Genomic DNA, 72089 nt, shown 5'->3' on the forward strand with positions numbered 1-72089 from the left:
TTTCTTTCTACTACTTTCTGTGCAATATATCGTATTATGAACAACAACAATGGCTATCAATCCCATATTTTAAAGTAACAACTACTTGATCAGACACAATCTTGGGTAAGTAAATAAGGGTCAAAGGTCATAAATGTTTCATCCTGTATCTTGGTGAATACCTGTCCTATCTTTTCCATATTTTGCACACGCAAAGACCATGTTACAAGGATCAGTTCACAAAATAACCACTTTTTGCTCAGATGTCATCTTGTCTGTGCAAATTGGGGTCAAAGGTCATATGTATTTTTTTCTTTATCTTCGTTATGACGTGTTATCTCTATGGGAGGGATTTTTTCTAGATGTGAAAATTGACATGATTGTGTTTATCGAGCACAAGCTCACTTACCCTTCGGTGAATTCCTCCCAGATTTTAACATGTTGTAGCTGAGACTTTGCGCTATATAGCTAGTGTGCCATTTGTTTTTCGTACGAAGACAGAATCATGTCAAAAAACGTGGTTGAAATAAGGTTATCTCCGATGTATTGAGATATTTTTTTCTTTCTGCATCTTCCTTTGCAATAACTCAAGAAAAACATATCCTATCACCCCCATATTTGGTATATATTTACTTTATGTCACGTTCATTATTTCATAAAGTAACAACTACTTGATCGGACACCATCTTGGGTATTTGAATTAGGGTCAAAGGTCATAAATGTATCATCTTGTATCTTGGTGAATACATGTCCTATCTTTCCCATATTTTGCACACGTAAAGACCATGTTACAAGAATCATTTCATAAAATAATCACTTTTTGCTCAGACGCCATCTTGGGTGTGCACAGTGAGGTCAAAGGTCAAATATACTTCATTCTGTATTTCCGTTAGATGCAATCTTGGCTGTGCGAGGTATGTCAAGGGCCAAGACTAGGTTCGTCCTGTATCTTGGTAAATGCATGCCCTTTCACTCCCATATTTTGCACACAATTAGCCCATGGCATATGGATCTTTTCATGAAAAATCAACTTTCTAATCAGACGCCATCTTGGTCGTCTAAAGTAGCGTGAAGGATGAAACGAATTTTGTTGTGTATCTTCTTAAATATATTGCATATTTATTGGTCCCATAATTTGTACAGATATAGACCTTGTCAAGAGGATCATTGCATAAAGATAATGGCTTTTTCCTCAGACGCCATGTACCTTGTATCTCAAAATGAGGTTCAAAGATACAAAATTTTCTTTTTCTGTCTTTGTTGATTCGATAAGATCTTTCCATTTTAAATCTATAGATCATCTAATTTGTCAGGCTATACAAATCCTCGAATTTATTATTTTTCTTTCGTGTATTTCCTCTGCTAAGTCCTATGAACCCCATATTTTGCACAAGTTTAGTTCATGTCATGAACATGATTTCATAGGATTAGCCTACAACTTCATCCGACTCCATCTTGGGTAGGTAAATTAAAGTCAAACGTCAAGTGTTTTTCCTGTATCTTTGTGAATACATGTCCTATCTTTCACATATTTTGCAACCGTAAGGACAATGTTGCAAGAATCATTTCACAAGTTACCCACTTTTTGCTTAGATGCCATCTTGGCTGTGTAAAATGGGGTCAGAGGTCAAATATTCTTCATTCCGTATCCTCATTATAGTGTAAACCATCATCACCATATTTTGCACATGGGCCACGACAGATGATCATTTTGTAAAATAAAGATGGTTTGGTACATTCTTCTGTGATTTTTTTTTTTGTTTGTTTGTTTGTTCAGAATGGTCTCATATTCAAGTGATGTGCAGATTAATGTTTCCAGGTTAGCATGCCTGTACAGTGACGGGTAATCAAATTGTACATTACTTGAATATGAGGCCATTCTGAAGGAAACAATTTTCACACAATAGATATCAATGTATTCTCAAATGAACCCCACAAGGATTGGAACAATCATCCCGTACGTTCCCACTGATCAGTTACTAGCCATCCCCTTGGCCTTTAAACATCATTCTTCCCCAGTATGTTTCATTCTAAGCAAGTTCACTTTTGTGGTTTGGTCTTAAATCATATCTAGCTGTGGATGTGCTATATACACTCTTCCACACTCAAGTTCTGCTCCATTCTGAGTTCATCTTTACTCCATGTACTGCTTAACCTTCTAGACACGTTTCTAAGAAGTTTTGCAAGTAACATGATAACTAATAGCCTCAGAAATCACAATCATTTTTTTTTTTTTTGCCTACACATGTAGTGCATGTGTATGCAGATTGGAACGAACTCTTGCGTGCCTCGCATGCAAGCATGATTCAGAGTGGTGCAGAATTGATAGGTACAGTAAGGACAAAGTTTGTGATAGGCATACATGTGTTGTATGGGATGTAACGAAGTCATTGGTTAGAAACAATAATTATTTCACTTAAAGGGGAAGGCTAGTAACTGATCAGTGGGAATCAGTGGAAATGCTGGGAGATGATTGTTCCAATCCTTATGGGATTTATTCAAGAGTTTATTGTATATCTATTGTTGTGTGAAAATGATTTGCTTCAGAATGGTCTCATATTCAAGTAATGTGCAGTTTAATGCTTCCAGGTTAGCGTCCCTGGTCAGTGACGGAGCATTAATCTGCACATTACTTGAATATGAGACCGTTCTAAAGCAAATCATTTTCACACAAGAATAGATATACGAAGAACTCTTGAATGAATCCATAAGGATTGGAACAATCTTCTCCCAGCATTTCCACTGATTCCCACTGATCAGTTACTAGCCTTCCCCTTTAAGTGCGGACAAATACCCTGTAACTCTTATACAGTTGTACCATGTCCAGTGAACACACACACAACACACACACAAACTGTTTCAGAAACCTAACAGCTTTATCAATAAGTATAAAACCCTTCATACTGTTCTCACTCTTCTTTCTCACATCAATCTCATGATCAAGCGTTGACGTTGGTAAAGGGAGAGCTGATAAATGACACGTGTGCAGCATAGCAATGTCATGATGCATTCTTTCACTTCACACAAAATCTGTCACAATAAGAGTCTGTTTCTTACTCCTATTTCAAATGGTGTGACCAGACAAAGCAAATGTCTCCACAGTCATGTACAGCAATGTGTTCCATTTGCGTGTGCTTTCAAGTAAATTTTGTAATAGAGATTCACCTCTTTGTGTAGCCTTTGTGTGTGGTTGAATGTCATGTGATGTTCATTAGGTGTTGTACTTGCTGCAACAAAAATGAGGCTAAAGCAATCATCGGTTTTAGGTCACTGGTTACACAGAATTTATTCCTCTTTCTTTGGATACATACAATATACACATTTGAATACCTATGATTTTAGGGTGTGCACACTAACAGCAGGGGCACATCCAGGAATTCCTTAAAGGGGCGCTTTCACAAAACGAAATGGGGGAGGTGCACGTCCCTTTCATTTTTGCCATTTTATTTCTTTTGTTTTAACAAATAATGCAGAGCAGGTCACATGCCCGATGTGCTCTACCATACGCCCTCCCCTCCCCCCCCCAATTCCTTTTTTGAACCGTCACTGAACAGGTGTGTCAAACAAACTATAGCACTTGCATAAGCATATATGTCATTCTTTTGAAAATGAGTCACTGTTAAAGACATTACTCCAGCATTTCTTTTATCATCAAAGCACAAAGAATTACTGGCCTCACTTGTGGCCACCTTGAAGAAACTGACTTAACTGTCTGTGAGGTTCAATGAGGGTGGTCATTATCAACCATACTCTTGGTCAGCGCGTTCACATTGGTCCCCGCGTCGCGGGGACAGCCACAAGAGATCTTATCTTTTTTATGACTGACCGTTCACATTGGTATCTCATCTGTCCCCGAGCTGTGGGGGCATTTTGGGGCTTGGAGCGAGCTCTGCCACTTGAATCCAGGCATAGCGCATGCGCACATTTGATGACCACAGCTGGACGCTATCAATTGCGCCCCAAGGTCACTCTCCCCTCCAAATCTTGTCCCCGTACCCAACTTGCTTCGCGAGGACGAGGGGACAAGTCCCAGCGAGCGTTCACATTATGGTTTTTGAGGAGAAAATCCCACAGCTCAGGACTTTCCCCGCGTCGCGGGGACCAATGTGAACGCGGGGATAATCACTCATTCATTTTATATCACATTGTGTTACGGAGGTTAACTTGGCCTAACGAACCATCATAACCACTAAAAATACCCAGACTCTCAAACAAGGTGTTTGGTCGATCTCGGTCATCTTGTCAAACTCGTTACTTGTACAAAAATTGTATTTACATATTCCTCCGCGAAACAATAAAGTGCCTAGAAATGATAGTAGGGCCTACTATGCACATGTATCTGTAACACTTTCCCCCCCCCCCCCCAAAAAAAAAAAAAGAATGCATTTACATTTACAACACAAACACAGACTCTTACCTTGGCACAATATTTTGGAACAGTATTGTACATTCCTCTTCCAATTCACTCTTGCAAATGCATGAGTTAACCATGGTTGCTGTATTGTTAAGAAAACATAAACAAGGTATGCTATGGCTATATCATCATCAGAACCTGTGATAAAACATGTACGACTTTAGTACCATTCAACTTATACCAATCTAACACTCTCGTGAGTTACTGCTGCTTTGTTAATTACAGCATACTGGAATTGCATGTAATTGAGCAACACTGAATACTGCAATGTCATGTCATGCATACAAACAATGCACAATATAACAAAGTTACATGGTTTCATCATTAGAACATACTTGTACATAGAAATCAGTTTTACACTGTCATATCAAATGATTAACCTGTGTACAACGATTATAAACACATCATCTCTTCTAAAAGCAACTGCATATAATCCAACTAATGTAATCATATTACCTACAACCAAAATATCATATTCCATGATATGTGACCTGCATATCCCAATTACCTATAGATGTTGTGTCAGCATCTATTGAAACTGTCGAAACATCAACAAACTTCATACCTGATCATGTTTGTGAAGGCTTCAAATGTACCTGAATGAGATATCCTTGATGATAACCTGTGTGTACAAATAAGTGAGTGTATACCTGGATACATCCTGGTATAACACAGTCAGCTTAAATATATGCTGGTTGGTATGTTGGATCAACTGTGAAATACTGGACACCTTTACCAAGGCCATGATTGAGCTATAACAATGAGCAAAAGCTATGTACATGTATAACTATATGATTTCTGTACCTAATACTGTAAAAGTGGTTTCTTTTGCAGTAGTTTTATTTTCGCGCTTTTTGCGCTTTGAGGTCGAACCGCGAATTTAACATCACGCGAAAATGTTTTGAACTCGTCGCTTGTTACAACGCTACATTACCGACCGCGAATTTAAACACACGCGAAAAAGTTGGCACCGATGGAAACCGCAAAAGTTTCTGTATGCGAAAGAAAACACTTTTACAGTACCATATACATGCTAAATGGATCCAAAAGGCAACATCCAATCAACTTAGGGTATATGCCACAACAAATTCAACCAATACCTGTACATGTACAAGTATGAAACTTCAAATACCTGAACTAAACCTACATTACTCAATACACCACATTCTCTATACAAACAGCAACACTACCTGTTTGAAGTTATTTTACCAACAACTCACATTCTTGACAACTATTGATGGCTACCGTAACTTAACACAGCCTTCATAATGTCTTCTTTTGGAAAGTGACTTTTTAAAGCACAAATATAGCTTGCTGTGTTTCCGCACTTACACAAACATGTCTGAAAATACTTCCATATTATTGTTATTTACACACTCAAAGTGCCATTCATGCTGTTGGCATCACAATTATAGTGTATGCAACATACATACATATTGATGTACACACTGTCCTGAGTACTTGCAAAAACAAAATTACACCAGTTGAAAGTGTTACAAATATAAAATACACTTGCACAATTGTTGCATCTGGCAACGAGACAAAATATTGAGATGTCTCAATTAAGCATGAGAAAGGGTGTCTGTGACAATGTTTTCCTTTCCGCGAATGTACTTAATGTCAAGGTTATACTCCTGTAGGATTAAACTCCATCGCATCAGTCTCTGATTTTTGTTTCTCATTCTGTTGACGAATGTCAGTGGGTTGTGGTCAGTCCATACAACAACCGGTTGAGTTATGCTGCCCACATATACATCAACATAGCTGAGCGAAAGAATTAACGCTCAGGGTCTCCTTCTCAACGGTAGAATACTTCCGCTGGTGGGCGTTGAACTTCTTTGAAAAGTGGCAGACTAGTCTGTCCACTCCATCGTCATCAGCTTGCATCAACATGGCGCCTGCTTCGACATCGCTGGCATCGACAGCTAGGCTGAAGCCTTTCTTGAAGTGCGGCGCTGCCAATACAGGACCACTCGACAGGATTGCCTTCACTTGGTCAAACGCAGACTGGCATGTGGCTGACCACTAGTACTTCATATTCTTCAGCTGGAGATCAGTCAAGGGTGCCACAACATCTGAGAAAATATGGCAAAAGCGACGGTAATATGTGGCCGCCCCAATGAATCTCATGGAAAAAATTTTTTTGACAAGCACTTACAGTAAAAGAAACATGACTAGAAAGATTAAAAAAAAACTGAATAATTCAAAACAATTCTGTACAGGTGTACATACATTTTTGAATGGACTGCATTTCATAAAACTCCAAAATACACATTCTATAGAGATAATTACAATGAGTAGCTGAACACTGAGTAACATTGAGAGCATGTCTTTTACAAAAGTTATAGTGCCTATCTTACAAGATATTATATAAATGGGATAGCAGAAGAAAAGAAAAACTTACCTCTTAAGACAGTTGGATGAAAGCATGGACATGTCAGGCACAAACACAGACCAGTTCAACCTTCATCAGGCAAAGGAAAGCCATTAAAATATTACATGCAATAGTCCAAGACTAAGGTGTTATTTCATCAGCTCCTTGCATTACAATGGCTGGCAAAGACTAATTTAAATCATAGCAATCAAGTAATTCAAAAGCTGTGCTACACATATACCACATACATGATAGATTGAAATCTTGTTATACGTGATCAGTCAAAGGTGTCACTCTGTGTATTGGCAGTCTTACATGTATGAAGTATTCAATAATGTACATTACAACACGTGAATGCACATCACGATTTTGCATAAGATACACAATTCTTTTTACATTACTTTCTTTCCATTGATTTTCTTCTGCTCTTTATACTTATCATACCATAAAACAAGCTTTTCCTTAGAAGCATTTGATTTTCTGAATGAATAAAGGAGCCTACATTACACTTTTGAAAAAATCATAATGGAAAATCAAGTTTCAAAAAGTGAAAACAATAATTCTATGGGCAATGTTATATTTCTTTTCTACATCAGTTGTTATGTCTCTTCTTTGTCGGTTCTATTTCATTTCTATACCTGTTTCATTTAGTTTTAATACATTTCAGTTTAGGATTAGAGTATCTATCAGTCATTTCTGCAATGCTACAATTGTTGTCTCTTTCTTTCACCTTGTCATGCATTACCAAAAAAGGAATAAATCAAGAAAAATCAAAGATCATTGTTTCTGTCATATTATGTCTTGTCTATTCAGTTGTTTTGAAGTTAGTCTTGTCACTTTTTGTCTTGTAATGCTACTATTTTCTGTTCACTAGTCTTGCTTACGTTGTTCAGGTCTCGTTTCATATTCACAAGCATATTTTGAGTGCATCCCTCAATTCTTTGCACTTTTGGTCATTGCATATTATTAGTAGCAGACATTGTAATGGACAAGCGTACATGTCAATGGATAACGTGTCTGGCTGTCATTATTGTTGTATACTCTACTTATCTCACATTGTTCTGTTTACCTTATTCTGTATTACAAAATGAAATACAATTTGTATATATATAATGAAAATACATTCTAAGTGATTTGAGTATACATTGTATGTGAAATTACTTTGAATACACAGACAATGTTACTCATAAAAAGAAAATTCATTAAAACTGAATTCTAATAGCCTCATGATAACTGTAGTAGAGTGGAATAACTTCAGTGTGAAGTGCATCAATACCTATGCTATATACATGATCAATCAATGTGTCACCTTCTGTAGTAGCGTCAAGTACATGTTGTTGATATCCATAAGAACACATCAATTTATGCACACATGAATCACTTGAACCTTGTCTCAGATTTTCATTGAAGTCACCAATAACTATGCATTTTGTACTTCTTTGCTGCAATTCTATGAGTAATCTCTTCAGTTTCTCACAAAATTGTTTCTTGTCATATCTAGGAGGTCTATATATCACTGAAATGAGAAATGAAGGACAAGTTACAGCAAATGTAATATATTCTAGATTATTGACATGTAAATCCAGCCTACTAATAGATTTGATTTTACTGTACACTGCAACTCCACCATGTGCTTGATTTTTCAGTGCAGAAAATAAAGGACTTTCATCTGAATAAGATTTTGACCGAGGCTGATTGTACATTTTAAACTGATCTAAATTCACATCAAAAATGTCATCATTAAGCCAAGTTTCAGTTAAACAAATAATATCAGAATTTCCAAATAAGAAATTTGATTGCATATCTTTGAAATGTGCTTTAAGACCTTGAATGTTATGTAACATTATACTCATACTTGCAATGGAGACATCTTTGTCAATGTTCTTTTCATCAACAAATGTTGGCATGCTCTCCAAGCTTTCTTTAACAACTGGATTGCAATACATAACTTTTGGATCAAAATCTTCAATTGTTAGTCCACATAATGATGTAACACGGCTCAGAGCTACATATGCTTGTCCGGGCAAAAATATATTTTTCAGAGAAACGACAGCTTTTTCCATCGTCATGCCTTGTACTTTATGTATGGTGCATGCGTATGCTAATTTCAAGGGAAATTGTTTCCTAGTATATTTTTTTCCAATTGATTCCTGTTGCCTTTCTATTGACTGAGTTCCTACTCTTTCGTTGTCAAATTTTACCAGCACACTTGTAGGTCGTGCATTTTCATTTACTCTTACTATGTCAGTTACAGTGCCAATGCAGCCATTTGATAAACCTTTGCTCACATTCACATTTTTGATAAGCATCACTCTAGAATTTTCAGCAATCCAAAGATATGCTGGCAAAGAAGCTTTTGTACATCTCCGTGGTTTGTCACATGTGTTATTTTTACCCTCATCACTGAGTTCAGAATCTTCTGCATCAATACAGATGATATTTGTGCATTTCTTGTGAAGCATTATTTTATTCCAGTCATTTACTTGTTTGTTTGAAGAATATATATGCAATGCATCCTCACATTGTTCTCCAGTTTGGCATGATTGAAGAACTGCTATATCATCACTAGATAATTCATCTTTCTTTTCTTTTATCCTTAATTTGTTCAAAAGAACAGCAAACTTTGCATCATCCTTTTGTCTCATTATTTCATCTAAGTTAATTATAGAGAAGTTGTCTGTCCATAAAGAACTTTGCAGTGTATCTTTATACAAAGGAGTACCTTTTACTGGGGGTAACTGATAGAAATCTCCAACTGCAATAACTGAAACCTTTCCAAATGGAGCATCATCACGTGTCTGCTTTATTTGCCTTAAACGTCCATGTATATACCACAATAGCTTCTGATCAACCATTGATATTTCATCAATTATTAGTATCTGCAGTTGACCCAGCTGATTACGTAGATGACTTATCTTTTCTTCTCCAAGCGGTTGGTATGGCAGTGTAGCAGAAATGGGTATGGACAGAGCATTATGAATAGTACTACCATCAATGTTGTAAGCTGCAATTCCAGTTGGAGCTACTTTCATAATTGAAATATCATCTGGATTATGCATCATTCTGCTAAGAATTCTTGTCCCTTCATTACATATGCATTTCACAAGATGACTTTTTCCTGTTCCAGCACCACCTGTCACAAATATCTGAAATGGTGTAGGTTCTTTTCCATTAACTCTGTCAAGACACCATTGTCGTATTTTGTAGAACACTTTTTGCTGCTTGCTATTTATAGTTCTTAATAAGACATTACTGTCTTCTTTCGAAATGCTACATGAGCGAAATTCTATGCCGTATGACTCTTTCTCCTGAGATTTAGACTCAAGATCTGGGATTCTAAATTCATTGTCAGTATCTTCAACTTCTTCATGGATTTTAGCTGTTTCATGTCTTTCAATTTCTGTTTCTGGACAGAGTAATCCCCATGCATCTTCTTGTGGACCAAATTTCTCAAGATATTCTTGTGCTTGATCAATTATATCAGCATTTTTTTGAAACTGCCTGAGATTTTCATTGACAATAACTTTGACACTTTCCAGGTTTTTATTATACATTCGTACAGATCCAGTTTCGTAAAATTCCTGATATGTCAAAAATTGATTAGGTTTTAACTGTTTATCAGTGCGGAATGGCAAATATAGTTGCAATATACTCTGATAATATTTCTCTGGGCTTACAGTCGGTGAAAAACGAGGATATCTCACTACAGCATCATTGGTTCTTGATCGTTTTTGTACAAAGCCCAGCTGATCTCTCAATTTGAACACATTCTGTTTCTGTTTCTTACCCTTCATATCAGATTCACTGAGCAGTCTATACTTTGAACAAAATGTGGCTAAACACATATTTTCAAATTCAAAACTATCAGGTCGGGCTTTATATTTATCAATTCTGTTTGGCATCCATGGACTCCTATCATCATCGTCTCGTCTGCTTTGAATAATACTCAATGGTAAACTCATTCTTACAGGGTTTGGTCCAACAGGTATAAACTCTACTTTTCTTGAGCATTCTTTCAATCTCAGGCTACAAACACGATACACACTTTCTTGTGCTGAAACTTCACGGTTTTGCATATACACATGTCCTATTTCCTTCATACTTTTTCGAGCATCTTCATTGCCCTCTTTCATTTCACTTTCTGCATTTTTCAAGAGCAAACTCATCTCTCTTTCTGCTTTTGACATGTATGACACAACATAAACAATGCAGGCATACTCATTTGTTATATACTGCAAATCCATATTGGCATTCCAAGCTCTGAGTAAGAATGGATTATATTGATTCACCCATATATCTTTTGGATTTCTTCTCATGACTATATCTTCTTTTGTAGCTACAGCATTATAGGCATCTTCAAATTCCTTTTGAGACATGCCAAGAACTTCAAAGAGCTGTCTCGCATTATCACATTTCCCTTCCATACATGATGAATTCTTTACTGTAGACAGAATATCTTGAGCTTCATCAGTAACTTCTGGATTATCATCAGGCTTCACAACAAATGTTTTCTCAGAAGGTGGTCTTGGAAAATTAAATCTACAAGAAGTTCCCTTTTTCTTGCATGATTTTGAATGTTTCTTTGAGTGAAGCTGAACATTCTTCACTATTTCATATAGTTCCTCATCTTCATCCTCACATGGAATGTTGCAGGATATGTATTTATCAACAAAATCTGTGACAGTTTCATCTTGGTCAATACCCAAGTTAGGTGCATTTTCAACCCAGAATAAACAGTGTGTGTGTGGAGATCCTCTTTGTTGAAATTCAATTCTGTAGAAGTAGTCAATTATCTTGCCAATAGGTTCTGCCTCGGAAAGAATCACTTTGTTCAAAAATGCATGAAAGCGTTTATCAAACATACGAGATACTGTCACTGGATTTGACTTTAATAAATTACACTTATCTGTCCAATCTAGATCATTTGCTTTTCTTCTATCACCTTGTTGATGTAGCAATGTATTAATAACTTCAGGCCATCTCATCTCAGCTGAGGAAAATGATGCAAACCATGTAGGTTTTCCAAGTTGTCTAACCATTGCTAATACATCTTTCTGTGTAGATTGCCAGTATGGAGGTGTTCCCCGTATTTGTTTCAGAAATTTGTATCCTTTATTCGAATCCAGTATCTCACGAACCTTTCTTGCATCTTTGAGATCTGAAGACTGCATCGATGTGGGATTATCTATTTCCTCTGAGCTTTTTCTGACAGCTATAGAAACATTAGAAAGTATTTGTTGCAGTTCATAAATACACTGAGCATAGAAGATATATTCTGTATTTTTTGCAAATCTGTTGTCTACATGCATCAGACGATTATGTAAATAACGACCAAGTGTTATGTCAATGTACCTAGTATCATGAAATGTTGGCTGGCCTGTTGGAAATAGAGCAGGAAAACATTTTGCCTCATTACTCTCATCCATCAGCAGTGATACAGGACTGTTCTTTTCACAAGGTGCACAACATATAATATCATCGAAAAATTGATCAAGCACTTCTTGCCTCATATCAACCTTCTGTAAACATGTGTTTAACTGAATTCCCTGTAACCGTCCAACTTGATCATCCTCTACATCATCGTCATCATCATTAATTTCACTTGAATCCAGCGGTTCAACACAAGCTGCTTGACTATTTTTCTCTGATAAATCAGAGCTCCATTCATTATTTATAGCAATATCAGAATACCACTTATTATTTTTCCTCAAATATTCCAATGCAGCTAGCACATTCTTTTTCTTGACAAACTGATATTCATAATGTCCTTTATATGACAGTTTCCTCTTCAGTTTTACACGAATTAATTGATCATCAGTCTCTGGTCGAGGTAATATCTTTACAGTTTCATCTGTGCGTGAAGGTACACAAACTGTTGGGCCATGTACTCCATACTGTCCTCCTTTTGGCAGGTTCAAAATTTTCATAAATGGAATGTTTAGTGCAATCAAATGTGTTTCCAACTGATTCAGATTTTCAAGTTCGGCAGGAATAGCATGTAATTCTAAGTTATTTCTGCTAGCTTCAGAAGGCATATTACCAGCTAATAATTTCCTGTGGCAAGTGTAACAAATCCATAAAGAATTTCTAGGTGAATTTACTATTTGACAGTCAACATCACAGTCATCACTGCATGTATGCAAGTACTCCTCTTTTAAGCATTTTGAATCATTATATTTTGCCTTCGTGCACTTCAATACTTGATTTCTGAATAATAATTTCAAACAGACACAACATACATATTCAGGGCCGTGTGAAATTATTTCCCTAAATTTTTTCAAAACATGATCACAATTTCTCATATTCATTTTTTCTCGCTTTTTTTGTTTCACATTTCTCAACGCAACCTGCTGTCTGTACACAAAATTTGTCTTGTACTTGATATTTGAAACTTTTCTCATAATTTTCTTACACCTCTCTCTAAATGATGCATTGTTTTGATATTTAGCTCTCCTCAGTTTCTTAAGCCTCTCTCGGAATAAAGCATTGTTTTGATATCTAGCTCTCCTCAGTTTCTTAAGCCTTTCTCGGAATAAAGCATTGTTTTGATATCTAGCTCTCCTCAGTTTCTTAAGCCTCTCTCTAAATGAAGCATTGTTTTGATATCTAGCTTTCCTCAGTTTCTTAAGCCTCTCTCTAAATGAAGCATTGTTTTGATATCTAGCTTTCCTCAGTTTCTTAAGCCTCTCTCTAAATGAACCATTGTTTTGATATCTAGCTCTCCTCAGCTTCTTAAGCCTCTCTCTGAATAAAGCATTGTTTTCATATTTAGCTTTGCTCAGTTTCTTAAGCCTCTCTCGGAATAAAGCATTGCTTTGATATTTAGCATTCCTCAGTTTCTTAAGCCTCTCTCGGAATAAAACATTGTTTTGATATCTAGCTCTCCTCAATTTCTTAAGCCTTTCTCGGAATAAAGCATTGCTTTGATAACTAGCCTTCCTCATTTTCTTAAGCCTTTCTCTGAATGTGGGATCCAAGGAGTACTTGTCTTTTTGCCTCTTCTTAATTTCCTCGTTCTTTTCTAACCTATAAGTTACATCTGTTTGATATTTTACTTTCTTTGCAGCTGCTTTTTTAAGTTTGCGGGATAGGTAAGGCTGATCATCTGATAAAAATTCTGTTTCTAACTGCCTTTGCTCATTTTTTTTCTTTTCTCTCTGTGCTCTCATTTGATCTCTATTTCTTTGTCGGGTAACATTAGCATTCCTTTTTTTTCTTTGTTTTTTCCTTTTTGTAGTCTGCATAGTAGTTTTAACTTCTTCAGATTCTTCAGTGTGCCTACTCATTTCAACTGCAGGTTCCATGTCATCCTCTAATACTTCATTGTTCAATACATTGATTTGACAATCACTGACAGGTTTTGTAACTTTCCTCTTTGTTGTGAGTTTTCTCTTTCTTGTCACAGGTGTTTCCATATCAGTAATATTTTGTGATCTTGACAGCTTTTGACATGAACCTGATTTTTGGATCGTTGGACATACAGATTCTACGACATCGTAATGATTGCCATTTGTGTGTTGCAAGTAAATACCTTTTTGTGATGTAATAATTCCAAACTGAAGTTTGCTCGCACCAAATAATTTCCATTTTGAACCATTATTTTCATATATATATATATCAGTATCTAGCAAATTTGATAAGGCCATTATTTCCAATTCTGTAGCCCATGTGCCATTGTTGAATACTCTTTCCTTTCCAATGTATTTTACAATATCTGTGTATCCTGATCTTAAAAGACTTACATAATCTTCCTTGTTTTGTAAAATATGTTTAACTATTGCTTTTCGAACATCACGGTGAGAATCTTCCTTGCCACATATAACATATGATATAGCTCTGTAAAAGCAATTTCCATCACCAGTAATTCTATAGATAGTCAATGGTTGTGACAGGATAGTAATATCATCCCTTTCTACCATATCTTTTTGCATATCATTACTGCTACATTTGTCATTAACCTTTATACCTAATTTGCAACAAAGCTTCTCTCTATCAGATTTATTCACAGGTCTGTACATGAGATCAATCTTTTTTATTTCTCCCACTTGTCTCACCTCAGATGCATCAATGTCCGCATTTACTGTCTCATCACATGTGTTTTGCAATGGAATTTGTGTCTCTTGCAGGTTTGATACCATTATTTGTTTTTGTGTCATTTTCCTCATTCTAACACTACATTTCTTTAATGTTAGGGTTTTAGTAATCTCACATGATAAATCATGACTTTCCTTCTTATTTTCTACACTTCTATCTGAATTCACATGGAATACAGGTAATTTCCCATTCAAAGTACTAGACAGAACAGTAGTTACACTTTCCACTGCGTCAAAATGATTGCCTCCAGTGAACAGAATATATATGGCTCTCTCAGTTGTTACTTTGTTGTAGTATCCAGGTTTCCTTGCAGACAGTATTTGCCAATTTTCTGTTCGATCATCATACACATATATATCACGATCTAGCATATGTGCCATTGAGCTAATATCAGTGTGACCAGCCCATGTTCCTAAATCCATCAATTTCTCTTGAAGAACAAAGTCCCTGACACTCTGATATTTCACTGTGTCTATCACATTTTTAAATAAATCACCCGTTTCCAGTAAATGTGCCACATTGGATTTCCTGAGAATGAAATGGTTTCTTTCGCTGCCAGTAACTACATGAGCAATACTTCTGTAAAAGCAGTTGCCATCACCCATAACTCTCTTGATATTTACAGGTTTCCCAATATACAAACTTTCATTTCTATCCTCCATTGATTCATTGGCAGTACCACTGTAACTGAAATTCAATTTATTGCACAAAGACTGTTTGTCTACGTATGTAATCGGCACAAATTTGAAATTTCGATCTCTTCTTTCTGTTGTCTTTTCAACTGAAACAAATTCAACTTCATTCTCATTCCCATAGCCATCACTGTTTACATTTACTCTGTTTTTCTTTGTTTCATTTTGAGTCTTACAGCTATCACTGTTAGTTCCTTTAACATGATCACAATGTTTTGAAATGTTGCTATTTTGATCATTTGTATTCCTCCATGCAGTATTTACTGAGTTTGATCTCTTGGAGCCACTAGTTGTCAATGCATTTTTCTTAGAATTGGATTCTAATGCCAGACCGGTTAGTTCAAACTGAGTAGTACGTAAATCACATGCCATTGATTTTGCCAAATTCAAACAGTGTACCTGTATACCTTGCCATGATGAAATGCTAAGCAAGACACTGCATCCATCTTGTACCAAGTACCCATCATGACTTCTGGAATGAGAATCAAATACATAATAACCATTGTCATGTGTAATGATTGCAAATGTACTCTCAGCAAAATTCATAAGACATGCATCATATCTGCATAGTTCTTGTTCTAAGGCTTGGCTCAATGACAAAGCACCAAAATTTGACAAATTGTTTTGATTTCCATCCAACACTCCATATTTTGATTCAGCATAGGTTATTTGAAATTTTTCATCCAGAATATGAAGTTCCTTGGGTAATTCATCTATCATTACAAGCTCTTCATTCAGTGGTGAATCCTTCTTTATGTAATAATACAACTCATTCCCAAGTGTCAGAATCTGATCAAGATCACGAGATCTCATTTCGATTCCATTCTTGGTTTGGGTGTAGAGAACTGCCACAAGGGAATTACATGCACATTGTTTGCCAGCAGTGTAACCAAATCGTTGATCACCTTGATTAAAATTTCCTTGTGCGATTGTTTTGGTCATAGGATATGATTGCCTTCTACCACATTCAGAACTTGAGAGTGAAACATGCTTACAGACGCGTTCTTCAGTCTCTAAATCACTTGCAGCTGGTTCATCATCTAATACATGTACTATTGATTCCTGTACATCATATGAATTGTGGTGGTCAGCACTTTTCGCAGAATCATCATTCATTACTATGCAGTCAGATGGATTAGTAGTTTTTTCACTTTCAGGCAAGAATATTGATTCATTACAAACTTCAGCACACTGTGTAGCTGAAACAGGTCTCTGACATGGAGAGTGAACACTTACATCTGTACAAGAATTCACAGGGAACAATTCCTTCACTGATATTTGTCTGTCACTTTCAACATCTTTTCTTTCACTGTAACATGGGTTCAGTTCATGCACATTGTGCATTCTGTCACGTTTCACTTTGGAGATATCATTCGAGCTTGTGTTGTCTCTACTTGTGGAATTACTGTCCTCATGGTCAGATGTTTCATTCTTACACAACTTTTCATTCTTTGCTACATGTTCTCCTTCAGGAATGTCAGGTTTGACCTTTCCATTATTACGCACCTGTGAGTCAGCATTTTTTTCCGGTAGCACACTTTGTCTGTTGATCTTGGTGAAACGACCTTTCTTTCTTGGTTGCCGTGCATTTCCACCTCCATAGAGCCTGTTCACATTCCAAACTTCTTTTTCAATGTCTGTGGAAGGGACAGAGGCACATGTAGTCTGATCACCATTCGGTACGCAACATTCATTACTCATATTCGGAGTGCTTTTAGCCACATCAGCCCAACTTCTCTGTGTTTTTGCATAGATCTGCTCAGTGTATTTTGCCATCACATGAGGTGACTGAACACACTTTGAATATACATTCAATACAGATTCAGTATATACCTGCAGACTATCATTTCGTTCTGTGTCCAAGTTTGCATTCACATTTTGCTTCACGAGTTTACCAGGTTCTTTTTGCTTTGTTTCTGCATTTGATTTCTTGCCCTTGCTGGTCTTGGCTCTTTTCTGTTTTTCAAGATAGTAGGCTTTCATTGCTTTGCCAATGTAGGTCACACCAGGTTGGAGAGGCACACCATTTACTGATCTCACTGAGCTCTTGTTAAAGGTCTTGGTCTTGGGATTGTCAGTCATTGTTTGGGATGTAGTCACTTTTGTCTTCCTTGATTTCACAGTTATCCAACCATCATCCACTGCAGTTTCTAATGGCTGAAATTGGCTCTTGGTCAGATTTGTCATGAAAGTCGAATCTGATTCATCTCTCTCACAATCTGCTCTTTTCTGCACACACACATTTGTCATTTCTAGAATTCCATTGTCCTTTCTTTTCACATACCGGTACCTCTTTTTCAGTCTCTTGCTTGGTTTCCTTCTCTGGTTGCAGCTCTTGCATGATGAATGTGAAACATCAGCACCAGAATCTTCATCACCAATGTCTTTGAGAAGCTCGTATCTGTTGAAATGACAGGGAATGCCAATTTTGTCAAAGATGCGATGGGCAATATTATTGCTTCCACATGCTGAACATATCCAAATCAACCTTGCATCACACAGTCTAGCCTCAGAAATAGTTCCTGTACACATCACATGAAACTGCTTGCCACAATCCTCACATGGTACTCTGCTTTCATTTTCATTGATCACATTACAACATGCATCACATTCACTGACCTCTAGATTTCTCAAGTCACAACTATGGAGGATATCTAGGATATCACCAATAACATTCTTGAATTCACTTGCTTCCATTGTCAAACTACAGGGCTTTGAAAGTAGGTACCTATTACCAAATAAATGTACTGTTCAATCAATATATTCCTTGAATCACTATACTTATATGAATCAGGTCTACCCCTGGTACTCTGTATTGCAATTGACAACAAAATTGTAGAATTGTATTGCCTTGAAAGCTAATATATACGTGAACTGTATTACACTGTACAATGTACTTGCAATGAGGCTGTGACACCAGTCCTTATAATGTTTCTACCAACAGGTGGCGCTTCTTATCTACCGAGAAAAATTATTTGTACAAGGTGTGTTGTTTAATTAGTTACTACCAACAGGTGTCGCTTTTTGTCTGCCAAGAAAAATTATTTTGTGCAATGTGTGTATTCTTAATTGTTTTCTACCAACAGGTGGCGCTCTTTGTCTATTACCTGCTAGTAATGGCTACTGCGGCAATTTCAGGAATGCGATTATAGCACTCGCACCTTTGCTTATCTTTGTGTACACCTATCTTGCCACCAGAAGAAGACTTGTATTGTCTACCGCAATAACGTTTATCACATATAATGCTTTTGTCTTAAGATGGCGCTCTTCAATTCTCTTTTACCGTAAATTCCCCACTCAAGACACCGTTTCTGAAGTGATGCAAGACTATATTTCTATTTTTAAATTTTCAGCAAACTTCTCGCCTCCTGTAAGAGAATTCTCTTTCAATTATGATTCTCTTCAATTCTGATTGCTTTATAGTTTTCACCTCCTTTACAGAATGCACTCTTTATTCAACACTCCTTAAAACTCTTTTGTTAGATTTCGACTCTTTTTCTCCTCAATTCTGACTCTTCCTCTCTTATTACTCTTTCTCTCTTTGATTCTAACTCTTTCTGTCTTTGATTCCGACTCTTTCTGCCTCTGATTCTGAGACTCTCTCTCTCTGATTCTCTTTGAAATTATTTCAAGTTCTTTCAAGATGAGTAGGATCAAAGATTCAGGTTTGCTGAAGATTCAAATTCAGTTAGAGCAGATAGAGTTTTATCTTTGTAATCACAGTCTTCTATTTGTGCAACTTTAAATATCCCAGGTTGGTTCCCTTTTTTTTACAAATTTGCCTATTTCTAAAGTATGTAATAGCAATTTTATAAGATTGTATTTACTCTAATCAAGCCCGTTTTTTCTCTATCACAATTTATATCCCAAGACAAATTCACAAATGACAATGTTTTTTAGTACTCATACTTTCAGATCTCTGTTTCTCCCTAATATCACTCTTTCCTCTTTTTAGTGTAATATCACTCTTTGTATTTAATCTCCAATATTACTCTTAACACTTATTCTGCAATTCCACCCCTTCTACTTATTCAGTTAAATCACTGGTTGCACTTTTTGTGTACTATCACTCTTTGCATTTATTTATTATGACTCTCTGCGCTTCTGTTCCAGTTTATATACAGGGGTTTCACTCGTTTCTTGTTTTCTTGATTGTATGTATACTTTCCAATTTTCTTGTTATATACAGGGGTTTCACCTGTTCTCCGGTTTTCTTGTTATACACAGGGGTTTCACCTGTTCTCCAGTTTTCTTGTTTTTTCAGGGGTTTCACCTGTTCTCTCGTTTATATACTTTCCAATTTTCTTGTTATATACAGGGGTTTCACCTGTTCTCCGGTTTTCTTGTTATATACAGGGGTTTCACCTGTTCTCCGGTTTTCTTGTTATATATACTTTCCAATTTTCTTGTTATATATACTTTCCAATTTTCTTGTTATATACAGGGGTTTCACCTGTTCTCCGGTTTTCTTGTTATATACAGGGGTTTCACCTGTTCTCCGGTTTTCTTGTTATATACACAGGGGTTTCACCTGTTCTCCGGTTTTCTTGTTATATACACAGGGGTTTCACCTGTTCTCCGGTTTTCTTGTTATATACACAGGGGTTTCACCTGTTCTCCGGTTTTCTTGTTATATACACAGGGGTTTCACCTGTTCTCCGGTTTTCTTGTTATATACACAGGGGTTTCACCTGTTCTCCGGTTTTCTTGTTATATACACAGGGGTTTCACCTGTTCTCCGGTTTTCTTGTTTTTTCAGGGGTTTCACCTTTCACCTGTTCACCTGTTTTCTCGTTTGTCAGGGGTTTCACCTGTTCACCTGTTTCTCGTTTGTCAGGGGTTTCACCTGTTCACCTGTTTTCTCGTTTGTCAGGGGTTTCACCTGTTCACCTGTTTTCTCGTTTGTCAGGGGTTTCACCTGTTCACCTGTTTTCTCGTTTGTCAGGGGTTTCACCTGTTCACCGGTTTTGTTTTACAGGGGTTTCACCTGTATCCTGTTTTGTTTTACAGGGGTTTCACCTGTATCCTGTTTTCTTATCCAGGGGTTTCACAGACCTGTAAAGAAAGAAAACAAAAAGAACATAAGCTTTGTTGAAATTATATTGTGGTTTCTGATCCTGCCTCCCAAAGTCAGGGGAAAATTATGCTGCCCTACGATCTAAAACTCTGAAATTTTCAAGTTTGACTGCACTATTACTAAGAGGTCACTATGGGTAACGAAATTATGGTGGCAAAATCAAACTGATGATATCTGCTCTTCATTTCTTTTTTTTTTTTTATAATATAACCGGGAGGGGTAGCCATTATATTAGAGCGGAAAAACTAATATCATTTTCTTCATTCACTCAAAGTTAGCTTTCGAAGTTACTTCCTTTTGTGACCTGAGGGAAGCATAATTTTCCGAGACTTTCTTACGCAATAACACTTGCTGTCTTCCAATATAATGTTTTGTCTTCTAGATCTCCTTTGACAATATATTCCTCATCAATATACATGTAGTATTACCAAAAGATGCATAAAGTTTTGACATATATCTGATGCAAAAATAAAAAAATAGATAAATTTGACTTCTGACTGGCAGGACACTAAATGTGGACTTCATCACTCTCATCAATTGTGAACAAAATTGACATAGCAATAAACAAATAATTGGGAACACATGACCTCAACATGACTATTTTTCCTCATCCTCATCAGCACACTTGATATAATGACCATGATCATGTATACCAATGTACCAAGGGTGACACGACATTTGCTCCAGTCTACATATCTCGAAACATTAAAGGGTAAGGTCAAGGACATGATTTCATTTTTTGTTCAGAACAATGCAAAGTTTAGGATTAGGGTTAGCATTACAGTTAGCGTTAGGTTTAGGGTTATCATGGCAAAAGTAGACCGGAGCTACTGTTGCGAGAGCAAATGTCATGGAACCGTACCACATTAGAACATGATTCATGCAGAAATAAATAATTGAGAGGTACTGAAACAGTTTGTCTTCCAGACCCTAGCGCCCTCTCTCAACGGTATTTTAAAAATATTTTAAAGACATCAATGCACTTATTTACAAATTTACCAACTGAATATCATAAGTTACATGAAGACTATATTCTGTAATTTTCAACGCATTCCATGCAAGCGAACTGATTTTATGGCAAAGAGAAGCTTTCATTATTTTTGTTGGAAATGCCAGCAAAAATTATTTGTTATATAAAATTGCAAAATCTAACCCCGTAAACACATTTTTGTTTTTCATCCCCCTCACAGTTGTTTAAGATATAAACATTCAAATAATATATGAATAGACTGGAATGGTGACATGCTACCTTGATGGAATTTATGAATACTAAGGACAGGCCTTAAACAAAGTGCCAATTTCATGACAAAGTCAAAGTACTTTTTTATGCAAAATGATAAAGTAAAAATAAGGTCCTTTTGTCACAATCTTAACAATTCAATCAAAGTTTTTGGTACCAATGGCAAAGGTATTGGTATCAACGACAAAGGTAATTGGTATCAATTTAATGGCAGAGGTTACTGGTATCAATTCAATGGCAAAGGTAATTCGTATCAATGGCAAAGGTAATTGGTCTCAATGGAAAAGGTATTGGTATAATGGCAAAGGCAAGTATATTCCATCTTACAATGCATCTATTGTGAGTGCTACAGTAGTCTTCACGGATCTGAACAATCCAAAGTGACACACAGCAAACTAGGAAGCAGTGTGCTGATACATTTGGATTGTACTACTCATATCAGCAGGAATGTGAACAAACTCTTGGCATATTTCTGAATTGTGCTTACACACACCTTTTTACTAATTAATATGACATAATTTTTAATTAGCCAAATGGTTTTAGAGCTACACAAGTCTCCCACTTCACCCTTTGTCCCACTTGACCCCAGTCTTCCCTATTCCTTTACAGCAATACTAACCCTATAAACAAGGGATTTTGTAATCTCAAGTCAGTACACATTGCCAGTAATTTGAATCAACCATACAACAGTAGTGTAGTTTGGCAGTAGGCTATAAAAAATTGATGAAAACAAGCACAACTGGTGTAGGGCCTACACACAACACAGTGTACACCACTTAAGTGATGTCAATGTGTGCTATATTCCATTTGTCATCACCCACTGCAAAACTTGCACTTGTGTCCTTAGAGTACATTAAAACCCTCGTAAACAACTTGAAGAAGGAAACATTTCCTTTATAAACAAGACAATTGCCAAAATGTCTCTTGTCCGTTTGCACAGAATAGAAAAAATTCTAACTCTCAAAGTTTGGTAACCCATGTCTGTGACCTTTAACCTTGTAATGACCTTCAACTCTCCAAGAGATATCTACCAAATAAGATTCGTTCCAAACAGACATGTCCGTCAAGAGCTGTGAGAAATTACCAAAATGCACCCTAAAAAACATGACTTTGGCCCCTAAAAGATCATTGACCCCTGCCTGTGACCTTCAACCTTGTGGTGACCTTCATCTCCCAAGGAAACATTTACCACCTAAGTTTGGTTGCAAACAGACATGTCCATCAAAAGTCATGAGCCATTATCGAAACACGCCATCAAACACTTGTCTTCAGCCCTTAAAGTTCATTGACCCCTGCCTGTGACCTTTGACCTTAAGGTGACCTTGCTGTTTAGTAAAATGTGTAACTTTCCATAACCACTCTACCCTCCAAATTTCATTAAAATTGAACCCCTCAGTACAGATATTCCAGTTTTTGTAGCGTTACAGACAGACGACAGACAAGCCGACAATGGACGGTCGGACGCTGCACACAATCCCTTAGTCCCGCCCCTCACCTCCAATGGGCTCAACAAAAACCTACAATAGGCAATCACGTACAACTCAAATGAAGTCGTTCAGTGCCCTGTTCCATCTCTCATGAACCCAAGGTAAAACTGCACGATTAGTCTATTGAAGATACTGGTATCTCACAATAGACTACACAAGCCTGATTCTTGTCCAAAAAAAAAAAACTGCAATAACTTATTCTCCTAAAGTGAATAATTGTACATCCTGCATAACCTTTAGTCACTACCAACAATACGCAAGTATTTACTTTAGTGGGATATACTATAGTGCAATGCCAGTTATCATAAACACCAATGGCAGACATATTCCTTCACAGGAATACTACATATTGCGCAGTGTTACGTCACATACTGCCTGTATTTTAAAGCTACCATGTAGACCTTACTGCAGTTTGGCACTAGGATGATGACTGATGAAATAACATCCAACTGCTGCACACAGATCACAATCTGCACCCCTGTGTGGTTTATTCAGTCTTTTAACACCCCAGTGCAAAACTGCACATGTGTCCTTGGTACATTAGCCTGCTAAAGATGAGTCCCAAGTATACTCAGTCTGGCGTCTAAGGAAAAAGCATTTTATATCAATATCAGTTCATTTTCATAAAAGAAATACTGCTATCTCCACAGTAGACTGCTCAATTCCAACTCCTGCCAAAAAATAACATTTGTACCTAAAGTGTTAAGGGTAATCGGCAATGCACAATAATTTAGCCCGCTAAAGTGAATTACCCAAACACTATACCACTTTGCTCTGTCCACAAAAAAAAAAAAACCCGAATCCTCCACAGATCCAAATGATGATGAGGAATTCTGAAACAAAAAACAAAAATGCTATTATTCAATAAAATATATATCTTTTCTAATATAACATGCAAACATAAGTAACGTTTGAATATCATAACAATCATGAATAATTAACATTCCAGTATTCTTGGTTTTGACATAGACTGTCTCTAATGTATCGCATGTTGAATGGCCCAAACTTCTACACTGTTTGCTACTGAAACACATGAAGTAATAGTATTGCAACTCATGCCTTTCTGACTTGACAATATACCACCTAAATTTGGATCCAAACAGACATGCCCGTCAGAAGTTATGAGAAATTATCAAAATGCACCCTAAACAACTTTTTGGCTCCTAAGAGTTCATTGACCCCTGCCTGTGACCTCCGACCTTGTGGTTACCTTCATCTCCCAAGGAAACATTTACTACCTAAGATTGGTTGCAAACAGACATATCCATCAAAAGTTATGAGCCATCATCGAAACACGCCATAAAAAAACTTGACTTCCGCCCTTAAAGTTCACTGACCCCTGCCTGTGACCTTTGATCTTAAGGTGACCATGCTGTTTGGTAAAATGTGTAACTTTGCATAACCACAGTACCCTCCAAATTTGATTAAAATTGAAGCCCTCAGTACAGATATTCCAGTTTTTGTAGCGTTACAGACAGACGACAGACGAGCGGATAAAGGAGGGACAGACACTGCACACAATCCCTTAGTCCCGCCCCTCACCTCCAATGGGCTCGACAAAAACCTACAATAGGCAATCACGTACAACTCAAATGAAGTCATTCAGTGCTCTGTTCCATCTCTCATGAACCCAAGGTAAAACTGCACTATTAGTCTATTGAAGATACTGGTATCCTCACAATAGACTACACAAGCCTGATTCTTGTCCAAAAAAAAAAAACTGCAATAACTTATTCTCCTAAAGTGAATAATTGTACATCCTGCATAACCTTTAGTCACTACCAACAATACGCAAGTATTTACTTTAGTGGGATATACTATAGTGCAATGCCAGTTATCATAAACACCAATGGCAGACATATTCCTTCACAGGAATACTACATATTGCGCAGTGTTACGTCACATATTGCCTGTATTTTAAAGCTACCATGTAGACCTTACTGCAGTTTGGCACTAGGATGATGACTGATGAAATAACATCCAACTGCTGCACACAGATCGAAATCTGTACCCCTAATATGATGTCACTGTGTGCTTTATTCAGTCTTTTAACACATGTACCCCAGTCCAAAACTGCACTTGTGTCCTTCATACATTAGCCTCTTGAAGATGAGTCCCAAGTATACACAATCTGGGGTCTAAGGAAAAAGCATTTCACATCAAAATCAGATCATCATCTAAAAAAAAAAATACTGCTATCTCCACAGCAGACTACCAAATCCCAACTCTTTCCAAAAAACAACATTTGTACCTGAAGTGTTAAAGATAATTGGCATTGCACAGTAATTTAGCCCGCTAAAGTGAATTACCCAAACACTATACCAGGAAAATGACCACTTTGCTCCGTCCACAAAAAGAAAAACCAAATCCTCCACAGATCCAAATGATGATTAGGAATTCTGAAACAAAAAACAAAAATGTTATTATGCAATAAAATATATATCTTTTCTAATATAACATGCAAACATAAGTAATCTTTGAATATCATAACAATCATAAATAATTAACATTCCAGCATATTTGGTTTTGACAGACTGTCTCTAATGTATCGCATGATGAATGGCCCAAACTTCTACAATGTTTGCTACTGAAACACATGAAGTAACAGTATTGCAACTCATGCCTTTCTGACTTGACAATATTCGCATGAAACAATGAAAAATTACCTGAAAATTTGTGCAGTTTTGATAGGATACCTAACAAAAATACTAGTCCAAAACTCTTTAAATAATGTCAAACATTTTGAAGGATATTAGGACAGAAACAGAAAAGAATAAAACCTTGTTTCATAATTATTAATAATATTTAAATACTGTAAAACATGATATATTGGCGGCACGAATTTTTCGCGAATTGGAACCGACAGCCTTTTTCGTGGCATGAAATTTTCGCGAAGTGCCACTGGCGTTCAATGCATGTAGTGTAAACAAGGACTTTCGCGTGCATTTTAATTTCGCGATTCTTGGCGCTCGCGAAATTAAAGTGCACGCAAAAATTTGTTTTACAGTAAGAAAATTCGGGCAAATGATATCTATTTTCGGGCAAGTGTTTTGCAAGTATCAAAATTACCTAGCCTAATCAGGCAATTGCCCCCCCCCCCCCCCAAAAAAAAAAAAAAAAAAAAAAAACCAAGAAATTGTGTACCACCCTGAAACTGCCCTAATTATCCATTAAAGGGGAAGTTCAAGACTGGAACGGAGTTTGCAAATTTCCTAAAGAATCTTAGGTACGGTAATTATCCCAATTCCAATAAAGATACATTTCTGACAATTAAGAACTCGTACCTAAGTACAATGTAGTCTCTTCCCCTGTATGCCCCCTAAAAAAAAGGAAAAATGAAAGGGAGAAATGTTGTTTTTCGTATTTTATTACCACTTTTAAATCATTCTGATTATCTGCGCCACGTCATCCTCTAACCCTAAGGAGTCCATGAAAGAGTCTATGACTGAGCTCATCATATTAGGTTGATCACGTCACGCTCACTCTGTTCTAGGTTTCTGCTTACGTGCCTACCTCTGTCAAGCAGAGCTACCAAGTCTCACGCATGCTGCGCGAGACTCTAGAATTTAGGGGCCATCTCACAATCTCATGCATGACACCCATTTTTCTCACGCATAGGGCGAAGTCTGCAACTTGGACCTATAATAATGAGCATAGCTCAAAAGATTTAAGTGATAGTTGCAATTGAGGGTATATTTCCCTTTTGTCTGTCAAAATAAGAAAAAAAATAATCACTGAAGTGTGCACCTGACCGCACCATTAAGAGCAAAAAATTGAAAAAGCTCCCTACCGTGGGAGGCCACAGGAAGGAAAAACCCTCCCACACCCTCACTCGCGCGCACATTCGCACGCCGAGATACCAAGTTATGAAAATCTCACTCATAAAAATTGTTTGAACTTGGCATCCCTTGTCAAGTGGCAGTGTACAAGATAAATTTCCCTCCACCATAATGGAGTGTGTGCAGTGCATCTATGTACAGAGCATCTATTCACAGGGATGCCAAGTTCAATTTTTAGCTCTTAGACCGTTCTAGTCTTAATGGCACGATCAGGTGCATAATAAAGCGACCATCTTTTCTTTTACTTATTTTGAAAGACAAAAGGAAAATATAGGCCTAGACCTTATGTCTACCTTCAATTGTAACTATCACTTTAATCCTTTGAACCATGCTCCTTATTATGGGCCCTAATTCCAGACTTTGCCCCATACGTGAGAAAAATGGGTGCCATGCGTGAGATCGTGAGACGACCCCTAAATGCTTGAGTCTCACTCACAATGCGTGAGACTTGGTAGCTCTGTATTCATATCATGCACAGAAATCACTGCTATTACACCACATAAATACGCCCTCTATCGATCTGTTAGCTAAGAAATGGCGTCCGTATTTCGCCCATGGACCTACTGACGTACGTTCTACTATTGACCGAAAGATCGGTCTGTATCTGTCCGTCGGGGAATGTTCCGCGGAGACTGCGTCTGGCTTCACGGATCCCCTCCGTATACAGACCGAAGTCAATGATTGCGGCTCCTGTGTGGAGCAGTCGCGCACAGATCAAACGTTACGATAAACCAAATTTCAGACAGCTTTTTTACATTCAAACAAGTATGACATGACATGACACATTATGCAGCAATATTTGGGATAAATTTCTCACATTGTGCAATCGAAATACTCACATAACCTCGGTTATAATGCAGAAATTTTATCGATATCGCAACATCGCCGTTCGCGAGCAGTAAGTCGCCATTTTGAATCTGTAACAATTGCTAAGCCAATCACATGCGAGGTACGTGTTTTAGTAAAACAAACACGTAGAAACTACCTCGCATGTGATTGGCTAATAGATTCATAGTGTATGTTTCTGCAGTTTGAATGTGACGACGCGACAGGCTGTGTTTTACGTTGAAAATTCTCCTAAAATGTTGGATTATTCATTAATCTGGTGAGTGTAACCTATTCATAAAAAAATAAATTCACCATACAAGCTTAAATTTGCCGACCTAGGGCCGTGAATTAGACGCAATCGAGAAGGGTGAGGTACCTCACCCAATTTTCCATAGAGACAGTGGTTAAGAACATCCACACAGCAATGGGTACTGCAACCTTCCGTCTGTCTACGGGGGACAGCGTTAATGGCAAAATATAAAAGAGTCCTCCGGACAGACGGATCTTTCTGTCTAGTTCTACTACTACCCCTAAATCACTATCTCTTTGGAATTGAATGGAACTTAGGCTTCTTACAAATCTCACCTTGCCCATAGATTCAGGTAACATGGTCTAACATTAAATTCTACGTAACTACGTTAGAAACCTTGCTTGCGACCAACAGCCTCATACGCACTACAACGTACATTCAGGGAGGTATCTCCCTTGATTTTACTTTAATAGCTGCGGGGGCCTGCATGTGGTGCATACGGTGGGGCCAGATACCAAGAATCGAGTAAGGGGGACAGTCTGTGTTTAGACATGCCTGTGCACCTACCTGGTATGGTACTCGAGCTGAAAACTCAGTGTCAAACAAAGGTCGTGTCTTAGGCTAGGAAGAAATTAGACGTAGAGTAGTCGTAGAAAGTTTACAGTTACCATCACACCATAGCTTTACGTACGTCGTGATTGCATACAAAGTACTGTAGCACATCGTACCACTGTAAACACGCGTACTGTATACACGTACACGGTATAGGGATCGGAGAACATGTGTGTACGTGTATAGAGCGCACGCAGTTTGGTAGGTACATAGGCGGAAGCACAGAACATCAGTCTTACAAGGAGTTCTGTGGGCTGAAGACGTTGTCACGCACAAACGCTCAAACTATGGCAAGCCGAGTGTATTTCCTAACCATTAACTACAGTTCAAATTTACGATCAGCTCGATATCCGAAAGTTCGTTATTCCGAGGGCTCTTTATTTTTCTTTCTTTCTTCCACTTTCTGTGCAATAAATCAACAACAACAATGGCTATCAACCACACATTCTCCACATGTTTAGTTCATGTCACGAACATAATTCCATGAAATAACAACTACTTGATCAGACACCATCTTGGGTAGGTAAATTATGGTCAAAGGTCAAAAATGTCTAATCGTGTATCTTGATAAATGCACGTCCTATCTTTCCCACATTTTGCACACGTAAGGAACATGTTGCAAGAATCATTTCATAAAATAACTTTTTGCTCAGATGCCATCTTGGCTGTGTAAAGTGGAATCAAAGGTCAAATGTAAATATTTTCCACACACACATGGACCTCGATAGATGTATCATCTCATAAAATAACGACGATTTGGTCTGACGCCATTTTGGTTGTGCAAATGAGGTATTATCTCTATGGGAGTACATTTTTTCTGGAAATTTTAGTACATGTCAAGCACATATATTTCTCATAAAGTAAGTGATTCATCAGACAATGTCTTTTCTCGGTAAATTAGGGTCAGTAGTCACAACATTTATTTCCGAATAAATCGGATCACCTAATTTGTCAGTGTTGACAAATTCTAAGTCTAGTTAGGTGATCCGAGTATCCTCTCGGATCACCTTCTGTTCTGTACGGATTCTTTCTTCTTTTTTAGGTGATCCGAGTATCCTTCGGATCACCTTCTGTATCTGTACGGATTCTTTCTTCTTCTTTCTTTCTTTATTTCTCCGCAAAAGTTGTGCAGAGGTTAGCTCAGAAAGTCCGCTGCCTATCAATTTCAAAATTATACCATGTATGCATCATGTCCCAAAGACGACAAATCTAATGTATCATTGTGATCAGTGGACCGTGACGTCACTATGACGTCATTATATGAAAACACATTCTCAATCATATCTCATTAATGGAATGAAATTTTTCAATGAAATTTACGTCACATATATTTCAAATTATGCGCATTCTACTCATGTTCTCAAAATTCATATATTCTCTTAAAACGTGCGCGTACGCGCGCGTTGAAATATTTGTATGCTCCAATCGAGCTCAAAATTTTTTTGCACACGTTTCAGACCATTTGGAGCATTTTTTGAAAAATTGAAAAAATCGGACGGACGCGTACGCGCGCGCGCATATACGCACGCACAGCTCATGTGCAATTGAAATTTCCAGTTTTTTCACTTTGATCGGATGTCTGAAATGTTAAGGAATATTTATACCAAGTTTCAAGTCAATCCGACTCAATATGACGTCATACGGGCCCGTCAAAGTTGAAATTCCGCGCGCGCGTCAATGGCGATATACAGTGCAACTATGCCAAAAAACTGCCAATTTTAAATCCGATTTTACTCGTCAGGATGGACGGTGACCCCCCATTTTCTGTACATATTTTGAAAGCTGATGAGTTGTACATGTCATTTCATGGGGTGGCAATGCTGACAAAATGATTAAAAGATATCAAATTTCTTAATAAAGTAAAAAAAGTAAATTTTCAAAATGACGTCATCAAATTTCAAGTTCATTCGAGCATATCTCACTAGTCCTTTGTCAATTTTCACCCAGATTTCAGTATGATGTAGCTTATTTAATGTTCTTTCAAACATAAAATTACAATATTTTGATTGGATAACGGTATCACCTCGTAAAAATGGATTGAAAGTAATCTTGTCAAATTTGACCAGTTTACGTGTTATCTCTATGGGAGTGCAGTTTTTCTGGAAATGAAAATTGACATGACTATCTTTATCGAGCACTAGCTCACTTAAGCTTCGGTAAATTTCTCCCAGATTTTAATATGTTGTAGCTGAGACTTTACGCTACCGTAAGTGTGCCCTTTGTTTTTTCATACGATGTCAGAATCACGTCAAAAAATTGGGTTGAAATTCAGGCTTATCTTCGATGTATTGAGATATTTCTTTCTTTCTGCAACTTTCTTTGCAATAACTCAAGAAAAACGGCCTCTATCACTTCTATATTTTGCACATGTTTAGTTCATGTCACGTGAATTATTTCATAAAATAACAACTACTTGATCGGACACCATCTTGGGTATGTAAATTAGGGTCAAAGGTCATAAGTGTTTCACCCTGTATCTTAGTGAATACATGTCCTATCTTTCCCATATTTTGCATACGCAAAGACCATGTTACAAGGATCATTTCACAAAATAACCACTTTTTACTCAGATGCCATCTTGTCTGTACAATTTGAGGTCAAAGGTCATATGTACTTCTTTTTGTATCTTCGTTATGACGTGTTATCTCTATGGGAGGGAATTTTCTTTAATGTGAAAATTGACATGATTGTCTTTATCGAGCACTAGCTCACTTACCCTTCGGTGAATTTCTCCCAGATTTTAATATGTTGTAGCTGAGACTTTGCGCTATCGTTTTATTTCCTTTGTTTTTTCATACGATGTCGGGATGACGATAAAAAATTGGTTGAAATTAAAGCTTATCTTCTATGTATTGAGATATTTCTTTCTTTCTGCAACTTTCTTTGCAATAACTCAAGAAAAACACGCCCTATCACCCCCATATTTTGCACATGTTTAGTTCATGTCTCGTACATTATTTCATAAAATAACAACTACTAGATCGGACAACATCTTGGGTATGTAAATTAGGGTCAAAGGTCATAAATGTTTCATCTTGTATCTTAGTGAATACCTGTCCTATCTTTCCCATATTTTTCACACGTATCGACGATGTCGCGAGAATCATTTCACAAAATAACCACTATTTCATCAGATGCAATCTTGGGAGTGCAAAGGTGGGTCAAAGGTCATATGTATTCATTGCTGTATCTTCGTTATTCAGTGTATACAGAATTTGGTACCAAAGATGGCAGATATGACTCCCTTTTCTAAATGAGAATGCAAACATCACACGGACAATGTCTCTAAACAGAGATGAAACTTGTATGGTCATGCCTATTGCGATCAGGACTCGAATCATTGATAAAAAAAAATCGGATCACCTTAATTTGTCAGTGATGACAAATTACAATCTCTAGTCTTCTTCTTCTTCTTCTTCTTTCTTTATTTCTGGACAAAAGTTGTGTATCTACGTACTCAAAAAGTACTCAAAGTATCAACTTCAAACTCATACCATATATGTATCATGTCCCAAAGACGACAAATCTAATGTATCATTGTGATTGGTCGATTCTGACGTCACTATGACGTCATTATATGAAAACACATTCTCACTCCTATCTCATTAATGGAATGGAATTTTTCAATGAAATTTACGTCACATATAGTTCAAGTCAAGCGCATTCTACTCATATAATCAAAATTCATATTTTCTCTTAAAACGTGCGCGTACGCGCGCGTTGAAATATTTGTATGCTCAAATCGAGCTCAAATTTTTTTTGCACACGTTTCAGACCATTTGGAGCATTTTTTGAAAAATTGAAAAAATTGGACGGACGCGTACGCGCGCGCGCATATACGCACGTACAGCTCATATGCAATAGAAATTTCCACTTTTTTTACACAGATCGGATGCCTGAAATGTCAGGGAATATTTCTACCAAGTTTCAAGTCAATCCCACTCAAAATGACGTCATACGGGTCCGTCAAAGTTGAAATTCCGCGCGCGCGTCAATGGCGATATACAGTGCAACAATGCCAAAAAACTGCCAATTTTAAATCCGATTTTACTCGTCAGGATGGACGGTGACCCCCCATTTTTTTTACATATTCTGAAAGCTGATGAGTTGTACATGTCATTTCATGGGTTGGCAATGCTGGAAAAATGATTAAAATATATCAAATTTCTTAATAAAGTTTAAAAAGTAAATTTTCAAAATGACGTCATCAAATTTCAAGTTCATTCAAGCATATCTCACTTATTCTTTAGTTGATTTTCGTCCAAATTTCAATATGTTGTAGCTTATTAAATGGTCTTTCAGATATGTAATAACAACAATTTGATTGGATGACGGCATCATCTCGTAAAAAGGGATTAAAAGTAACATTGTTAAATTTGACCAGTTTACGTGTTATCTCTATGGGAGTGCAGTTTTTCTGGAAATGAAAACTGACATGACTATCTTTATCGAGCACTAGCTCACTTATGCTTCGGTGAATTTCTCCCATATTTTAGTATGTTGTAGCTGAGACTTTGGGCTATCGTAAGTGTGCCCTTCGTTTTTTCATACGGAGTCGGCATCATGCCCAAAAACTTGGTTAAAATTAAAGCTTATCTTCCATGTATTTTCATATTCCTTTCTTTCTGCAACTTTCTTTGCAATAACTCAAGAAAAACAAGCTCTATCAGCCCAATATTTTGTACATGTTTAGTTTATGTCACGTACATTATTTCATAAAATAACAACTACTTGATCGGGCACCTTCTTGGGTATGTAAATTAGGGTCAAAGGTCAAAAATGTTTCATCCTGTATCTTGGTGAATACATGTCTTATCTTTCCCATATTTTGCATACGTAAAGACCATGTTACAAGAATCATTTCACAAAATAACCACTTTTTGCTCAGACGCCATCTTGTCTGTGCAAAGTAGGGTCAAAGGTCATATGTACTTCTTTCTTTATCTTCATTATGACGTGTTATCTCTATGGGAGGGAATTTTTCTAGATGTGAAAATTGACATGATTGTCTTTATCGACGACTAGCTCAATTACCCTTCGGTGAATTTCTTCCAGATTTTAGTATGTTGTAGCCAATGTAATACTCTTTAAGTTTTGTGAATCAAAGTTTTAATCGGATGATGTCTTCACCACGTGAAAATGGATATAATGTAACCTTGTCAAATTTAACCAGTTTACGTGTTATCTCTATGGGAGGGAATTTTTCTGGAAATGAAAATTGACATGACGGTCTTTATCGAGCACTACCTCACTTACTCTTCTGTAAATTTCTCCCAGATTTTGATATGTTGTAGCTGAGACTTTGGGCTATCATCAGTGATTCTCCATTTTTTCATACGATGCCGAGATCACGTCAAAAAACTTGGTTGACATCAAACTTATCTTCGATGTATTGAGATATTTCTTTCTCTCTGCAACTTTCTTTGCAATAACTCAAGAAAAATAGCCCCTATCATCCCCATATTTGGCACATGTTTAGTTTATGTCACGTACATTATTTCATAAATTAACAACTACTTGATCAGACACCATCTTGGGTATGTAAATTAGGGTCAAAGGTCATAAATGTTTTAACCTGTATCTTGGTGAATACATGTGCTATCTTTCCCATATTTTGCACACGCAAAGGCCATGTTACAAGAATCATTTCACAAAATAACCACTTTTTGCTCAGATGCCATCTTGGCTGTGCAAAGTTGGGTCAATGGTCAAATATACTTCATTCTGTATCTTCGTTATAGTGTATACCGAATTTGGTAACAAAGATAGCAGACCTGACTCTCTTTTCTAAATGAGAATCCAAATATCACACGTCCAATGTCTCTAAACACAGATGAAACCTATATGGTCATGCCTATTGCGATCAGGACTCGAATCATTGATTAAAAAAAATCGGATCACCTAATTTGTCAGTCTTGACAAATTCCAAGTCTAGTGTTAAACTTCCCGTTGTCACAAAAAAGTTCTTTCTCCTCAAATGTTGTGTAGAGGTTAGCTCAGAAAGTTCTCACAGTATCAATTTCAAACTCATACCATATATGTATCATGTCCCAAAGACGAAAAATTTTATAAAATCATACTGATCAGTCGACCGTGACGTCACTATGACGTCATTATATGAAAACACATTCTCAATCATATCTCATTAATGGAATGGAATTTTTCAATGAAATTTACGTCACATATATTTCAACTTATGTGCATTCTACTCATGTTCTCAAAATTCATATTTTCTCTTAAAACGTGCGCGTACGCGCGCGTTGAAATATTTGTATGCTCAAATCGAGCTCAAAACTTTTTTGCACACGTTTCAGACCATTTGGAGCATTTTTTGAAAAATTGAAAAAATCGGACGGACGCGTACGCGCGCGCGCATATACGCACGCACAGCTCATATGTAATTGAAATTTCCAGTTTTTTCACTTTGATCAGATGTCTAAAATGTCAAGGAATATTTCCACCAAGTTTCAAGTCAATCCTACTCATTATGACGTCATACGGGCCCGTCAAAGTTGAAATTCCGCGCGCGCGTCAATGGCGATATACAGTGCAACTATGCCAAGAAACTACCAATTTTAAATCCGATTTTACTCGTCAGGATGGACGGTGACCCCCCATTTTCTTTACATATTTTGAAAGCTGATGAGTTGTACTTGTCATTTCATGGGGTGGCAATGCTGACAAAATGATTAAAAGATATCAAATTTCTTAATAAAGTAAAAAAAGTAAATTTTCATAATGACGTCATCAAATTTCAAATTCATTCGAGCGTATCCCACTAGTCCTTTGTCAATTTTAACCCAAATTTCAGTATGTTGTAGCTTATGAAACGTTCTTTCAAACATAATATAACAATATTTTGATTGGATAATGGTATCACCTCGTAAAAATGGATTGAAAGTAATCTTGTAAAATTTGACCAGTTTACGTGTTATCTCTATGGGAGTGCAGTTTTTCTGGGAATGAAAATTGACATGACTATCTTTATCGAGCACTAGCTCACTTACCCTTCGGTAAATTTCTCCCAGATTTTAATATGTTGTAGCTGAGACTTTACGCTACCGTAAGTGTGCCCTTCGTTTTTTCATACGATGTCGGGATCACGTCAAATATTTTGGTTGAAATTCAGGCTTATCTTCGACGTATTGAGATATTTCTTTCTTTCTGCAACTTTCTTTGCAATAACTCAAGAAAAACGGCCTCTATCACTTCCATATTTTGCACATGTTTAGTTTATGTCACGTAAATTATTTCAAAAAGTAACAACTACTTGATCAGACACCATCTTGGGTATGTAAATTAGGGTCAAAGGTCATAAGTGTTTCATCCTGTATCTTAGTGAATACATGTCCTATCTTTCCCATATTTTGCACACGCAAAGACCATGTTACAAGGATCATTTCACAAAATAACTACTTTTTACTCAGATGCCATCTTGTCTGTGCAAATTGAGGTCAAAGGTCATATGTACTTCTTTTTGTATCTTCGTTGTGACGTGTTATCTCTATGGGAGGGAATTTTTTTTAATGTGAAAATTGACATGATTGTCTTTATCGAGCACTAGCTCACTTACCCTTCGGTGAATTTCTCCCAGATTTTAATATGTTGTAGCTGAGACTTTGCACTATCGTTAAATTGCCCTTCGTTTTTTCATACAATGTCGGGATCACGATAAAAAACTTGGTTGAAATTAAAGTTTATCTTCTATGTATTGAGATATTTCTTTTTTTCTGCAACTTTCTTTGCAATAACTCAAGAAAAACACGTCCTATCACCCCCTTATTTTGCCCATGTTTAGTTCATGTCACGTACATTATTTCATAAAATAACAACTACTAGATGGGACAACATCTTGGTTATGTAAATTAGGGTCAAATGTCATAAATGTTTCATCTTGTATCTTAGTGAATACCTGTCCTATCTTTCCCATATTTTTGACACGTATAGACGATGTCGCGAAAATCATTTCACAAAATAACCACTATTTCATCAGATGCAATCTTGGGAGTGCAAGGGTGGGTTAAAGGTCATATGTACTTGTTGCTGTTTCTTCGTTATAGTGTATACAGAATTTGGTACCAAACATGGCAGATATGACTCCCTTTGCTAAATGAGAATGCAAACATAACACTGCCAATGTCTCTAAACACAGATGAAACTTGTATGGTCATGCCTATTGCGATCAGGACTCGAATCATTGATAAAAAAAAAATCGGATCACCTTAATTTGTCGGTGATGACAAATTACAATCTCTAGTTTTCTTTATTTCTCCCCAAAAGTTGTGCAGAGGTTAGCTCAGAAAGTGCATTGCCTATCAATGTCAAACTTATACCATATATGTATGGTGACCCAAAGACGACAAATCTTTTAAAATCATTGTGATCAGTCGACCGTGACGTCACTATGACATCATTATATGAAAACACATTTTCATTCATATCTCATTAATGGAATGGAATTTTTCAATCAAATTTACGTCACATATAGTTCAAGTCAAGCGCATTCTACACACATTCTCAAAATTCATCTATATCTTAAAACGTGCGCGTACGCGCGCGTTGAAATATTTGTATGCTCAAATCGAGCTCAAATTTTTTTTGCACACGTTTCAGACCATTTGGAGCATTTTTTGAAAAATTGAAAAAATTGGACGGACGCGTACGCGCGCGCTCATATACGCACGCACAGCTCATATGCAATAGAAATTTCCCGTTTTTTTACTCTTATCGGCTGCCTGAAATGTCAAGGAATATTTCTACCAAGTTTCAAGTCAATCCGACTCAATATGAGGTCATACGGGCCCGTCAAAGTTGAAATTCCGCGCGCGCGTCAATGGCGATATACAGTACAACTATGCCAAAAAACTGCCAATTTTAAATCCGATTTTACTCGTCAGGATGGACGGTGACCCTCCATTTTCTGTACATATTTTGAAAGCTGATGAGTTTTACATGTCATTTCATGGGGTGGCCATGCTGACAAAATGATTAAAAGATATCAAATTTCTTAATAAAGTAAAAAAAGTAAATTTTCAAAATGACGTCATCAAATTTCAAGTTCATTCGAGCGTATCTCACTAGTCCTTTGTCAATTTTCACCCAGATTTCAGTATGATGTAGCTTATTTAATGTTCTTTCAAACATAAAATTACAATATTTTGATTGGATAACGGTATCACCTCGTAAAAATGGATTAAAAGTAATCTTGTCAAATTTGACCAGTTTACGTGTTATCTCTATGGGAGTGCAGTTTTTCTGGAAATGAAAATTGACATGACTATCTTTATCGAGCACTAGCTCACTTAAACTTCGGTAAATTTCTCCCAGATTTTAATATGTTGTAGCTGAGACTTTACCCTACCGTAAGTGTGCCCTTTGTTTTTTCATACGATGTCGGAATCACGTCAAAAAATTGGGTTGAAATTCAGGCTTATCTTCGATGTATTGAGATATTTCTTTCTTTCTGCAACTTTCTTTGCAATAACTCAAGAAAAACGGCCTCTATCACCTCTATATTTTGCACATGTTTAGTTCATGTCACGTACATTATTTCATAAAATAACAACTACTTGATCGGACACCATCTTGGGTATGTAAAGTAGGGTCAAAGGTCATAAGTGTTTCACCCTGTATCTTAGTGAATACATGTCCTATCTTTCCCATATTTTGCACACGCAAAGACCATGTTACAAGGATCATTTCACGAAATAACCACTTTTTACTCAGATGCCATCTTGTCGTTGCAAATTGAGGTCAAAGGTCATATGTACTTCTTTTTGTATCTTCGTTATGACGTGTTATCTCTATGGGAGGGAATTTTCTTTAATGTGAAAATTGACATGATTGTCTTTATCGAGCACTAGCTCACTTACCCTTCGGTGAATTTCTCCCAGATTTTAATATGTTGTAGCTGAGACTTTGCGCTATCGTTTCATTTCCTTTGTTTTTTCATACGATGTCGGGATTACGATAAAAAATTGGTTGAAATTAAAGCTTATCTTCTATGTATTGAGATATTTCTTTCTTTCTGCAACTCTCTTTGCAATAACTCAAGAAAAACACGCCCTGTCACCCCCATATTTTGCACATGTTTAGTTCATGTCTCGTACATTATTTCATAAAATAACAACTACTAGATCAGACAACATCTTGGGTATGTAAATTAGGGTCAAAGGTCATAAATGTTTCATCTTGTATCTTAGTGAATACCTGTCCTATCTTTCCCATATTTTCCACACGTATAGACGATGTCGCGAGAATCATTTCACAAAATAACCACTATTTCATCAGATGCAATCTTGGGAGTGCAAAGGTGGGTCAAAGGTCATATGTATTCATTGCTGTATCTTCGTTATTCAGTGTATACAGAATTTGGTACCAAAGATGGCAGATATGACTCCCTTTTCTAAATGAGAATGCAAACATCACACGGCCAATGTCTCTAAACACAGATGAAACTTGTATGGTCATGCCTATTGCGATCAGGACTCGAATCATTGATAAAAAAAAAAAAAATCGGATCACCTTAATTTGTCAGTGATGACAAATTACAATCTCTAGTTAGGTGATCCGAGTATCCTCTCGGATCACCTTCTGTTTCTGTACGGATTCTTTCTTCTTCTTCTTCTTCTTCTTTTTCTTCTTATTTCTCCCCAAAAGTTGTGTATCGATTAGCTCAGAAAGTCCTTTTCCTATCAATTTCAAACTTACACCATATATGTATCGTCTCCCAAAGACGGCAATCGAACTAAAATCAAAGTGATCAGTCGACCGTGACGTCACTATGACGTCATTATATGAAAACACATTCTCAATCATATCTCATTAATGGAATGAAATTTTTCAATGAAATTTTCGTCACATATATTTCAAGTCAAGCGCATTCTACTCGTATTTTCAAAATTCATCTATACCTTAAAACGTGCGCGTACGCGCGCGTTGAAATATTTGCATGCTCAAATCGAGCTCAAATGTTTTTTGCACACGTTTCAGACCATTTAGAGCATTTTTTGAAAAATTGAAAAAATTAGACGGACGCGTACGCGCGCGCGCATATACGCACGCACAGCTCTTATGCAATGGAAATTTCCCGTTTTTTCACACATATCGGCTGCCTGAAATGTCAAGGAATATTTCTACGAAGTTTCAAGTCAATCCGACTCAATATGACGTCATACGGACCCGTCAAAGTTGAAATTACGCGCGCGCGTCAATGGCGATATACAGTGCAACAATGCCAAAAAACCGCCCATTTTAAATCCGATTTCACTCGTCAGGATGCACGGTGATCCCCCATTTTCTTTACATATTCTGAAAGCTGATGAGTTGTACATGTCATTTCATGGGTTGGCGATGCTTGAAAAATGATGAAAAGATATCAAATTTCTTAATAAAATAAAAAAAGTAAATTTTCAAAATGACGTCATCAAATTACAAGTTCACTCGAGCGTATCTCACTTATTCGTTGCTAATTTTCACCCAAATTTCAGTATGTTGTAGCTTATGAAATGCTCTTTCATTAATGTAAAAACAATATTTTGATTGGATGACGTTATTGCCTCGTAAAAATGGATTGAAAGTATCCTTGTAAGATTTGACCAGTTTACGTGTTATCTCTATGGGAGAGCAGTTTTTCTGGCAGTGAACATTGACATGACTATCTATTTCGAGCACTAGCTCACTAATGCTTCGGTGAATTTTTACCAGATTTTAGTATGTTGTAGCTGAGACTTTGGGCTATCGTAAGTGTGCCCTCCATTTTTTCATAGGACGTCGGCATCGCGTCGAAAAACTTGGTTGAAAATGGCACGCGGCTTCGATGCAGCGTCATTTTGCTTAATACACAGGGCCTATGGAGCATGAAATAGGTCATTGCATAGCGCATCCGACTCGTAATCCTAAGGTCCCTGGTTCGAGGCTCACCCCTGCCAATAATTTTTTTTTTCAAACACTTTTTTTTTCTTTTTCTTTAGTTAGTCTTAATCTCCCTTTCTTAACTTTATCTTTCTCTGATTTGTTTATGCTTCTCCTTCAAATTTCTATAAAATAACATAATTTTTTCTTTATTTTTCTTTCTTTCTACTACTTTCTGTGCAATATATCGTATTATGAACAACAACAATGGCTATCAATCCCATATTTTAAAGTAACAACTACTTGATCAGACACAATCTTGGGTAAGTAAATAAGGGTCAAAGGTCATAAATGTTTCATCCTGTATCTTGGTGAATACCTGTCCTATCTTTTCCATATTTTGCACACGCAAAGACCATGTTACAAGGATCAGTTCACAAAATAACCACTTTTTGCTCAGATGTCATCTTGTCTGTGCAAATTGGGGTCAAAGGTCATATGTATTTTTTTCTTTATCTTCGTTATGACGTGTTATCTCTATGGGAGGGATTTTTTCTAGATGTGAAAATTGACATGATTGTGTTTATCGAGCACAAGCTCACTTACCCTTCGGTGAATTCCTCCCAGATTTTAACATGTTGTAGCTGAGACTTTGCGCTATATAGCTAGTGTGCCATTTGTTTTTCGTACGAAGACAGAATCATGTCAAAAAACGTGGTTGAAATAAGGTTATCTCCGATGTATTGAGATATTTTTTTCTTTCTGCAACTTCCTTTGCAATAACTCAAGAAAAACATATCCTATCACCCCCATATTTGGTATATATTTACTTTATGTCACGTTCATTATTTCATAAAGTAACAACTACTTGATCGGACACCATCTTGGGTATTTGAATTAGGGTCAAAGGTCATAAATGTATCATCTTGTATCTTGGTGAATACATGTCCTATCTTTCCCATATTTTGCACACGTAAAGACCATGTTACAAGAATCATTTCATAAAATAATCACTTTTTGCTCAGACGCCATCTTGGGTGTGCACAGTGAGGTCAAAGGTCAAATATACTTCATTCTGTATTTCCGTTAGATGCAATCTTGGCTGTGCGAGGTATGTCAAGGGCCAAGACTAGGTTCGTCCTGTATCTTGGTAAATGCATGCCCTTTCACTCCCATATTTTGCACACAATTAGCCCATGGCATATGGATCTTTTCATGAAAAATCAACTTTCTAATCAGACGCCATCTTGGTCGTCTAAAGTAGCGTGAAGGATGAAACGAATTTTGTTGTGTATCTTCTTAAATATATTGCATATTTATTGGTCCCATAATTTGTACAGATATAGACCTTGTCAAGAGGATCATTGCATAAAGATAATGGCTTTTTCCTCAGACGCCATGTACCTTGTATCTCAAAATGAGGTTCAAAGATACAAAATTTTCTTTTTCTGTCTTTGTTGATTCGATAAGATCTTTCCATTTTAAATCTATAGATCATCTAATTTGTCAGGCTATACAAATCCTCGAATTTATTATTTTTCTTTCGTGTATTTCCTCTGCTAAGTCCTATGAACCCCATATTTTGCACAAGTTTAGTTCATGTCATGAACATGATTTCATAGGATTAGCCTACAACTTCATCCGACTCCATCTTGGGTAGGTAAATTAAAGTCAAACGTCAAGTGTTTTTCCTGTATCTTTGTGAATACATGTCCTATCTTTCACATATTTTGCAACCGTAAGGACAATGTTGCAAGAATCATTTCACAAGTTACCCACTTTTTGCTTAGATGCCATCTTGGCTGTGTAAAATGGGGTCAGAGGTCAAATATTCTTCATTCCGTATCCTCATTATAGTGTAAACCATCATCACCATATTTTGCACATGGGCCACGACAGATGATCATTTTGTAAAATAAAGATGGTTTGGTACATTCTTCTGTGATTTTTTTTTTTGTTTGTTTGTTTGTTCAGAATGGTCTCATATTCAAGTGATGTGCAGATTAATGTTTCCAGGTTAGCATGCCTGTACAGTGACGGGTAATCAAATTGTACATTACTTGAATATGAGGCCATTCTGAAGGAAACAATTTTCACACAATAGATATCAATGTATTCTCAAATGAACCCCACAAGGATTGGAACAATCATCCCGTACGTTCCCACTGATCAGTTACTAGCCATCCCCTTGGCCTTTAAACATCATTCTTCCCCAGTATGTTTCATTCTAAGCAAGTTCACTTTTGTGGTTTGGTCTTAAATCATATCTAGCTGTGGATGTGCTATATACACTCTTCCACACTCAAGTTCTGCTCCATTCTGAGTTCATCTTTACTCCATGTACTGCTTAACCTTCTAGACACGTTTCTAAGAAGTTTTGCAAGTAACATGATAACTAATAGCCTCAGAAATCACAATCATTTTTTTTTTTTTTGCCTACACATGTAGTGCATGTGTATGCAGATTGGAACGAACTCTTGCGTGCCTCGCATGCAAGCATGATTCAGAGTGGTGCAGAATTGATAGGTACAGTAAGGACAAAGTTTGTGATAGGCATACATGTGTTGTATGGGATGTAACGAAGTCATTGGTTAGAAACAATAATTATTTCACTTAAAGGGGAAGGCTAGTAACTGATCAGTGGGAATCAGTGGAAATGCTGGGAGATGATTGTTCCAATCCTTATGGGATTTATTCAAGAGTTTATTGTATATCTATTGTTGTGTGAAAATGATTTGCTTCAGAATGGTCTCATATTCAAGTAATGTGCAGTTTAATGCTTCCAGGTTAGCGTCCCTGGTCAGTGACGGAGCATTAATCTGCACATTACTTGAATATGAGACCGTTCTAAAGCAAATCATTTTCACACAAGAATAGATATACGAAGAACTCTTGAATGAATCCATAAGGATTGGAACAATCTTCTCCCAGCATTTCCACTGATTCCCACTGATCAGTTACTAGCCTTCCCCTTTAAGTGCGGACAAATACCCTGTAACTCTTATACAGTTGTACCATGTCCAGTGAACACACACACAACACACACACAAACTGTTTCAGAAACCTAACAGCTTTATCAATAAGTATAAAACCCTTCATACTGTTCTCACTCTTCTTTCTCACATCAATCTCATGATCAAGCGTTGACGTTGGTAAAGGGAGAGCTGATAAATGACACGTGTGCAGCATAGCAATGTCATGATGCATTCTTTCACTTCACACAAAATCTGTCACAATAAGAGTCTGTTTCTTACTCCTATTTCAAATGGTGTGACCAGACAAAGCAAATGTCTCCACAGTCATGTACAGCAATGTGTTCCATTTGCGTGTGCTTTCAAGTAAATTTTGTAATAGAGATTCACCTCTTTGTGTAGCCTTTGTGTGTGGTTGAATGTCATGTGATGTTCATTAGGTGTTGTACTTGCTGCAACAAAAATGAGGCTAAAGCAATCATCGGTTTTAGGTCACTGGTTACACAGAATTTATTCCTCTTTCTTTGGATACATACAATATACACATTTGAATACCTATGATTTTAGGGTGTGCACACTAACAGCAGGGGCACATCCAGGAATTCCTTAAAGGGGCGCTTTCACAAAACGAAATGGGGGAGGTGCACGTCCCTTTCATTTTTGCCATTTTATTTCTTTTGTTTTAACAAATAATGCAGAGCAGGTCACATGCCCGATGTGCTCTACCATACGCCCTCCCCTCCCCCCCCCCCCCAATTCCTTTTTTGAACCGTCACTGAACAGGTGTGTCAAACAAACTATAGCACTTGCATAAGCATATATGTCATTCTTTTGAAAATGAGTCACTGTTAAAGACATTACTCCAGCATTTCTTTTATCATCAAAGCACAAAGAATTACTGGCCTCACTTGTGGCCACCTTGAAGAAACTGACTTAACTGTCTGTGAGGTTCAATGAGGGTGGTCATTATCAACCATACTCTTGGTCAGCGCGTTCACATTGGTCCCCGCGTCGCGGGGACAGCCACAAGAGATCTTATCTTTTTTATGACTGACCGTTCACATTGGTATCTCATCTGTCCCCGAGCTGTGGGGGCATTTTGGGGCTTGGAGCGAGCTCTGCCACTTGAATCCAGGCATAGCGCATGCGCACATTTGATGACCACAGCTGGACGCTATCAATTGCGCCCCAAGGTCACTCTCCCCTCCAAATCTTGTCCCCGTACCCAACTTGCTTCGCGAGGACGAGGGGACAAGTCCCAGCGAGCGTTCACATTATGGTTTTTGAGGAGAAAATCCCACAGCTCAGGACTTTCCCCGCGTCGCGGGGACCAATGTGAACGCGGGGATAATCACTCATTCATTTTATATCACATTGTGTTACGGAGGTTAACTTGGCCTAACGAACCATCATAACCACTAAAAATACCCAGACTCTCAAACAAGGTGTTTGGTCGATCTCGGTCATCTTGTCAAACTCGTTACTTGTACAAAAATTGTATTTACATATTCCTCCGCGAAACAATAAAGTGCCTAGAAATGATAGTAGGGCCTACTATGCACATGTATCTGTAACACTTTCCCCCCCCCCCCCCCAAAAAAAAAAAAAGAATGCATTTACATTTACAACACAAACACAGACTCTTACCTTGGCACAATATTTTGGAACAGTATTGTACATTCCTCTTCCAATTCACTCTTGCAAATGCATGAGTTAACCATGGTTGCTGTATTGTTAAGAAAACATAAACAAGGTATGCTATGGCTATATCATCATCAGAACCTGTGATAAAACATGTACGACTTTAGTACCATTCAACTTATACCAATCTAACACTCTCGTGAGTTACTGCTGCTTTGTTAATTACAGCATACTGGAATTGCATGTAATTGAGCAACACTGAATACTGCAATGTCATGTCATGCATACAAACAATGCACAATATAACAAAGTTACATGGTTTCATCATTAGAACATACTTGTACATAGAAATCAGTTTTACACTGTCATATCAAATGATTAACCTGTGTACAAAGATTATAAACACATCATCTCTTCTAAAAGCAACTGCATATAATCCAACTAATGTAATCATATTACCTACAACCAAAATATCATATTCCATGATATGTGACCTGCATATCCCAATTACCTATAGATGTTGTGTCAGCATCTATTGAAACTGTCGAAACATCAACAAACTTCATACCTGATCATGTTTGTGAAGGCTTCAAATGTACCTGAATGAGATATCCTTGATGATAACCTGTGTGTACAAATAAGTGAGTGTATACCTGGATACATCCTGGTATAACACAGTCAGCTTAAATATATGCTGGTTGGTATGTTGGATCAACTGTGAAATACTGGACACCTTTACCAAGGCCATGATTGAGCTATAACAATGAGCAAAAGCTATGTACATGTATAACTATATGATTTCTGTACCTAATACTGTAAAAGTGGTTTCTTTTGCAGTAGTTTTATTTTCGCGCTTTTTGCGCTTTGAGGTCGAACCGCGAATTTAACATCACGCGAAAATGTTTTGAACTCGTCGCTTGTTACAACGCTACATTACCGACCGCGAATTTAAACACACGCGAAAAAGTTGGCACCGATGGAAACCGCAAAAGTTTCTGTATGCGAAAGAAAACACTTTTACAGTACCATATACATGCTAAATGGATCCAAAAGGCAACATCCAATCAACTTAGGGTATATGCCACAACAAATTCAACCAATACCTGTACATGTACAAGTATGAAACTTCAAATACCTGAACTAAACCTACATTACTCAATACACCACATTCTCTATACAAACAGCAACACTACCTGTTTGAAGTTATTTTACCAACAACTCACATTCTTGACAACTATTGATGGCTACCGTAACTTAACACAGCCTTCATAATGTCTTCTTTTGGAAAGTGACTTTTTAAAGCACAAATATAGCTTGCTGTGTTTCCGCACTTACACAAACATGTCTGAAAATACTTCCATATTATTGTTATTTACACACTCAAAGTGCCATTCATGCTGTTGGCATCACAATTATAGTGTATGCAACATACATACATATTGATGTACACACTGTCCTGAGTACTTGCAAAAACAAAATTACACCAGTTGAAAGTGTTACAAATATAAAATACACTTGCACAATTGTTGCATCTGGCAACGAGACAAAATATTGAGATGTCTCAATTAAGCATGAGAAAGGGTGTCTGTGACAATGTTTTCCTTTCCGCGAATGTACTTAATGTCAAGGTTATACTCCTGTAGGATTAAACTCCATCGCATCAGTCTCTGATTTTTGTTTCTCATTCTGTTGACGAATGTCAGTGGGTTGTGGTCAGTCCATACAACAACCGGTTGAGTTATGCTGCCCACATATACATCAACATAGCTGAGCGAAAGAATTAACGCTCAGGGTCTCCTTCTCAACGGTAGAATACTTCCGCTGGTGGGCGTTGAACTTCTTTGAAAAGTGGCAGACTAGTCTGTCCACTCCATCGTCATCAGCTTGCATCAACATGGCGCCTGCTTCGACATCGCTGGCATCGACAGCTAGGCTGAAGCCTTTCTTGAAGTGCGGCGCTGCCAATACAGGACCACTCGACAGGATTGCCTTCACTTGGTCAAACGCAGACTGGCATGTGGCTGACCACTAGTACTTCATATTCTTCAGCTGGAGATCAGTCAAGGGTGCCACAACATCTGAGAAAATATGGCAAAAGCGACGGTAATATGTGGCCGCCCCAATGAATCTCATGGAAAAAATTTTTTTGACAAGCACTTACAGTAAAAGAAACATGACTAGAAAGATTTAAAAAAAACTGAATAATTCAAAACAATTCTGTACAGGTGTACATACATTTTTGAATGGACTGCATTTCATAAAACTCCAAAATACACATTCTATAGAGATAATTACAATGAGTAGCTGAACACTGAGTAACATTGAGAGCATGTCTTTTACAAAAGTTATAGTGCCTATCTTACAAGATATTATATAAATGGGATAGCAGAAGAAAAGAAAAACTTACCTCTTAAGACAGTTGGATGAAAGCATGGACATGTCAGGCACAAACACAGACCAGTTCAACCTTCATCAGGCAAAGGAAAGCCATTAAAATATTACATGCAATAGTCCAAGACTAAGGTGTTATTTCATCAGCTCCTTGCATTACAATGGCTGGCAAAGACTAATTTAAATCATAGCAATCAAGTAATTCAAAAGCTGTGCTACACATATACCACATACATGATAGATTGAAATCTTGTTATACGTGATCAGTCAAAGGTGTCACTCTGTGTATTGGCAGTCTTACATGTATGAAGTATTCAATAATGTACATTACAACACGTGAATGCACATCACGATTTTGCATAAGATACACAATTCTTTTTACATTACTTTCTTTCCATTGATTTTCTTCTGCTCTTTATACTTATCATACCATAAAACAAGCTTTTCCTTAGAAGCATTTGATTTTCTGAATGAATAAAGGAGCCTACATTACACTTTTGAAAAAATCATAATGGAAAATCAAGTTTCAAAAAGTGAAAACAATAATTCTATGGGCAATGTTATATTTCTTTTCTACATCAGTTGTTATGTCTCTTCTTTGTCGGTTCTATTTCATTTCTATACCTGTTTCATTTAGTTTTAATACATTTCAGTTTAGGATTAGAGTATCTATCAGTCATTTCTGCAATGCTACAATTGTTGTCTCTTTCTTTCACCTTGTCATGCATTACCAAAAAAGGAATAAATCAAGAAAAATCAAAGATCATTGTTTCTGTCATATTATGTCTTGTCTATTCAGTTGTTTTGAAGTTAGTCTTGTCACTTTTTGTCTTGTAATGCTACTATTTTCTGTTCACTAGTCTTGCTTACGTTGTTCAGGTCTCGTTTCATATTCACAAGCATATTTTGAGTGCATCCCTCAATTCTTTGCACTTTTGGTCATTGCATATTATTAGTAGCAGACATTGTAATGGACAAGCGTACATGTCAATGGATAACGTGTCTGGCTGTCATTATTGTTGTATACTCTACTTATCTCACATTGTTCTGTTTACCTTATTCTGTATTACAAAATGAAATACAATTTGTATATATATAATGAAAATACATTCTAAGTGATTTGAGTATACATTGTATGTGAAATTACTTTGAATACACAGACAATGTTACTCATAAAAAGAAAATTCATTAAAACTGAATTCTAATAGCCTCATGATAACTGTAGTAGAGTGGAATAACTTCAGTGTGAAGTGCATCAATACCTATGCTATATACATGATCAATCAATGTGTCACCTTCTGTAGTAGCGTCAAGTACATGTTGTTGATATCCATAAGAACACATCAATTTATGCACACATGAATCACTTGAACCTTGTCTCAGATTTTCATTGAAGTCACCAATAACTATGCATTTTGTACTTCTTTGCTGCAATTCTATGAGTAATCTCTTCAGTTTCTCACAAAATTGTTTCTTGTCATATCTAGGAGGTCTATATATCACTGAAATGAGAAATGAAGGACAAGTTACAGCAAATGTAATATATTCTAGATTATTGACATGTAAATCCAGCCTACTAATAGATTTGATTTTACTGTACACTGCAACTCCACCATGTGCTTGATTTTTCAGTGCAGAAAATAAAGGACTTTCATCTGAATAAGATTTTGACCGAGGCTGATTGTACATTTTAAACTGATCTAAATTCACATCAAAAATGTCATCATTAAGCCAAGTTTCAGTTAAACAAATAATATCAGAATTTCCAAATAAGAAATTTGATTGCATATCTTTGAAATGTGCTTTAAGACCTTGAATGTTATGTAACATTATACTCATACTTGCAATGGAGACATCTTTGTCAATGTTCTTTTCATCAACAAATGTTGGCATGCTCTCCAAGCTTTCTTTAACAACTGGATTGCAATACATAACTTTTGGATCAAAATCTTCAATTGTTAGTCCACATAATGATGTAACACGGCTCAGAGCTACATATGCTTGTCCGGGCAAAAATATATTTTTCAGAGAAACGACAGCTTTTTCCATCGTCATGCCTTGTACTTTATGTATGGTGCATGCGTATGCTAATTTCAAGGGAAATTGTTTCCTAGTATATTTTTTTCCAATTGATTCCTGTTGCCTTTCTATTGACTGAGTTCCTACTCTTTCGTTGTCAAATTTTACCAGCACACTTGTAGGTCGTGCATTTTCATTTACTCTTACTATGTCAGTTACAGTGCCAATGCAGCCATTTGATAAACCTTTGCTCACATTCACATTTTTGATAAGCATCACTCTAGAATTTTCAGCAATCCAAAGATATGCTGGCAAAGAAGCTTTTGTACATCTCCGTGGTTTGTCACATGTGTTATTTTTACCCTCATCACTGAGTTCAGAATCTTCTGCATCAATACAGATGATATTTGTGCATTTCTTGTGAAGCATTATTTTATTCCAGTCATTTACTTGTTTGTTTGAAGAATATATATGCAATGCATCCTCACATTGTTCTCCAGTTTGGCATGATTGAAGAACTGCTATATCATCACTAGATAATTCATCTTTCTTTTCTTTTATCCTTAATTTGTTCAAAAGAACAGCAAACTTTGCATCATCCTTTTGTCTCATTATTTCATCTAAGTTAATTATAGAGAAGTTGTCTGTCCATAAAGAACTTTGCAGTGTATCTTTATACAAAGGAGTACCTTTTACTGGGGGTAACTGATAGAAATCTCCAACTGCAATAACTGAAACCTTTCCAAATGGAGCATCATCACGTGTCTGCTTTATTTGCCTTAAACGTCCATGTATATACCACAATAGCTTCTGATCAACCATTGATATTTCATCAATTATTAGTATCTGCAGTTGACCCAGCTGATTACGTAGATGACTTATCTTTTCTTCTCCAAGCGGTTGGTATGGCAGTGTAGCAGAAATGGGTATGGACAGAGCATTATGAATAGTACTACCATCAATGTTGTAAGCTGCAATTCCAGTTGGAGCTACTTTCATAATTGAAATATCATCTGGATTATGCATCATTCTGCTAAGAATTCTTGTCCCTTCATTACATATGCATTTCACAAGATGACTTTTTCCTGTTCCAGCACCACCTGTCACAAATATCTGAAATGGTGTAGGTTCTTTTCCATTAACTCTGTCAAGACACCATTGTCGTATTTTGTAGAACACTTTTTGCTGCTTGCTATTTATAGTTCTTAATAAGACATTACTGTCTTCTTTCGAAATGCTACATGAGCGAAATTCTATGCCGTATGACTCTTTCTCCTGAGATTTAGACTCAAGATCTGGGATTCTAAATTCATTGTCAGTATCTTCAACTTCTTCATGGATTTTAGCTGTTTCATGTCTTTCAATTTCTGTTTCTGGACAGAGTAATCCCCATGCATCTTCTTGTGGACCAAATTTCTCAAGATATTCTTGTGCTTGATCAATTATATCAGCATTTTTTTGAAACTGCCTGAGATTTTCATTGACAATAACTTTGACACTTTCCAGGTTTTTATTATACATTCGTACAGATCCAGTTTCGTAAAATTCCTGATATGTCAAAAATTGATTAGGTTTTAACTGTTTATCAGTGCGGAATGGCAAATATAGTTGCAATATACTCTGATAATATTTCTCTGGGCTTACAGTCGGTGAAAAACGAGGATATCTCACTACAGCATCATTGGTTCTTGATCGTTTTTGTACAAAGCCCAGCTGATCTCTCAATTTGAACACATTCTGTTTCTGTTTCTTACCCTTCATATCAGATTCACTGAGCAGTCTATACTTTGAACAAAATGTGGCTAAACACATATTTTCAAATTCAAAACTATCAGGTCGGGCTTTATATTTATCAATTCTGTTTGGCATCCATGGACTCCTATCATCATCGTCTCGTCTGCTTTGAATAATACTCAATGGTAAACTCATTCTTACAGGGTTTGGTCCAACAGGTATAAACTCTACTTTTCTTGAGCATTCTTTCAATCTCAGGCTACAAACACGATACACACTTTCTTGTGCTGAAACTTCACGGTTTTGCATATACACATGTCCTATTTCCTTCATACTTTTTCGAGCATCTTCATTGCCCTCTTTCATTTCACTTTCTGCATTTTTCAAGAGCAAACTCATCTCTCTTTCTGCTTTTGACATGTATGACACAACATAAACAATGCAGGCATACTCATTTGTTATATACTGCAAATCCATATTGGCATTCCAAGCTCTGAGTAAGAATGGATTATATTGATTCACCCATATATCTTTTGGATTTCTTCTCATGACTATATCTTCTTTTGTAGCTACAGCATTATAGGCATCTTCAAATTCCTTTTGAGACATGCCAAGAACTTCAAAGAGCTGTCTCGCATTATCACATTTCCCTTCCATACATGATGAATTCTTTACTGTAGACAGAATATCTTGAGCTTCATCAGTAACTTCTGGATTATCATCAGGCTTCACAACAAATGTTTTCTCAGAAGGTGGTCTTGGAAAATTAAATCTACAAGAAGTTCCCTTTTTCTTGCATGATTTTGAATGTTTCTTTGAGTGAAGCTGAACATTCTTCACTATTTCATATAGTTCCTCATCTTCATCCTCACATGGAATGTTGCAGGATATGTATTTATCAACAAAATCTGTGACAGTTTCATCTTGGTCAATACCCAAGTTAGGTGCATTTTCAACCCAGAATAAACAGTGTGTGTGTGGAGATCCTCTTTGTTGAAATTCAATTCTGTAGAAGTAGTCAATTATCTTGCCAATAGGTTCTGCCTCGGAAAGAATCACTTTGTTCAAAAATGCATGAAAGCGTTTATCAAACATACGAGATACTGTCACTGGATTTGACTTTAATAAATTACACTTATCTGTCCAATCTAGATCATTTGCTTTTCTTCTATCACCTTGTTGATGTAGCAATGTATTAATAACTTCAGGCCATCTCATCTCAGCTGAGGAAAATGATGCAAACCATGTAGGTTTTCCAAGTTGTCTAACCATTGCTAATACATCTTTCTGTGTAGATTGCCAGTATGGAGGTGTTCCCCGTATTTGTTTCAGAAATTTGTATCCTTTATTCGAATCCAGTATCTCACGAACCTTTCTTGCATCTTTGAGATCTGAAGACTGCATCGATGTGGGATTATCTATTTCCTCTGAGCTTTTTCTGACAGCTATAGAAACATTAGAAAGTATTTGTTGCAGTTCATAAATACACTGAGCATAGAAGATATATTCTGTATTTTTTGCAAATCTGTTGTCTACATGCATCAGACGATTATGTAAATAACGACCAAGTGTTATGTCAATGTACCTAGTATCATGAAATGTTGGCTGGCCTGTTGGAAATAGAGCAGGAAAACATTTTGCCTCATTACTCTCATCCATCAGCAGTGATACAGGACTGTTCTTTTCACAAGGTGCACAACATATAATATCATCGAAAAATTGATCAAGCACTTCTTGCCTCATATCAACCTTCTGTAAACATGTGTTTAACTGAATTCCCTGTAACCGTCCAACTTGATCATCCTCTACATCATCGTCATCATCATTAATTTCACTTGAATCCAGCGGTTCAACACAAGCTGCTTGACTATTTTTCTCTGATAAATCAGAGCTCCATTCATTATTTATAGCAATATCAGAATACCACTTATTATTTTTCCTCAAATATTCCAATGCAGCTAGCACATTCTTTTTCTTGACAAACTGATATTCATAATGTCCTTTATATGACAGTTTCCTCTTCAGTTTTACACGAATTAATTGATCATCAGTCTCTGGTCGAGGTAATATCTTTACAGTTTCATCTGTGCGTGAAGGTACACAAACTGTTGGGCCATGTACTCCATACTGTCCTCCTTTTGGCAGGTTCAAAATTTTCATAAATGGAATGTTTAGTGCAATCAAATGTGTTTCCAACTGATTCAGATTTTCAAGTTCGGCAGGAATAGCATGTAATTCTAAGTTATTTCTGCTAGCTTCAGAAGGCATATTACCAGCTAATAATTTCCTGTGGCAAGTGTAACAAATCCATAAAGAATTTCTAGGTGAATTTACTATTTGACAGTCAACATCACAGTCATCACTGCATGTATGCAAGTACTCCTCTTTTAAGCATTTTGAATCATTATATTTTGCCTTCGTGCACTTCAATACTTGATTTCTGAATAATAATTTCAAACAGACACAACATACATATTCAGGGCCGTGTGAAATTATTTCCCTAAATTTTTTCAAAACATGATCACAATTTCTCATATTCATTTTTTCTCGCTTTTTTTGTTTCACATTTCTCAACGCAACCTGCTGTCTGTACACAAAATTTGTCTTGTACTTGATATTTGAAACTTTTCTCATAATTTTCTTACACCTCTCTCTAAATGATGCATTGTTTTGATATTTAGCTCTCCTCAGTTTCTTAAGCCTCTCTCGGAATAAAGCATTGTTTTGATATCTAGCTCTCCTCAGTTTCTTAAGCCTTTCTCGGAATAAAGCATTGTCTTGATATCTAGCTCTCCTCAGTTTCTTAAGCCTCTCTCTAAATGAAGCATTGTTTTGATATCTAGCTTTCCTCAGTTTCTTAAGCCTCTCTCTAAATGAAGCATTGTTTTGATATCTAGCTTTCCTCAGTTTCTTAAGCCTCTCTCTAAATGAACCATTGTTTTGATATCTAGCTCTCCTCAGCTTCTTAAGCCTCTCTCTGAATAAAGCATTGTTTTCATATTTAGCTTTGCTCAGTTTCTTAAGCCTCTCTCGGAATAAAGCATTGCTTTGATATTTAGCATTCCTCAGTTTCTTAAGCCTCTCTCGGAATAAAACATTGTTTTGATATCTAGCTCTCCTCAATTTCTTAAGCCTTTCTCGGAATAAAGCATTGCTTTGATAACTAGCCTTCCTCATTTTCTTAAGCCTTTCTCTGAATGTGGGATCCAAGGAGTACTTGTCTTTTTGCCTCTTCTTAATTTCCTCGTTCTTTTCTAACCTATAAGTTACATCTGTTTGATATTTTACTTTCTTTGCAGCTGCTTTTTTAAGTTTGCGGGATAGGTAAGGCTGATCATCTGATAAAAATTCTGTTTCTAACTGCCTTTGCTCATTTTTTTTCTTTTCTCTCTGTGCTCTCATTTGATCTCTATTTCTTTGTCGGGTAACATTAGCATTCCTTTTTTTTCTTTGTTTTTTCCTTTTTGTAGTCTGCATAGTAGTTTTAACTTCTTCAGATTCTTCAGTGTGCCTACTCATTTCAACTGCAGGTTCCATGTCATCCTCTAATACTTCATTGTTCAATACATTGATTTGACAATCACTGACAGGTTTTGTAACTTTCCTCTTTGTTGTGAGTTTTCTCTTTCTTGTCACAGGTGCTTCCATATCAGTAATATTTTGTGATCTTGACAGCTTTTGACATGAACCTGATTTTTGGATCGTTGGACATACAGATTCTACGACATCGTAATGATTGCCATTTGTGTGTTGCAAGTAAATACCTTTTTGTGATGTAATAATTCCAAACTGAAGTTTGCTCGCACCAAATAATTTCCATTTTGAACCATTATTTTCATATATATATATATCAGTATCTAGCAAATTTGATAAGGCCATTATTTCCAATTCTGTAGCCCATGTGCCATTGTTGAATACTCTTTCCTTTCCAATGTATTTTACAATATCTGTGTATCCTGATCTTAAAAGACTTACATAATCTTCCTTGTTTTGTAAAATATGTTTAACTATTGCTTTTCGAACATCACGGTGAGAATCTTCCTTGCCACATATAACATATGATATAGCTCTGTAAAAGCAATTTCCATCACCAGTAATTCTATAGATAGTCAATGGTTGTGACAGGATAGTAATATCATCCCTTTCTACCATATCTTTTTGCATATCATTACTGCTACATTTGTCATTAACCTTTATACCTAATTTGCAACAAAGCTTCTCTCTATCAGATTTATTCACAGGTCTGTACATGAGATCAATCTTTTTTATTTCTCCCACTTGTCTCACCTCAGATGCATCAATGTCCGCATTTACTGTCTCATCACATGTGTTTTGCAATGGAATTTGTGTCTCTTGCAGGTTTGATACCATTATTTGTTTTTGTGTCATTTTCCTCATTCTAACACTACATTTCTTTAATGTTAGGGTTTTAGTAATCTCACATGATAAATCATGACTTTCCTTCTTATTTTCTACACTTCTATCTGAATTCACATGGAATACAGGTAATTTCCCATTCAAAGTACTAGACAGAACAGTAGTTACACTTTCCACTGCGTCAAAATGATTGCCTCCAGTGAACAGAATATATATGGCTCTCTCAGTTGTTACTTTGTTGTAGTATCCAGGTTTCCTTGCAGACAGTATTTGCCAATTTTCTGTTCGATCATCATACACATATATATCACGATCTAGCATATGTGCCATTGAGCTAATATCAGTGTGACCAGCCCATGTTCCTAAATCCATCAATTTCTCTTGAAGAACAAAGTCCCTGACACTCTGATATTTCACTGTGTCTATCACATTTTTAAATAAATCACCCGTTTCCAGTAAATGTGCCACATTGGATTTCCTGAGAATGAAATGGTTTCTTTCGCTGCCAGTAACTACATGAGCAATACTTCTGTAAAAGCAGTTGCCATCACCCATAACTCTCTTGATATTTACAGGTTTCCCAATATACAAACTTTCATTTCTATCCTCCATTGATTCATTGGCAGTACCACTGTAACTGAAATTCAATTTATTGCACAAAGACTGTTTGTCTACGTATGTAATCGGCACAAATTTGAAATTTCGATCTCTTCTTTCTGTTGTCTTTTCAACTGAAACAAATTCAACTTCATTCTCATTCCCATAGCCATCACTGTTTACATTTACTCTGTTTTTCTTTGTTTCATTTTGAGTCTTACAGCTATCACTGTTAGTTCCTTTAACATGATCACAATGTTTTGAAATGTTGCTATTTTGATCATTTGTATTCCTCCATGCAGTATTTACTGAGTTTGATCTCTTGGAGCCACTAGTTGTCAATGCATTTTTCTTAGAATTGGATTCTAATGCCAGACCGGTTAGTTCAAACTGAGTAGTACGTAAATCACATGCCATTGATTTTGCCAAATTCAAACAGTGTACCTGTATACCTTGCCATGATGAAATGCTAAGCAAGACACTGCATCCATCTTGTACCAAGTACCCATCATGACTTCTGGAATGAGAATCAAATACATAATAACCATTGTCATGTGTAATGATTGCAAATGTACTCTCAGCAAAATTCATAAGACATGCATCATATCTGCATAGTTCTTGTTCTAAGGCTTGGCTCAATGACAAAGCACCAAAATTTGACAAATTGTTTTGATTTCCATCCAACACTCCATATTTTGATTCAGCATAGGTTATTTGAAATTTTTCATCCAGAATATGAAGTTCCTTGGGTAATTCATCTATCATTACAAGCTCTTCATTCAGTGGTGAATCCTTCTTTATGTAATAATACAACTCATTCCCAAGTGTCAGAATCTGATCAAGATCACGAGATCTCATTTCGATTCCATTCTTGGTTTGGGTGTAGAGAACTGCCACAAGGGAATTACATGCACATTGTTTGCCAGCAGTGTAACCAAATCGTTGATCACCTTGATTAAAATTTCCTTGTGCGATTGTTTTGGTCATAGGATATGATTGCCTTCTACCACATTCAGAACTTGAGAGTGAAACATGCTTACAGACGCGTTCTTCAGTCTCTAAATCACTTGCAGCTGGTTCATCATCTAATACATGTACTATTGATTCCTGTACATCATATGAATTGTGGTGGTCAGCACTTTTCGCAGAATCATCATTCATTACTATGCAGTCAGATGGATTAGTAGTTTTTTCACTTTCAGGCAAGAATATTGATTCATTACAAACTTCAGCACACTGTGTAGCTGAAACAGGTCTCTGACATGGAGAGTGAACACTTACATCTGTACAAGAATTCACAGGGAACAATTCCTTCACTGATATTTGTCTGTCACTTTCAACATCTTTTCTTTCACTGTAACATGGGTTCAGTTCATGCACATTGTGCATTCTGTCACGTTTCACTTTGGAGATATCATTCGAGCTTGTGTTGTCTCTACTTGTGGAATTACTGTCCTCATGGTCAGATGTTTCATTCTTACACAACTTTTCATTCTTTGCTACATGTTCTCCTTCAGGAATGTCAGGTTTGACCTTTCCATTATTACGCACCTGTGAGTCAGCATTTTTTTCCGGTAGCACACTTTGTCTGTTGATCTTGGTGAAACGACCTTTCTTTCTTGGTTGCCGTGCATTTCCACCTCCATAGAGCCTGTTCACATTCCAAACTTCTTTTTCAATGTCTGTGGAAGGGACAGAGGCACATGTAGTCTGATCACCATTCGGTACGCAACATTCATTACTCATATTCGGAGTGCTTTTAGCCACATCAGCCCAACTTCTCTGTGTTTTTGCATAGATCTGCTCAGTGTATTTTGCCATCACATGAGGTGACTGAACACACTTTGAATATACATTCAATACAGATTCAGTATATACCTGCAGACTATCATTTCGTTCTGTGTCCAAGTTTGCATTCACATTTTGCTTCACGAGTTTACCAGGTTCTTTTTGCTTTGTTTCTGCATTTGATTTCTTGCCCTTGCTGGTCTTGGCTCTTTTCTGTTTTTCAAGATAGTAGGCTTTCATTGCTTTGCCAATGTAGGTCACACCAGGTTGGAGAGGCACACCATTTACTGATCTCACTGAGCTCTTGTTAAAGGTCTTGGTCTTGGGATTGTCAGTCATTGTTTGGGATGTAGTCACTTTTGTCTTCCTTGATTTCACAGTTATCCAACCATCATCCACTGCAGTTTCTAATGGCTGAAATTGGCTCTTGGTCAGATTTGTCATGAAAGTCGAATCTGATTCATCTCTCTCACAATCTGCTCTTTTCTGCACACACACATTTGTCATTTCTAGAATTCCATTGTCCTTTCTTTTCACATACCGGTACCTCTTTTTCAGTCTCTTGCTTGGTTTCCTTCTCTGGTTGCAGCTCTTGCATGATGAATGTGAAACATCAGCACCAGAATCTTCATCACCAATGTCTTTGAGAAGCTCGTATCTGTTGAAATGACAGGGAATGCCAATTTTGTCAAAGATGCGATGGGCAATATTATTGCTTCCACATGCTGAACATATCCAAATCAACCTTGCATCACACAGTCTAGCCTCAGAAATAGTTCCTGTACACATCACATGAAACTGCTTGCCACAATCCTCACATGGTACTCTGCTTTCATTTTCATTGATCACATTACAACATGCATCACATTCACTGACCTCTAGATTTCTCAAGTCACAACTATGGAGGATATCTAGGATATCACCAATAACATTCTTGAATTCACTTGCTTCCATTGTCAAACTACAGGGCTTTGAAAGTAGGTACCTATTACCAAATAAATGTACTGTTCAATCAATATATTCCTTGAATCACTATACTTATATGAATCAGGTCTACCCCTGGTACTCTGTATTGCAATTGACAACAAAATTGTAGAATTGTATTGCCTTGAAAGCTAATATATACGTGAACTGTATTACACTGTACAATGTACTTGCAATGAGGCTGTGACACCAGTCCTTATAATGTTTCTACCAACAGGTGGCGCTTCTTATCTACCGAGAAAAATTATTTGTACAAGGTGTGTTGTTTAATTAGTTACTACCAACAGGTGTCGCTTTTTGTCTGCCAAGAAAAATTATTTTGTGCAATGTGTGTATTCTTAATTGTTTTCTACCAACAGGTGGCGCTCTTTGTCTATTACCTGCTAGTAATGGCTACTGCGGCAATTTCAGGAATGCGATTATAGCACTCGCACCTTTGCTTATCTTTGTGTACACCTATCTTGCCACCAGAAGAAGACTTGTATTGTCTACCGCAATAACGTTTATCACATATAATGCTTTTGTCTTAAGATGGCGCTCTTCAATTCTCTTTTACCGTAAATTCCCCACTCAAGACACCGTTTCTGAAGTGATGCAAGACTATATTTCTATTTTTAAATTTTCAGCAAACTTCTCGCCTCCTGTAAGAGAATTCTCTTTCAATTATGATTCTCTTCAATTCTGATTGCTTTATAGTTTTCACCTCCTTTACAGAATGCACTCTTTATTCAACACTCCTTAAAACTCTTTTGTTAGATTTCGACTCTTTTTCTCCTCAATTCTGACTCTTCCTCTCTTATTACTCTTTCTCTCTTTGATTCTAACTCTTTCTGTCTTTGATTCCGACTCTTTCTGCCTCTGATTCTGAGACTCTCTCTCTCTGATTCTCTTTGAAATTATTTCAAGTTCTTTCAAGATGAGTAGGATCAAAGATTCAGGTTTGCTGAAGATTCAAATTCAGTTAGAGCAGATAGAGTTTTATCTTTGTAATCACAGTCTTCTATTTGTGCAACTTTAAATATCCCAGGTTGGTTCCCTTTTTTTTACAAATTTGCCTATTTCTAAAGTATGTAATAGCAATTTTATAAGATTGTATTTACTCTAATCAAGCCCGTTTTTTCTCTATCACAATTTATATCCCAAGACAAATTCACAAATGACAATGTTTTTTAGTACTCATACTTTCAGATCTCTGTTTCTCCCTAATATCACTCTTTCCTCTTTTTAGTGTAATATCACTCTTTGTATTTAATCTCCAATATTACTCTTAACACTTATTCTGCAATTCCACCCCTTCTACTTATTCAGTTAAATCACTGGTTGCACTTTTTGTGTACTATCACTCTTTGCATTTATTTATTATGACTCTCTGCGCTTCTGTTCCAGTTTATATACAGGGGTTTCACTCGTTTCTTGTTTTCTTGATTGTATGTATACTTTCCAATTTTCTTGTTATATACAGGGGTTTCACCTGTTCTCCGGTTTTCTTGTTATACACAGGGGTTTCACCTGTTCTCCAGTTTTCTTGTTTTTTCAGGGGTTTCACCTGTTCTCTCGTTTATATACTTTCCAATTTTCTTGTTATATACAGGGGTTTCACCTGTTCTCCGGTTTTCTTGTTATATACAGGGGTTTCACCTGTTCTCCGGTTTTCTTGTTATATATACTTTCCAATTTTCTTGTTATATATACTTTCCAATTTTCTTGTTATATACAGGGGTTTCACCTGTTCTCCGGTTTTCTTGTTATATACAGGGGTTTCACCTGTTCTCCGGTTTTCTTGTTATATACACAGGGGTTTCACCTGTTCTCCGGTTTTCTTGTTATATACACAGGGGTTTCACCTGTTCTCCGGTTTTCTTGTTATATACACAGGGGTTTCACCTGTTCTCCGGTTTTCTTGTTATATACACAGGGGTTTCACCTGTTCTCCGGTTTTCTTGTTATATACACAGGGGTTTCACCTGTTCTCCGGTTTTCTTGTTATATACACAGGGGTTTCACCTGTTCTCCGGTTTTCTTGTTTTTTCAGGGGTTTCACCTGTTCACCTGTTTTCTCGTTTGTCAGGGGTTTCACCTGTTCACCTGTTTTCTCGTTTGTCAGGGGTTTCACCTGTTCACCTGTTTTCTCGTTTGTCAGGGGTTTCACCTGTTCACCTGTTTTCTCGTTTGTCAGGGGTTTCACCTGTTCACCTGTTTTCTCGTTTGTCAGGGGTTTCACCTGTTCACCTGTTTTCTCGTTTGTCAGGGGTTTCACCTGTTCACCGGTTTTGTTTTACAGGGGTTTCACCTGTATCCTGTTTTGTTTTACAGGGGTTTCACCTGTATCCTGTTTTCTTATCCAGGGGTTTCACAGACCTGTAAAGAAAGAAAACAAAAAGAACATAAGCTTTGTTGAAATTATATTGTGGTTTCTGATCCTGCCTCCCAAAGTCAGGGGAAAATTATGCTGCCCTACGATCTAAAACTCTGAAATTTTCAAGTTTGACTGCACTATTACTAAGAGGTCACTATGGGTAACGAAATTATGGTGGCAAAATCAAACTGATGATATCTGCTCTTCATTTCTTTTTTTTTTTTTATAATATAACCGGGAGGGGTAGCCATTATATTAGAGCGGAAAAACTAATATCATTTTCTTCATTCACTCAAAGTTAGCTTTCGAAGTTACTTCCTTTTGTGACCTGAGGGAAGCATAATTTTCCGAGACTTTCTTACGCAATAACACTTGCTGTCTTCCAATATAATGTTTTGTCTTCTAGATCTCCTTTGACAATATATTCCTCATCAATATACATGTAGTATTACCAAAAGATGCATAAAGTTTTGACATATATCTGATGCAAAAATAAAAAAATAGATAAATTTGACTTCTGACTGGCAGGACACTAAATGTGGACTTCATCACTCTCATCAATTGTGAACAAAATTGACATAGCAATAAACAAATAATTGGGAACACATGACCTCAACATGACTATTTTTCCTCATCCTCATCAGCACACTTGATATAATGACCATGATCATGTATACCAATGTACCAAGGGTGACACGACATTTGCTCCAGTCTACATATCTCGAAACATTAAAGGGTAAGGTCAAGGACATGATTTCATTTTTTGTTCAGAACAATGCAAAGTTTAGGATTAGGGTTAGCATTACAGTTAGCGTTAGGTTTAGGGTTATCATGGCAAAAGTAGACCGGAGCTACTGTTGCGAGAGCAAATGTCATGGAACCGTACCACATTAGAACATGATTCATGCAGAAATAAATAATTGAGAGGTACTGAAACAGTTTGTCTTCCAGACCCTAGCGCCCTCTCTCAACGGTATTTTAAAAATATTTTAAAGACATCAATGCACTTATTTACAAATTTACCAACTGAATATCATAAGTTACATGAAGACTATATTCTGTAATTTTCAACGCATTCCATGCAAGCGAACTGATTTTATGGCAAAGAGAAGCTTTCATTATTTTTGTTGGAAATGCCAGCAAAAATTATTTGTTATATAAAATTGCAAAATCTAACCCCGTAAACACATTTTTGTTTTTCATCCCCCTCACAGTTGTTTAAGATATAAACATTCAAATAATATATGAATAGACTGGAATGGTGACATGCTACCTTGATGGAATTTATGAATACTAAGGACAGGCCTTAAACAAAGTGCCAATTTCATGACAAAGTCAAAGTACTTTTTTATGCAAAATGATAAAGTAAAAATAAGGTCCTTTTGTCACAATCTTAACAATTCAATCAAAGTTTTTGGTACCAATGGCAAAGGTATTGGTATCAACGACAAAGGTAATTGGTATCAATTTAATGGCAGAGGTTACTGGTATCAATTCAATGGCAAAGGTAATTCGTATCAATGGCAAAGGTAATTGGTCTCAATGGAAAAGGTATTGGTATAATGGCAAAGGCAAGTATATTCCATCTTACAATGCATCTATTGTGAGTGCTACAGTAGTCTTCACGGATCTGAACAATCCAAAGTGACACACAGCAAACTAGGAAGCAGTGTGCTGATACATTTGGATTGTACTACTCATATCAGCAGGAATGTGAACAAACTCTTGGCATATTTCTGAATTGTGCTTACACACACCTTTTTACTAATTAATATGACATAATTTTTAATTAGCCAAATGGTTTTAGAGCTACACAAGTCTCCCACTTCACCCTTTGTCCCACTTGACCCCAGTCTTCCCTATTCCTTTACAGCAATACTAACCCTATAAACAAGGGATTTTGTAATCTCAAGTCAGTACACATTGCCAGTAATTTGAATCAACCATACAACAGTAGTGTAGTTTGGCAGTAGGCTATAAAAAATTGATGAAAACAAGCACAACTGGTGTAGGGCCTACACACAACACAGTGTACACCACTTAAGTGATGTCAATGTGTGCTATATTCCATTTGTCATCACCCACTGCAAAACTTGCACTTGTGTCCTTAGAGTACATTAAAACCCTCGTAAACAACTTGAAGAAGGAAACATTTCCTTTATAAACAAGACAATTGCCAAAATGTCTCTTGTCCGTTTGCACAGAATAGAAAAAATTCTAACTCTCAAAGTTTGGTAACCCATGTCTGTGACCTTTAACCTTGTAATGACCTTCAACTCTCCAAGAGATATCTACCAAATAAGATTCGTTCCAAACAGACATGTCCGTCAAGAGCTGTGAGAAATTACCAAAATGCACCCTAAAAAACATGACTTTGGCCCCTAAAAGATCATTGACCCCTGCCTGTGACCTTCAACCTTGTGGTGACCTTCATCTCCCAAGGAAACATTTACCACCTAAGTTTGGTTGCAAACAGACATGTCCATCAAAAGTCATGAGCCATTATCGAAACACGCCATCAAACACTTGTCTTCAGCCCTTAAAGTTCATTGACCCCTGCCTGTGACCTTTGACCTTAAGGTGACCTTGCTGTTTAGTAAAATGTGTAACTTTCCATAACCACTCTACCCTCCAAATTTCATTAAAATTGAACCCCTCAGTACAGATATTCCAGTTTTTGTAGCGTTACAGACAGACGACAGACAAGCCGACAATGGACGGTCGGACGCTGCACACAATCCCTTAGTCCCGCCCCTCACCTCCAATGGGCTCAACAAAAACCTACAATAGGCAATCACGTACAACTCAAATGAAGTCGTTCAGTGCCCTGTTCCATCTCTCATGAACCCAAGGTAAAACTGCACTATTAGTCTATTGAAGATACTGGTATCCTCACAATAGACTACACAAGCCTGATTCTTGTCCAAAAAAAAAAAACTGCAATAACTTATTCTCCTAAAGTGAATAATTGTACATCCTGCATAACCTTTAGTCACTACCAACAATACGCAAGTATTTACTTTAGTGGGATATACTATAGTGCAATGCCAGTTATCATAAACACCAATGGCAGACATATTCCTTCACAGGAATACTACATATTGCGCAGTGTTACGTCACATATTGCCTGTATTTTAAAGCTACCATGTAGACCTTACTGCAGTTTGGCACTAGGATGATGACTGATGAAATAACATCCAACTGCTGCACACAGATCACAATCTGCACCCCTGTGTGGTTTATTCAGTCTTTTAACACCCCAGTGCAAAACTGCACATGTGTCCTTGGTACATTAGCCTGCTAAAGATGAGTCCCAAGTATACTCAGTCTGGCGTCTAAGGAAAAAGCATTTTATATCAATATCAGTTCATTTTCATAAAAGAAATACTGCTATCTCCACAGTAGACTGCTCAATTCCAACTCCTGCCAAAAAATAACATTTGTACCTAAAGTGTTAAGGGTAATCGGCAATGCACAATAATTTAGCCCGCTAAAGTGAATTACCCAAACACTATACCACTTTGCTCTGTCCACAAAAAAAAAAAAAACCCGAATCCTCCACAGATCCAAATGATGATGAGGAATTCTGAAACAAAAAACAAAAATGCTATTATTCAATAAAATATATATCTTTTCTAATATAACATGCAAACATAAGTAACGTTTGAATATCATAACAATCATGAATAATTAACATTCCAGTATTCTTGGTTTTGACATAGACTGTCTCTAATGTATCGCATGTTGAATGGCCCAAACTTCTACACTGTTTGCTACTGAAACACATGAAGTAATAGTATTGCAACTCATGCCTTTCTGACTTGACAATATACCACCTAAATTTGGATCCAAACAGACATGCCCGTCAGAAGTTATGAGAAATTATCAAAATGCACCCTAAACAACTTTTTGGCTCCTAAGAGTTCATTGACCCCTGCCTGTGACCTCCGACCTTGTGGTTACCTTCATCTCCCAAGGAAACATTTACTACCTAAGATTGGTTGCAAACAGACATATCCATCAAAAGTTATGAGCCATCATCGAAACACGCCATAAAAAAACTTGACTTCCGCCCTTAAAGTTCACTGACCCCTGCCTGTGACCTTTGATCTTAAGGTGACCATGCTGTTTGGTAAAATGTGTAACTTTGCATAACCACAGTACCCTCCAAATTTGATTAAAATTGAAGCCCTCAGTACAGATATTCCAGTTTTTGTAGCGTTACAGACAGACGACAGACGAGCGGATAAAGGAGGGACAGACACTGCACACAATCCCTTAGTCCCGCCCCTCACCTCCAATGGGCTCGACAAAAACCTACAATAGGCAATCACGTACAACTCAAATGAAGTCATTCAGTGCTCTGTTCCATCTCTCATGAACCCAAGGTAAAACTGCACTATTAGTCTATTGAAGATACTGGTATCCTCACAATAGACTACACAAGCCTGATTCTTGTCCAAAAAAAAAAAACTGCAATAACTTATTCTCCTAAAGTGAATAATTGTACATCCTGCATAACCTTTAGTCACTACCAACAATACGCAAGTATTTACTTTAGTGGGATATACTATAGTGCAATGCCAGTTATCATAAACACCAATGGCAGACATATTCCTTCACAGGAATACTACATATTGCGCAGTGTTACGTCACATATTGCCTGTATTTTAAAGCTACCATGTAGACCTTACTGCAGTTTGGCACTAGGATGATGACTGATGAAATAACATCCAACTGCTGCACACAGATCGAAATCTGTACCCCTAATATGATGTCACTGTGTGCTTTATTCAGTCTTTTAACACATGTACCCCAGTCCAAAACTGCACTTGTGTCCTTCATACATTAGCCTCTTGAAGATGAGTCCCAAGTATACACAATCTGGGGTCTAAGGAAAAAGCATTTCACATCAAAATCAGATCATCATCTAAAAAAAAAAATACTGCTATCTCCACAGCAGACTACCAAATCCCAACTCTTTCCAAAAAACAACATTTGTACCTGAAGTGTTAAAGATAATTGGCATTGCACAGTAATTTAGCCCGCTAAAGTGAATTACCCAAACACTATACCAGGAAAATGACCACTTTGCTCCGTCCACAAAAAGAAAAACCAAATCCTCCACAGATCCAAATGATGATTAGGAATTCTGAAACAAAAAACAAAAATGTTATTATGCAATAAAATATATATCTTTTCTAATATAACATGCAAACATAAGTAATCTTTGAATATCATAACAATCATAAATAATTAACATTCCAGCATATTTGGTTTTGACAGACTGTCTCTAATGTATCGCATGATGAATGGCCCAAACTTCTACAATGTTTGCTACTGAAACACATGAAGTAACAGTATTGCAACTCATGCCTTTCTGACTTGACAATATTCGCATGAAACAATGAAAAATTACCTGAAAATTTGTGCAGTTTTGATAGGATACCTAACAAAAATACTAGTCCAAAACTCTTTAAATAATGTCAAACATTTTGAAGGATATTAGGACAGAAACAGAAAAGAATAAAACCTTGTTTCATAATTATTAATAATATTTAAATACTGTAAAACATGATATATTGGCGGCACGAATTTTTCGCGAATTGGAACCGACAGCCTTTTTCGTGGCATGAAATTTTCGCGAAGTGCCACTGGCGTTCAATGCATGTAGTGTAAACAAGGACTTTCGCGTGCATTTTAATTTCGCGATTCTTGGCGCTCGCGAAATTAAAGTGCACGCAAAAATTTGTTTTACAGTAAGAAAATTCGGGCAAATGATATCTATTTTCGGGCAAGTGTTTTGCAAGTATCAAAATTACCTAGCCTAATCAGGCAATTGCCCCCCCCCCCAAAAAAAAAAAAAAAAAAAAAAAAACCAAGAAATTGTGTACCACCCTGAAACTGCCCTAATTATCCATTAAAGGGGAAGTTCAAGACTGGAACGGAGTTTGCAAATTTCCTAAAGAATCTTAGGTACGGTAATTATCCCAATTCCAATAAAGATACATTTCTGACAATTAAGAACTCGTACCTAAGTACAATGTAGTCTCTTCCCCTGTATGCCCCCTAAAAAAAAGGAAAAATGAAAGGGAGAAATGTTGTTTTTCGTATTTTATTACCACTTTTAAATCATTCTGATTATCTGCGCCACGTCATCCTCTAACCCTAAGGAGTCCATGAAAGAGTCTATGACTGAGCTCATCATATTAGGTTGATCACGTCACGCATGCTGCGCGAGACTCTAGAATTTAGGGGCCATCTCACAATCTCATGCATGACACCCATTTTTCTCACGCATAGGGCGAAGTCTGCAACTTGGACCTATAATAATGAGCATAGCTCAAAAGATTTAAGTGATAGTTGCAATTGAGGGTATATTTCCCTTTTGTCTGTCAAAATAAGAAAAAAAATAATCACTGAAGTGTGCACCTGACCGCACCATTAAGAGCAAAAAATTGAAAAAGCTCCCTACCGTGGGAGGCCACAGGAAGGAAAAACCCTCCCACACCCTCACTCGCGCGCACATTCGCACGCCGAGATACCAAGTTATGAAAATCTCACTCATAAAAATTGTTTGAACTTGGCATCCCTTGTCAAGTGGCAGTGTACAAGATAAATTTCCCTCCACCATAATGGAGTGTGTGCAGTGCATCTATGTACAGAGCATCTATTCACAGGGATGCCAAGTTCAATTTTTAGCTCTTAGACCGTTCTAGTCTTAATGGCACGATCAGGTGCATAATAAAGCGACCATCTTTTCTTTTACTTATTTTGAAAGACAAAAGGAAAATATAGGCCTAGACCTTATGTCTACCTTCAATTGTAACTATCACTTTAATCCTTTGAACCATGCTCCTTATTATGGACCCTAATTCCAGACTTTGCCCCATACGTGAGAAAAATGGGTGCCATGCGTGAGATCGTGAGACGACCCCTAAATGCTTGAGTCTCACTCACAATGCGTGAGACTTGGTAGCTCTGTATTCATATCATGCACAGAAATCACTGCTATTACACCACATAAATACGCCCTCTATCGATCTGTTAGCTAAGAAATGGCGTCCGTATTTCGCCCATGGACCTACTGACGTACGTTCTACTATTGACCGAAAGATCGGTCTGTATCTGTCCGTCGGGGAATGTTCCGCGGAGACTGCGTCTGGCTTCACGGATCCCCTCCGTATACAGACCGAAGTCAATGATTGCGGCTCCTGTGTGGAGCAGTCGCGCACAGATCAAACGTTACGATAAACCAAATTTCAGACAGCTTTTTTACATTCAAACAAGTATGACATGACATGACACATTATGCAGCAATATTTGGGATAAATTTCTCACATTGTGCAATCGAAATACTCACATAACCTCGGTTATAATGCAGAAATTTTATCGATATCGCAACATCGCCGTTCGCGAGCAGTAAGTCGCCATTTTGAATCTGTAACAATTGCTAAGCCAATCACATGCGAGGTACGTGTTTTAGTAAAACAAACACGTAGAAACTACCTCGCATGTGATTGGCTAATAGATTCATAGTGTATGTTTCTGCAGTTTGAATGTGACGACGCGACAGGCTGTGTTTTACGTTGAAAATTCTCCTAAAATGTTGGATTATTCATTAATCTGGTGAGTGTAACCTATTCATAAAAAAATAAATTCACCATACAAGCTTAAATTTGCCGACCTAGGGCCGTGAATTAGACGCAATCGAGAAGGGTGAGGTACCTCACCCAATTTTCCATAGAGACAGTGGTTAAGAACATCCACACAGCAATGGGTACTGCAACCTTCCGTCTGTCTACGGGGGACAGCGTTAATGGCAAAATATAAAAGAGTCCTCCGGACAGACGGATCTTTCTGTCTAGTTCTACTACTACCCCTAAATCACTATCTCTTTGGAATTGAATGGAACTTAGGCTTCTTACAAATCTCACCTTGCCCATAGATTCAGGTAACATGGTCTAACATTAAATTCTACGTAACTACGTTAGAAACCTTGCTTGCGACCAACAGCCTCATACGCACTACAACGTACATTCAGGGAGGTATCTCCCTTGATTTTACTTTAATAGCTGCGGGGGCCTGCATGTGGTGCATACGGTGGGGCCAGATACCAAGAATCGAGTAAGGGGGACAGTCTGTGTTTAGACATGCCTGTGCACCTACCTGGTATGGTACTCGAGCTGAAAACTCAGTGTCAAACAAAGGTCGTGTCTTAGGCTAGGAAGAAATTAGACGTAGAGTAGTCGTAGAAAGTTTACAGTTACCATCACACCATAGCTTTACGTACGTCGTGATTGCATACAAAGTACTGTAGCACATCGTACCACTGTAAACACGCGTACTGTATACACGTACACGGTATAGGGATCGGAGAACATGTGTGTACGTGTATAGAGCGCACGCAGTTTGGTAGGTACATAGGCGGAAGCACAGAACATCAGTCTTACAAGGAGTTCTGTGGGCTGAAGACGTTGTCACGCACAAACGCTCAAACTATGGCAAGCCGAGTGTATTTCCTAACCATTAACTACAGTTCAAATTTACGATCAGCTCGATATCCGAAAGTTCGTTATTCCGAGGGCTCTTTATTTTTCTTTCTTTCTTCCACTTTCTGTGCAATAAATCAACAACAACAATGGCTATCAACCACACATTCTCCACATGTTTAGTTCATGTCACGAACATAATTCCATGAAATAACAACTACTTGATCAGACACCATCTTGGGTAGGTAAATTATGGTCAAAGGTCAAAAATGTCTAATCGTGTATCTTGATAAATGCACGTCCTATCTTTCCCACATTTTGCACACGTAAGGAACATGTTGCAAGAATCATTTCATAAAATAACTTTTTGCTCAGATGCCATCTTGGCTGTGTAAAGTGGAATCAAAGGTCAAATGTAAATATTTTCCACACACACATGGACCTCGATAGATGTATCATCTCATAAAATAACGACGATTTGGTCTGACGCCATTTTGGTTGTGCAAATGAGGTATTATCTCTATGGGAGTACATTTTTTCTGGAAATTTTAGTACATGTCAAGCACATATATTTCTCATAAAGTAAGTGATTCATCAGACAATGTCTTTTCTCGGTAAATTAGGGTCAGTAGTCACAACATTTATTTCCGAATAAATCGGATCACCTAATTTGTCAGTGTTGACAAATTCTAAGTCTAGTTCTTTTTATTTCTTTTGTTTCAACACACACACACAAAAGGAGGCGCCCCTCTGAATCCGCCACTGTTTTCAAATGGAGAAGCAAGAATTAACTTAACATCTATACAGTGCCGGAGGACGGAAATCAGACTGAGAGGGGTGATACCTCGAAACAGATGCTGATTACTTGTCTGATCAGAGAAAATCAATCTATAATCTTAATAGCGTCAATTAAATTGCACGGACACACACAAGAAGCATGAACGTTTCACACCAGGTTAAAAATTACTTTGAACATCTTATTGTCTGACAACGGATTGTCCCTGGCATATAGACATATACTTCATAACAATTAACATGAATTCTGTGAACACTAAACCGGGCTACAGTGAGATTAAGAAAAGAAGCTAAAATATATGTGAGCACTAGGAAGCTTCAAGTTGATAAAGGGAGCATGAAGTTTCATACAGTAGGCAACGGATATGATTACAGAAACGATATCATAAGGCAGAAGCGATCCTTTGCGTCAAATGATATTTGTATAGCAGTTTGGTCAGTTAGGCCTCTAGGGGTTTATTTCAAGGATTGTAATTTTATTCTTGTACACAACAAAGCAAACAAGTTGTCAGTACATGAAACGTCACCTCAGATTATCTATTTGTGGTCGCCAGCAAAACGCACAGTTGCATCACTTTTCTTTGAAAATCATAACTTCAAAAACTTCTGACATTATCCCCATTAGATTTAGAAGGAGGTTTGGAGGGCATATGCATCGTACTCTCAGGCGTGTTTTTTCATGTCAGTCACGAAAGCTTAATCGGGATCATTGTATAGGAGCTTTGCTTATGACCAGGTTTTTATTGCTTGCTGCAGATAAAACAAATAATGGGAACGTTTAATTTTGCAGTGAAAATGACACCATTTTCAATTCCGCTGTGACACACCTTTGGAGATTGGCATCAGCAAACTCCTATCAGAATAGGCCTATACATATTTCATTTGATATAGAATATACATAATTATGTACAATATTACGTACGCTCTCTTTATTTTCGACACAATATTGCATATAAAACTGAAAACGCAAAAAGATGTGGCAAAAGATAACTTTTGCTTTAATTCTGTTTCAATACTATGTCAACATGGAACAATGAATAAGGCCTAGAAAATTATTATTTACGTCAAAATCGCTGATGCTGCCAACTCGAGGAAGTCAGATGGATACAGGATGTCGGGGTGATCTATAGAGACTGCTCTCTGCCTCGGGCAAGAGAAATAGCCGCTCCGGTGATTGGAGGAGGATTTAGATGGAGAAGTGATG

The 72089-nt window shown here is 37.0% G+C and overlaps 1 protein-coding gene and 1 long non-coding RNA gene across 15 annotated transcripts; both read right to left on the reverse strand.

Moving 5' to 3' along the window:
* Positions 1-3507: 3507 nt before the first annotated feature.
* Positions 3508-29840, reverse strand: LOC139715609 (uncharacterized). 9 transcript variants are annotated; one of them, XR_011709843.1, is made up of 7 exons: positions 28842-29825; positions 25667-25756; positions 20400-24190; positions 17060-20321; positions 15961-16025; positions 6798-6857; positions 3508-6468 (listed from the first exon to the last, which is right to left on the reverse strand). XR_011709843.1 is itself a non-coding variant. In XM_071627170.1 (5 exons), exons 4-5 carry the CDS (start codon positions 18248-18250, stop codon positions 16017-16019), a joined length of 1200 nt encoding a protein of 399 aa, XP_071483271.1. In that variant the 5' UTR covers positions 18251-20321; positions 20400-24190; positions 25667-25756; positions 28842-29825; the 3' UTR covers positions 7957-16016. The 9 variants fall into 9 exon arrangements, 1 of the variants encoding a protein (XP_071483271.1); XR_011709842.1 differs by having other exon boundaries at positions 15953-16025; XR_011709849.1 differs by having other exon boundaries at positions 4786-6468; positions 15961-17190; positions 17844-20321; positions 28842-29824.
* A 24449-nt stretch (positions 29841-54289) lies between these two features.
* On the reverse strand, positions 54290-70761 carry LOC139715611 (uncharacterized). 6 transcript variants are annotated; one of them, XR_011709855.1, is made up of 5 exons: positions 69768-70761; positions 66674-66750; positions 65116-65184; positions 58806-61600; positions 54290-58152 (listed from the first exon to the last, which is right to left on the reverse strand). It is a non-coding gene; the product is annotated as an uncharacterized lncRNA (long non-coding RNA). The 6 variants fall into 6 exon arrangements; XR_011709854.1 differs by having other exon boundaries at positions 66661-66750; XR_011709852.1 differs by having other exon boundaries at positions 54327-56987; positions 58022-58152; positions 58806-65184; positions 66661-66750; positions 69768-70744.
* Positions 70762-72089: the final 1328 nt, after the last annotated feature.

The sequence above is a fragment of the Diadema antillarum genome, unplaced genomic scaffold (genome assembly GCF_040938485.1).
Source record: "Diadema antillarum isolate AM-2024a unplaced genomic scaffold, OU_Dant_1.0 scf00000052, whole genome shotgun sequence".
NCBI classification, from domain to species: Eukaryota; Metazoa; Echinodermata; class Echinoidea; order Diadematoida; family Diadematidae; genus Diadema; species Diadema antillarum.

Excerpts from the sequence above, each read along its gene's own strand:
- LOC139715609 (XM_071627170.1), bottom strand. The coding sequence starts at position 18,250 with ATGGAAGCAAGTGAATTCAAGAATGTTATTGGTGATATCCTAGATATC.